This window comes from Diabrotica virgifera, chromosome 9 (assembly GCF_917563875.1).
Source record: "Diabrotica virgifera virgifera chromosome 9, PGI_DIABVI_V3a".
Lineage (NCBI taxonomy): Eukaryota > Metazoa > Arthropoda > Insecta > Coleoptera > Chrysomelidae > Diabrotica > Diabrotica virgifera.
The window spans coordinates 91,868,583-91,940,671 of record NC_065451.1 but is presented as its reverse complement, the minus strand read 5'-3'; the positions used below and the strand labels follow the sequence as shown (position 1 = coordinate 91,940,671).

Genomic DNA, 72,089 nt, shown 5'->3' with positions numbered 1-72,089 from the left:
TTTTCAGCAACCCAATAAAAGTTGACATTGACAGTTTTGGTGACAGTAATTAAATATTTGATAGTGATCATTGTTGATTAGAGTTCGAAAAACCGGCCCTAAATATATTTTTCATTTGTAGGAAATTTGTATAATTAGTGATTTGTATAACTAGTGATCCAACAAGAAGGCAAGAATATCAAATCCCATCATTAGCACTCAAAATAGGATATGCCACCAAAAAGTGTGCATCGATTAAAAGAGGACAATGCCTAAGACGAGCAGATCTTGTAAAAATAGGCAACTTCTTGCTTTCCTTCATTTATTGGACTTATAGTCACTTTACACGATGCAACTAATGGCGAAATTTATTGCACAAGTTCTTGCAGCAAGAACTTCTGCAATAAATTGCAACTGACTTTCTGTAATAAAGTGATTACACGATGAAAGTAATTGCATAAACTGACAAAAATCTTTGACAGTTAACAGAAGAAACTCAAAAGTCAAAACTTTTGTCTGTCAGTCTGTCACATGTCAATAGATTGTTTTTGTTTGTCGTTTCGTTTCCGTTTCTAGATTGTTCTAAGCAGCGGCAGCGTGCGTTATTTTTAATTAAATTTATTATCTCGTTTGTTTAATTTAAAATGAGCTGTAATAGTAATTATCAGTGGACGAAAAACATCGTAACAATTCTAATTACGCAGTTGGAAAAGCACAGCTGCCTCTATTCGGTAACATCAAGGGAGTACAAAAACAAATCTAAAAGAAAAAGTGCCATGTGGTCGATCCAAAACCATTTAAAAGAACAGGGTGTGAACATAACAGAAGAGGATTTAAAGAAAAAATTCACGCCTTAAAAACACAATACTTCGCCGAACTGCGCAAAATAAAGCGATTCAAGTCAAGTGGTGCAGATGCGGCCGAGGTATTTGCGGACGAGAGTGCCACTAATTTTTTCACAAGGTAATTTGAAATAGGCTTAATGGCTTAAAAATTTGTTATTGAAATAATATTGTTTTTAGGATAATGAAGAAGAAGAAGCAGAAAGCGTAGATGCTGCAGAAGGTCAAAGTCCAATATATGAGGGCACTCTAGAAGATTTTAATACACAGAATTATACACTCGCTGACACTCAAACAAGTAGCTTGCAGATCGAGTTAGGGTGTCAGGGTAGAAGCTCTAGGAGTGGGAGGGGTCAAAGTAAACGAAAACGACATGACGAAAATGATGACGACTTACAGCAACTCATAAAAAATGCGACACATACATTGACCACAACAGGGGACAGAATTGATGCGGAGGTTAACGGAAGCAATGACCCTATTGATAACTTCTGCAGATCAGTAACATTACATGTACAGATTATCCCAAACCCTTCTTTCATAGTTTGTCGAATTCACTTTAACGCATTAAATTCAAAATGACAGAAAAAACTTACATCCGTGTGTGTGTGTGTGAAAATATGGCTTGGATGCAGGTCCATTAGCCACAGCTTTTTGTTTTATTTTTACCCTAATCTATTAATTTTGTTATATTTCTACGTATTTCATTTAAATGACTATGTTTGTTTCCTTCAAGTAGTTTATGAATAATTTAATTATGTCCATTTCATGACAACTTACTAGATACTATAATTAACCTACAGAACGTATGTCTGTGATTATTATACATAGAACTTCGAAAATTATGTATTCGTTGAAGGGTATTTCCATATTAAAGCGACTTATACTTATGGATGTATAATTGGTTCACAATTACAATACTCTAAATAGATAACCAATCCATGATTATGGGATAATAACTCCAAACGGGTTTGGGATGAACTGTAGCTTTGTGTTTTCTAACAGTAATAATTTGTTGTGAGATGCTTGGAGATGAGCTCAAACTTATTAAAAACAGGAAAAGACTTCAGGCTACCAAAAAGAAAATTTTTAGCACAGTATATGATGCCCAAGCGGAGGAGTCAGAAGAAGAAGATTAAAATAAGTTTTCCCGGGGCAGACTCCCTTTATGAACCCTCCCCAGACCCCCTGAAACATTGCGTACCGGAACCTCTATTGTTACAAAAACAGCACTGGATATATATAAATATGCACAGATATCAAAGCGAGGACAGTACGTGCACTTAGTGAGGACCGGTAGAAGACGTAGACATAATCGTTTCAACTCTTCATAGTGACCTTGACAAGTAAATAGCAATTAAAAAATGACCAATATACACAAAAAAATTACGTATATGTGTTCCGTATTGTTTAAGTACACTGTTAAAGTGAGACTGTATATATTTTTTAGTTATGCGCACAAAGTGTGGACAACTTTACGTGCATATTTCCTTACAGCTCACCAAGTGAGGACCATACAGTGCTGTCGATAAATATGAGATTAGTGGTTTCTATCGCTTTTTCTGTATAACACAGTAAGAATTATTGTTTCGATGTTTCAGTCACTTGTAGTTATAAGAAGGATGTAGACGCTTTGTTATTGTTCATACTGTTTGTTAATTTTATAACATCTTAGTACCTAAGCATTAAATCACAGTCGACTTGTCGGAGACTAGCGTTAATAAAGCAATAGTTTTATATTTTTCAATAATTTATATTAAAGAAAGCAAGAATTTTGAAAATAGCGTTAGTTGAGAAAAATAATAATCAAAATGGAGGATACAGTGGCAGTTCAGTTATGTGAAATTTATATTAAACTTAACATATAAATATAAAAGCTCGACTTTTGGTCAAAGGCGGACATATTTTTACCGTACATACATCTGTCATTTGTCAACCCCCTCCCTTCAATTTCCCCACCCCTTATTTTTGAATGGGGAATACGGGTCGTGTGCTAGCTCATTTGAAATGTCGTGTGCTAGCTCTATCCAGTAATATTAACATTGACATAATTATTTATACAGAGTGTCCAAGAAAAATTATTTTGAATTAAATTAATTGACACAAAAAGAATTTATGTAATTGATTTAGCTCAAAATACATTCTACTGCTGACAGAAAACAGAAAAAATGTTTTTTTGATAAATAAACATTGTTTGTTCCTTAAATTCAATATTCAACCTACCAAGAGGCATATGGGTGGCAGCTTGACCATTGAAGCTAAGCGAAAAGCAATGTTTATTTATCAAAAAACATTTTTTTCTGTTTTGTAACAGCAGTAGAATCTATTTTGAATTAAATAAACTACATACATTCTTCTTTTTGTGTCAATTAATTTAATTATTTTTTTTGAACACGCTGTATAAATAATTATGTTAATTTTTATACTACTGAATAGAAAATTGAATAGCCTTTCAAATTAACTAGCACATGACCCCTATTCCCTATTTAAAAATAAGGGATGGGGGAGGTGAAAGGGAGGGGGTTGAATAATGACAGATGTATGTAACGTAAAAATGTGTCTCCCTTAGATCAAAAATATCGACCTGTTTTGTCATTTCCTTAAAATCTAATAAATACTGCCAAATATCGAGGTGGACTGTTTGCTTTGGCCCACTCTGTATTATGATAATACGGGTTCTTACTTGAACGACTATTTCTTATACTTAATGTATGTTCTAGTAATTCAATATTCTCAAAATTTTAGTATACTGTTGCCCCTGTGGGTTTTCATTTTGAAACGACAATTTTCCAACCTTAATTTTAGTATACAAGATGATTATAATTAATTGAATTAAACTTAATGTACCTTTTTTATTGACTTAATTTTACAGTTATTCCACTAGATGGCGAATACAGTGAAGATATGCATAGGTTTACAGTGAACAAGATTAAAAAATTATTTCAACATGTTATCTTCTATTTTATTCTAAAAGGGACCTAATTCAAGAGACTTTATTATTTTTTTATAAAGTCCTCAACTTCCCAAACCATTACTGGTTTATATCAAATATCTTGCTGTTGTTGGTACTTTATAATGCATATTTTTGTTTGAGGTTTTTTAATTACATTTATTGTTGAAACAGTTTTATTTAATTTCTCGAAAACTGGGGTCTGCTGACTGAGGCCCCTGAAAAAAAATGGAAAGTTTTGGAGAAAGCCTACAAAAAATACATAGACATGAGCAAACAGACAGGTAGAGGAAGGCAGGAATTCGAATATGCAGAAGTAATGGCAGATATAACAGGCCACAAAAAAATATTACCCCTGCATCATTACTGGGTGGCGAACTGGCACACGCTAGAGACCTATGTGATGAAACCAGTAGTTTAATTGAAGCTAGGTACACATAATATTAATTTTGTATACAGGGTGTCCCAGACTAATTTAGCCACGCTATATCTCTTAAACGAATAGAGATTTTCGAATGGGACAAAAAGTTATCTAATCTACTTGTAATACACTTTAATATGGCGTAGAAAAAAATCATCCTCTAAATATTCATCCCTTAGTTACAACCCCTAACTTTAATTTTTTTAATAGCACCCTGTATATTTTTTTATTGTTTTGGGTATGGTTTTCTATGGTCTATTCAACAGATTTATTAAAAATAAAATCGGTTCAACAAATTTATTTTTTATTTTTGTTAATTAAGTTTCCAAACTAATTTATCCAGGTTATATTTCTTAACAAAATAGAGACTTTTTAAAGGGGCAAAAACTGATCTATTCCATTTTAATATTAAACTATTTCCACTTTAATATGGCGAAGAAAAAATCATCCCCTAAATCTTCATCCCTTAGTTACAAACCCTAACTTAAATTTTTTTGGTAGCATCCTGTATATTTTTTTATAGTTTTGGTTGGGGTCTTCTATCGTCTATTCAACAGATCTTTTAGTAATAAAATCGGTTTGTAAGTAATCAAGAAAATATCAGTATATTTTTTATTTTTGTCAATAATTATGTGTCCAGGACTAATTTTTCCGGGATATATCTCTTAAACGAATAGAGATTTTCGAATGAAAATTGTTTTTGTTTTACTTTCATTCTTTTATTTTGTAATATTGACGATTTATCTAATTTCAGTGACAATAAAGCATAATATTTCTTTTCTATTCTATTTTTTAAGGCTTGATAAATCTTGATTAATTTAACAAAAATAAAAAATAAACTGATATTTTCTTGATACCTTACAAACCCATTTTATTTTAAACAATCTGTTGAATATACGACAGAAGACTATAGAAGAAGAATTCACAACTATAAAAAAATGTACGAGGTGCTATTAAAAAAATTAAAGTTTGTAACTAAGGGACGAATATTTAGGGAATGATTTTTTTTCTGCGCCATATTAAGGTGTATTACAAATAGAACAGATCAGTTTTTGCCTCATTCGAAAATCGCTATTCGTTTAAGAGATATAGCCTGGAAAAATTAATGTGGGACACATAATCGACAAAAATAAAAAATAAACTGATATTTTCTTGATTAATTACAAACCGATTTTATTTCTAAAAAATCTGTTGAATAGACGATAGAAGACCCCAACCAAAACTATAAAAAAATGTACAGGGTGCTATTAAAAAAAATAAGTTAGGGGTTGTAACTAAGTGATGAATATTTAGGGGATGATTTTTTCTTCGCCATATTAAAGTGGAATAGTTTAATATTAAAATGGAATAGATCAGTTTTTGTCCCTTTAAAAAATCTCTATTTTGTTAAGAAATATAGCCTGGATAAATTAGTCTGGGACACTTAACAAAAAAAAAAAAAAAAATTGATGTCATGATTATTCACGAACAGATTTTATTTTTAATAAATCTGTTGAATTTGACGATAAAAGACCACATCCAAAACTATAAAAAATATACAAGGTGCTATTAAAAAAATTAAAGTTAGGGGTTGTAACTAAGGGATGAATATTTAGGGGATGTTTTTTCTGCGTCATATTAAAGTGTATTACAAGTAGAATAGATCACTTTTTGTCCCATTCGAAATCTCTATTCGTTTAAGAGATATAGCGTGGCTAAATTAGTCTGGGACACCCTGTATAATGTGCACAACTTCTTAATTTTAAATTTCCAAGCAAGCAATTATTATTCATTGTAGTTGGCTCATACAGTTTTTTCTCAAGAAATGTATTGATCATAATGTATTTTACTATTTCCTTTTATTTTTATTTATAACAGGCTTTGGCATAAGATTGTAGTTCCTTCTTTACCATTTTAATAAATGACAGTCTTCCTCAGCTGATCTGCTGTTCACGTGGGTTCAAAATGGTCTGACTCAGCCATGTTGTCTTTATAATTTAATAAAAGAATTTAGATGTGATTCTATTCACTGTAAAGGGTTATTACCCTATATCTGTGGCTTTTGGCCAGTATTCATGTGTTTTGTTGTGTTGTTAAGCAATTGCTCTTCTATGAAGGTATTTTAAGAGGACGTAAGTTTTTCACTCATTTTTTATATGAAAAAATTTTTATCTTAATATGTCCTTTTAGGAAGCTCTGATGATGGCACGTTATGTGTTGAAAGTACTTAGCTGATATAAAATATATTTTTTACACACTATCAAAAGTTTTTTGAAAACATACACCTGTTTGCCGTTTTGACCTAAAGCAATTAGCCAGAGTTATTTTTTATTTATAAATCATAGGCCTGGATGCCACGTACCAAAAAAAGTTTATTAATAGCAAGCTAAAACTTTTTTAATAGCTTAATGGTGTCTAGTCGGTCAAACTTTGATGTACAGGAACACTGGAACAGAGGAAGTTTTAATTGTGGAACAGGTTACACGTTTCGAACGTCAGACTATGCAAACGTCCCAAGTATCTTGACGGACAGAACTTCCAATTGATTTCTTACCCTTTCATTAAACTCTCATGCAAAAGTCAGACTGCTATTTACCAACAAACAAATTCCTATCATTTGACATGTTCTACGTGTCCGACATACTAACCCGGGAGCACTCGCGCCGTTAGAAAAAATTGCTTTTCACTCGTAAGTGCCTGTGCCTCGACGAAGATCGTAGTAACGCGTGTAATTTTTTTTATTTTTTTAACTTTTTTTGATTTTTTTTTGTGGAATTTATGGCTGTGGTGAGAACCAATTAGCTTTAAAATTGTTAGAAGTGGATATTTTCAACATAACAAATAAATTATATTTAATAAAAATATTATAAAATCGAAATTTGTTTTAAACTCGTATATAAATTTGTATTGTGAGATTTTTTCTCTACGCGCGACTACTTACGTGACAGAAGTTAGCGCGACTGCTCCCTGGTTAAAATGCCCAACATATTTGTCGGACAATAATTTTTCATATATTATATAAAGTTTGCCGTTGAATAAACTTAAAAACAACCTGCTAGTTTTCAAAATCATAAACTTGAGAGGATGACATGTGCCACATGATGTCATGCTACTGTACAGCCCAACTCGTATACATATTAAGGGGTCATATACGTTTCTCGGCTTCAAAAAATCGATTTTTTATTTTAAAAGGTACATCCCTTAGAAACATTTTAAGACCAGAACGAGTTCGATATTCGAATTATTGACGAAGTTACAGCTGCTTTAAACGGCACTAGTCGGGTCGCTCCGCAGGTCAGAGTTCTAACCGGTTACTGGTAGAGTACAATAGGTGCATTCGCGGGTACGGTTGACAAATTGTCGCTGACAATTTCTAACCTCACTAAATATAAATAATACCGCTAACAGATAAATATACAAGGTATATATGCTTTTAATTAATATTAATACCTAATTATTAAATTATACTAGGTAAATATACCTTGTATATTTATCTATTTACGATATTATTTATATCATTTTAAAGTACGCATGCGTTTTGCTGCTAATTTTGGCACCCGCGAACGCACTTATTGTCAAAATAAAGGAAAGAGGAGAGGGACATTTATTGTATTATTCGTGGCAAGGGTTTACACTGTGTTATTGAGCTAATTCGAGATCCATAGCTAGCTGAGAGCTGTCGAATAGTACGTTTCAGTCCCCTGTTTATTGTATATATCGCGCGTTAAATAAGTGACATAAACATATAAAAATGACAGGACGAGTACATATCGACCGAAAAGGATCAAGAATTAATACAAGACGAGCTTCTCGAACCGTCAAAAAACAACCTCCGACAAAAACAGAAATGGAGTCTGAAGAAGTTATGACGAGTGCATATGCGAAAAAGTTAAAAAAGCGGCAAGATTCTGACGTGATAGTAGAGGCAACTTTCGGCTATCGAATTTTAAACTTTTCTGCAGTATTTACGGCTATTAGTGCGTGTGTAAAATGCAAAACGTGTGGAGGTAACATAAAATATGCAGAAGCTGACATCCGAGGCCTTGGATTTAAAATTGTAATACAATGTGATGAGTGTGACCCGCAGCGCATTTCTTCCTGTCCGCAAATTCAGAAAGCTTATGAAATAAATAGACGCTTCGTGTTCGTAATGAGAGTTTTAGGACTGGGACTATGTGCTATGCAAAATTTTGCGGACTCATGGACTTGCCAAAACCGATAGTGCAAACTACATATGACGTTAACGTACGAAACATTCACACTGCTGCAAAAGCTGTTTGTGATGTTTCATTAAGAAATGCTGAAATTGCGAAAAAAAAAACGACTCAAGATGCAGGTACGTTTGAAGATACAGATGGAATTACTGTTTCTGGAGATGGAACTTGGAAAAAGCGTGGATTTTCATCTCGTTTCGGCTGTAACGGTTTGACGTTACGAAATCAGTTTTGAACATTTTAATTATTTTTATAATTTATTTTCTGTTGATTTCTTTAAAATTCTCTAATTTTTTTTGTAAATAAATATTTACGTGACGTCACACTTCAGAGTATTTAACGTACTCTACGCCTCTGGTGGTGAATTTGATTCGTGTGCTGAGAATTTGACGTTTTGCTCTGTGAAGTGGCGAGACGCGAGACTTCACTTGGCCGGTGGCTGTGGAGTAGGTCAGTGTCATGAAATGGCGGATTGATTTCCAAATAATTTATGAAGACTTATTCAACGTCTCAAGTTTAATTGCAAAGTGAAAAGTTAATACCAATTGTTTTTGGAGTAAGGACTGAAGTACCATCAATGGAAGCTGAATAAAAAAATAATCCGCTAAATACATTTTTTTGCATAAAAAAGGTTAATGAACTTGGATCTTACATTATTTCTTTTCATTTAAAAGATTCTTTCCAGTTCAAGTTTCCAATAAATTTGTTAATTATTGAATTTAGTGTCTTAACCATTCCACCGTGTTCAATATTTGTTCAGATAAAGTTATAATAGTCTGAATTTTTGGTTGGTTTAAAGTCTGTCCACACCCAATATTTGATAAATTGTGAATAAAAAATTTAATGCTATGCTCATATCACACTGGCAATATAATTATCCTATAATATGTTGTTTTAAATATCATATTCTGTATTTAAATTCTACATCAAGGTCACACACAATACCTTTTCACATCTGATAAGCTGCCCTAATGATGTTTTTTTATTGCTGTTCATTCAAAAAAACCTCTTCCTCATTACTTCTTTTGTTTTTTTTTACTCACACATCTTCGATTGGAAGTTGAAACTAAGACTGGGAAATATTTTAGCCATTTGGAAGGAAGATAGAACCCTATTGTGAAGTATTAACCCTTTGACACCCATAGCCACCGTCAAGTCACTCTGGGAGTATGTCACATGGGAACGAGCTATGGAGCTTTCCAGCTCCTGATTCCCTTTACACCTGGACCTACAGGAGGTACAATTTTGCACCACCATGGCGCTCATTTTCTGGGACACAGCGGCGAACCTTTTGGGAGTAGGTCAAGAAGTGTGTCGGTTTGGGAACAGTTAGTTGGGACATTGAGTAACTATGGCGTGTCATATCACAGACATTTGGTTGATGTACTATGTTATTAATTATCTTTTTTTTCAGATTTATCTTACCTTTGTTTTTATATAACATATTTGTTTATTAATGTATTAGGTTCCCAAACTTATTTACGATCCTATGGTACGTTACATTGTGCACAAGGTAATCAGTCCCAGAAAACTAGCTTTTTATACTTTATTATTGGTTTGATATTTATTTTGTAATATTAATTGCTTGTTCCCAAATATTTCGTTGTTCATTCACGTTATTCCATTTGTTCGGTTAATCTAGGTCGTTGTTTAGATATTTGTCGTAACTTCAATTTATTTCACATTCATTGGTATATTTAACTTTGATTGATTCATTATTGTATTTTCTCTTAGTCAGGCTTATGCCTATTTATTTGTATTATTTTCATCTTTATCGGTTTCAATTTAGAGGTTCGTAGCAAGCGTATTATAATCATTTGGTAAAAATCGTATATGTATATGTAAGAGGTATTTAAGTTTTGTACATAGATATAACAGGACTGTTGTTATATTGTATATCATGTTTAATGATAACTTTTGTCATGTTAGAGTCACATTATATGCATTGTTTAACTCAGAGATTGTCAAAAGTCTAGTAGTTATCTTTAATAAATGTTTATTTATTTTACATATCATTTTTTCTTATTCCTTTATATTTACATTTACTTACTGATTTAATATATTTAATATTTGACAGCAGTGTAAGATACCTGGGAGAATGATCGAAGATCATTTTCTTGGCGCCCATGATTTGTTAGTTTATCTAATTTGTTCTTCTTTATCAATTACTCTTCTTTATTTAACTTCAGTACATTATTCTTATTTTAGTATTTACCTTTTCTAGTGATCATCATTATCTACTTTGAGCTACCGTCTTCGACAGGCATGCAAATGAGCCGTATCCATCCTTGAGTGTGAAGTTGTTCTCTTGCATCTCTTGCTAGCCAACTCTATTCAGTTTGCCTCTGTCTCTTCATACTTCTACTTCTATCCCTTTTAATTCCCCTTTCCTCAACTTCATCATCTTATCATTATCCCCCCCATACAAGTACTATTGCAAAGTAGTATTTTTTTTCTATCCTCAGTATTTCATTACTTCAGCTTTTTCTTACGGCCGGTTTCACAATCTGTGGTTAACCCTAGCGGTCTACTAAGATCTACCCATGGTCTAACTGACAGAGTGTGTTTCACAACCACAGATGAAGTTATGATTAGTTGACCGTAAGCTTTGTTTTATATTTCTTATGTTGGTAGGAAATTATGGAAAATGATCACCAGAAATTAAATTTTTATGGAAAATTATCAGCATATATTACAGTAAAACCTCCGTTAACCGAAATAATTGGGTGGAAGGCCGTTTCGGATAACAAGAATTTCGGTTAAAAATAACATTGTTTTTTGTATTCTTCTTGTATCAAATTACATAGTATTGGAGATATAGAGTTGTAAAACATCGTTTTCAAAGAAAAACACAAAAGAAAATAGAAGTTTTCTTTAAAAAAAACACTCTAAACATGTTTATTTTCCTTAATTTTATTGCAGTTTTTAAATTTACTTTTTATTGATGAAATTATTGAACAGTCATCCATTTCGGTTAACGGAGGTTTTACTGTATTTACATTGACCAGTTTTGACACTAGTTATTCAGTTATTTTTAAAATTTTGAAACTCCAATAGCTCCATTTTGTATTTTGTCATTTACCCTTACCATTCTGGATTGTGATTCTTTTACCTTTTTGTGTACATTAAATTATCATGCTGCTTTAGCTGTTCTGTGGGTTTCCCCTCTACCACGAGCTTGCATCTATTAGATGCAAGCATCCAATTAGATGCAAGGGTAATTTCTCGATTTCTATTATGATCATATGTAACTAATAGCTCATTAATGACGAGATTCTTTATCATTTTTTGTTTTTCCATAGTTTATCTTTAAACTTACACTGTGTTATTTGATATAGTTGTTATATCATATCTCTGGCTCCTCATTATTCGTCTGTTTTGAGAACGATCTCATTGGCATATCCGAGATGATGTAGTTTCTTTCCACTATTCCCTTGAGCCCCCTGTAATCGTTTAAATGCGTACTCTGTGATTGCTACGAATAGTTTTGGCAACAAAGTATCTCCGTGCCACAAGCCCCATCCAATTTTTATCTTTTCATGCAATGAAGATTTACAGTTTTTGCTGCAGTTTCGTATATATTTTGACTAATATTCACATTCCTGTGATCTATTCAGCATTTTTGATAATGCTCTTACGATAGCGACTTGTTCTTGTGCCAAATGATGCGACGAAGTCAACAAAAATAAGAACCAGGTCTCTATTACATTTGATAAACTTTTCGACTAGTGTTCTAAGGACTACAGATAAGCAGCACTTGCTTCGCCCATAGTTCGTACATTCCATCTAGAAATAAAATGATGATGTTCATTAATGCTTCAACGTATACAGTTTTTTATCACTAGTTTTTGTTTCGTTTAGATATGTCTCTAGAAGTACGAAACCCAGTGGGGTTCATCAAAAGCTGTGTGTGTAATCTTTATAAGCCATGTTTTAATCAAAGTAACACAGCAGGCTTGTTCTATTTCCGTTGAAATGGGCGAAGACTTCTTTAGACATTTTTATAACCACTTTTTTATTAGTATCTACAGAATAGTTTTACACTTTATGTAGACGTTATTTAGAACACTTCATTTAGGCACTCCATTGATGTTATTGTTTGTGCAATACGCATACTTTTAACACGTTTATAAGCAGTTATTCTTCTTCTTTCTCTTCTACATATTTTCTGATTTTTTTAGTATAACATGGCAGACGTACCACCAATGATATCCTTCACATCATTTTCACTGCGATTAGCAACATATGCAGCATGGCCGGCCGCGTTACCTATTCAACCAGTGCCGGATCTAGGAACCGCGAAACCCCGCGGCGCAGGGGGCCCCGGCTTGGTAGGGGCCCCTTCGGGGCCCCCTCCCCCATGATTTTTCTATGATTCTGAAAAATCGATTTTATTTCTCATGTATTGAATATTTTATACTAATAGTAGACTCCCGATAGTCCCGATTATCCACGAGCGGATTAACCACGTTGCGGATCAACCACGATCGTCAAAAATAAAAATTAAATCACATAAATACTGTAACACGTAATCAAACACGAACAAACGAGTAAACAACGAAGCGGCGATGTGCTTGTAGTGCGCAGACTGTAGCGGCGTTTTCAATACGTCGTAAGCTTGTGCTTGTCGCAGATGAGTGATGAGTCACGACCGGTCGACCTTGGACCATCCAGCGCTCTATTGTTTTGAGTTCAGTTCACTCACTGTCACTGTGTGGGTCAGTTGTGTTGTCTGTCAGTGCAGACATTTTGTTATTGTAGGCTGATCCAGGTCTTTTCTCACTTCTTGGCGTCATAATGAGTTGTAAACGTGATTACGAGAGTGGCGCTTCCAAGAGAAAAAGAAAGAAACAGAAAGAAGAGTAGTATAGCAGACGGGGTTCTAACTCACTTTGGTAACCTGTCCATCAGGGTCTCCGAAGCTGATGGACAGAAGAGCCTCCTTTGACCTTGGGGGTGTACAAGAATTACAAGAAGTGATCGTCAATGACCAGAGGGTTGTAAGAAGTGGTCGCTTATCTCTACATCTCTTCTTCTTTCCCGAAGAATTGTCACCTTGTCGCCTGTCTCACCTGTATTTTCTTTGTCTTAAATGTCATGAAGAAGTAAAAGAAGCGGTCGGCAATGACCAGAGGGCTGTGTATTTGACCACCTTGTATATCGAGTGCAAAACTCATCGCTTATCGCTTCATCTCCTCTTCTTTTAGTTAAATTTGTACAGGGTGATCGAAATTTGAGACTTTAAAATTGTTTTTGTAGGTGTTGGTGAGTAAAAAAAAGAACTTGTGTGACTTGCTTAGTCGTATCCAACCCAGCCTAGCCTAGCCTAGCCAGATAGAAATGTTTTAAATTTGGAACTTAAAGAAAAAGCAACGTACCAAATCTAAAAGTTTATTATACAAGATCGATCAATTTACATTTTGTTTTTGAGGAACTGAAAGAAAAAACAACGTACCAAATCTAAAAGTTTATTATACAAGATAGTTTAATTCATAATAGTGATACACAGCTATGTCGTTCCATAAGGTTGTTTTAATATCCATCCAATACGACCACGTCACCTGATCAATGTACCGGGCCCAAATTAAGTCGTCTCTGTGTAGTGGATGGTCATCTGGTATTTGGGCATTGTAATTTTTTCTATAATTAAAATCTTCATCGGACAAAATCTCTTCTTTAATTTTAAGTACACCCACACCAGAAGCTGGTAATGCTCGATGGATTAAGGGCTGAAATAATAAAAAAAATTAATCACTAATAAATGAATATTTCTTACTAGTGTACCTTTTTATGAATCAGGCATAGTTTCATAACAATACATATTAGTGTCCTTGTGAATTTCTAAGGATCTGTCACAAAAACAAAAAAATCTCTTACAATCAAAACATGGTATTGTTCCATATGTTTTTGTATCCCAGAAGATTGTAGGTAGGGTTTGAGGTATTATGGTTTTTTCAGTCTTAAATTTTAATTTTACAAATCGTTTTTGGTCTATGAAAACTGCCTCCCATTTATTTAATTGAGACTGAAATAAAAAGGAGCTTTATTTAAAAACATATTTTATTCAATGTATAAATACCGTACCAGCTGAGCTTCGTGTTGAGTGGCTGTAGATTAATTAAAAAACGATTTACAAAATTTTATAAAATAATAATAATAAATTATTTATCATTGAAACCCCATGGAAGAGTGTCAGGGGATAAATAATTTATTATTCTCTTATCATCGTATGGACTGAGTGCTACCTTTATTTGAGACATTGTATAAACATCATGCCTTTTCGAAATTATTGAATTTTGGTAAATTTCCACTATTACTTTATTAAATAAACTTGCATAATAATCATCATATGACAGTTCTTTTAATGCAGATTTTTTGATTCCTTTAGCCTTTTTTATTTCCGCTTGCTGATTTAAAATTTTCATAGTGTACATTTTCGAACGTAATCCTATGAAGTGTGTCATCAATTCCCCTTGGTTCTCATCTTTCATGAGACCTAATACTTTTTTATTCCGTAATGGAATACTATATACATTATCCTCTTTGTAGTCTGATGTGTCAAATTTGTCAATATCTTCTTTAATATGTTTATATAAATCATCAACAAAAAACTGATATATTAAACTATCTGTATCGGTATATAACAATTTTGCTTGATCTTTAAATTTTTTTATGACATAATTATAATGAAAGTCATATAAAATGGTTTTGGAAATATCCAAAATACACATCCCTATATATATATTGGTTTATTAAAATTGACTTTTTGTTTTGTCATTTCAATTATTACAGTCTGTTCATCGAAAATAGTACAACTATGAAAATTAGGTTGTGAGATATAGAAATTTGCTCCATATCTTCCATTATATTTGTTAACAATTTTTATTTCTCTATGTTTTCTTACATTTTCAATACTTTTTCCGTAAGGGGCATTGATAAAAAGTTTAAATAAGTTTTTTTCAAATTCATTTTTGCTTTTCTTTCGCAAGTCAATGTTTAGATCAATATATTTTTTTAACCAAGGGGATTGTTTAAATTTCAAACATCGATGAATTTTTATTATTTTCAAACCTAAGCTAACAATCTGTTTCAAATATATATAATGAATAACATATTTTTTTTATCGTACAATGTGGTTAATAATTTAGGAATTGTTGAATTAGAAGATGGTGGGATTATGTGTTCAGGACAAAGAGGCAAATCTTTATGTAAATTAAAAAGTTCTTTTGGATATTCGATGTCTATCTCAAGTATGTATCCATATTCTCCATCATTGGGACAATCTAATATGTTTTCCTTATAAATATCAGTCAAATTAATCCATTCAAAGCCTGCATATGGCAACGCGTAACTCATCGCTGTACCATAAAGATTATTAAAATCCCAATATATTAGATAAGAGACTTCTTTATCAGGATTGTATTTATCTTTCATATATTTATTATTAGCTTCTCCATATCTATTACTACATTGTGAAACTCCTCCTCGTTTTGCTTTTTCAAAAAACAAAACCATCTCACTCTCTCTTAATAATTCCAATTCGATATTGGTTACTTTTAACATAGCATCAAAGGCTAATCCTGGTAAAGTATAATAATGAAGACTATCTAATCCATAAGTTTTTAAACACATAGATCGAAAATTCTCAAAAATATCAGCCAAAAGTAGTACGTCTGTTTTTAAATACAATTCTGCATATTCCTGCAGGTTTTTTATCTGAAATCTAGTCCAAACGTTGCAGGCATGTTGATAGTCCTCTTTAGTAATTCCCTCGTTATTGACTTTACTATAAAAATCGTCAATAGATGGAAGACAAGTGACCTGTAACTTCTCCCAACTGTCTAAATACTCATAAGGGAAAATACCCTTTCTTTTAACCAAATTAAACTTCGAATCATCATTAAAATATCTGCGTGTAATATTTTTTTGGTTATCATCTAGATATGAGGAAAGTTGATCTAATGAACAAGACATAAATCTAAAGGAATCAATAAATCTAAAACTAATATTAGTGCCATGGATAAATTTGGTAAATGATATATACCTCTCTTTGTTTATCGGTAATAGTGATAGATGTCCTTTTATATCAGAGTTAAGACTTTTAATTAAAAAATGGGCGTCGTAGCCAGAGAGATTATGAAATGTGACAGGAATTGTGTACGAAGTCCTATAATTACTGGAATTAAAATCTTTCTGTTCTTTATCAGTTAATGTTATAACTTTTTGAAATTTTTGAAATAAATTTTCTCTATATATTTTCCAAGCAATCTCTTCCAGTTCTTTTACAAACCATGTTTGACAATCACGACCCGTATATATTTTGAAATAGGATAAAGAATCATCATAAGAACATTTAAAATAATAAGCTATACTGAAAGCTTCATGCTTTTCAGTGAAACAAGTTTTCAAATTAATATTATTATTACATTTGGTAAGAATACTTTCAAGATCTGCATATATAACGAACGGAACACGTTCTTTGTGATTAAAATTTTTAAATTTCATTATATAATTTTTTTCGGTAGGTAAAACCATTTTAACAGAATTTAGCTTAAAACAATCGTCTAAATGATTTTGTAAATATGTCTCACTACTAAAATGATCGCTCACAAAACCATTTTTTATTTCGAACGTTCCCAATGTTTTTACCACATAATCTTGAAAAATGTTTAATATAAGCAAAATGAAATACCCTCTGTTTTATGTCCTCCTCCTCATCATTATCATCACTTACACTATTCTCCATGGCATTTAATACAAGTAGATTTATACGAGGAGAAAAATTTGTCTGGCTAAATATCAAAGGTAGAATTTCGTTTCTTGTTCCTAATGTAAAGACATTTATAGCAAGTTTATTTAATTTTTCAAATTTTGGAATATCTTTAAGATCAATGGGAAAACTGATGTTATTAAAGTTTAATATTTTACTAAAGTGAGGATAGGATGATGTTCGATCAACATTTTTTGTGGCAGGATGTAAGGCAGCAACAACGGACCAAAGAAAACAATAAGGATCAGAATTCCTAACATTAATTACACTTCTAGTATTTTTTATAGACTTAGGTAGCTCAACGTATGTTGAAATACCACCAAGTAATGGATCATATTTGTTTATATTAACTTTTAAGTTTAAAATGTGAGATAGTGCCCATCCACTGTCTTTTTCTTGAAAATCTTCAAACTTTCTTAAAACTCGATCTATACAATTGATTTTATACCAATCCTTTATGTTTGTATTTTGATCAATTATTTCATTTTTCGTGGAAAAATGTTTAACAGACGTTTCCCCATCTTGAGGTTTGATGAAAAGTCCATAAAAAATTACATTAACTTTTAACATACATGAAACTAAATTTTTCTTAATTTGAACTGAAAAACTTTTAAAAGCCTTTTCCATAAATAGTTTGGGGTCTTTATATTTTAAATTTATAATAACGCCTGTCTTAACTCTGCTATTAAAACAAGATTCCAAATCCTGCCACAATAACCCTCTATTACTATTTTTTCTAACATGTAATCTGTTTTTAAAATTTTCTACATAGGTTTTAAGGATGGACATGTTCGCCTCTACACAATGAAAATTTCTAATACAGGTAGCCCTATTTTTTATACATTTTTTTAAAAGTAAAATTTGTTTTTTCAAATATTTTATATATTTTTGTAAATCAGTTTTAGTTTTAATTAATCTACTTACTGTTTCAATCTTCTTCACCATTTCAGTGGAAATTTCATCGATCACTTTAGCACTCATGTTGACCAAAACGTTATACAGACCAAACCGTTATACCAATAAAATCCTGTATTTATGCATTTCAGAAAAAAAAAATACAGTGACGCATTTCTACAACACGCTATTCAACGTGATTATATTATCGAAAACACATTGAAGGTTAACGCTGACGTTAATACATTTTTAAGTCAAATACGAAAATACATTATATGCAGATAAGCACATTTTATTCAAAATAAGCAAAGTTTGTAATAATAAACGTTTTAATGATAAACATGTTTTCTGCATTTCAATAAAGATCAAATAGGTCAATGATATCACTGACGTTAATTTATTTTTTTTATTCTTACTACTTAAACTCGTGTAATTTTAAATGAATCCATCAGTTAGTCAGTAAACGAATAACTAAACACTAGCAAAATGACCGGAGTACCTTGTCAATTAGTGATTATTTCCGAGGATCCAGATAACTTACCAATAAAGGACGCCTTTGTTATTGTAAAGCAGTTATTTATGTAAGTATTTTACTTATTTAATTTTTTATTTGTTCTACATGATTTTATTTCGTCTGACTGTTTAATTTTTTTTTATTATGAATATTTTATTGGAGCATTATAAGTTATTCCAGATCATTACATTTGTAAATGTTATGTTCTGATTTGATTTCTGATTTTCTTTGAAAGACTGTTGGTTGATTCTGTTTTTTTTTTTATTTCAGATATGGTGTAGAGGATGTATCACTTAAGGGAGATAAAATATTTGTCAAACTATCGTACTCACCTAATAATAAGACATTAAAAAAGAAGTTTGGATACCTTCCAATAAGGTATATGAGAATTAAAATAGACAACGAGGAGGAGTTCCATGTACTGGAAGATATCTGCAAAAGATACCGCTTCAACCTTCTGGACGATGAGGTGGAGGAATTTGAAAGGTACCAAGAAAAAAAACAGCTGGTGGGTATAAAGCGACCATTTCTTTCTCCTCCTCCTCCTCGTCCTCCTTCTCATTTTGGTCACTCTTCTCTTCTACCAATGACTTCATCTTCTACACCAACGAATTCAACTGCTCCACCAACGAATTGGGCAACAACATCAGCAGAATCACCAGCAAAAAAACAAAAACGAAAAATGACGAGGACGACGACATCACAAAACCCAGAGGAGGTACTAGATCTTGACGAACTTAATATAGATCATTTCCTGAGTCAGAAATAGAAAAATTGGGAAAAAGTATGTAGATTTATTAAATAAAATGCGTTTTTAATTATTATCTCTTTTATTTCTCATTTACACCTTTTACTTGATTAAAAAATAGTGATCAATCTTTTTGCGATATCGACCATCATTTATGTCGCTATCTTTGAAAATGGATAAGAATCCGTAATTTTCATTCCAACATATTGAACATATTTTTTTTAAATCTTCAAAAGTCATATCTGTTCCAACGTGATCGTTGTAAATGTGTTTTAGATTTAAATCGTCTTGTTTAAATACAATTAAAATATTTGCATTGTCTCTTATAAGATGCTTAGGTATTTTTGCATAACTCTGACTCAAATAAAATGGATCCACCTGAGAATGTCGAGATATGCTAAAATATTCCCGAATAACATCTTGGTTGTCACACGCAACATCATCAAAGATAAAAATGGAATTGGGCTTCGCTTCAGATGGGTGCATTATATCAGTACTTCCACTGTAAGTATAATATCCTATTCCTTTAATTGGTTCTAATAAAGTTTCTAAATATTTGTACTTTGGTTGCATTAATGATTTTGAGTAAATATACACATTTTCAAATTTTACTCCATTAGCATGTTCCAATAAACTTATCATCACATTGGTCTTACCACAATTTGAAGGACCAACTATAAGACATCTAATAGTTGAAGGAAACAAAACTCCATGCTTTTTAAATTTATTCTCAATTGGCTCCAATAAATTATTCTCCACATCAAGCGTAGTCTTTTGTTTTACAAGCTTCATGTCTGGTATCAATTTGAAAATAAATGTGTTGTGCATCTATTAATAAAAGACCATTTTTAATTTTTATTATTTATTATCAACATTTTCTACAATATTTATACCAATAATGAATATTAAATACATTGTTTAGAGCACATTGCAAATTTTCATTGGTATGTTGAAAACACGTATGAGCTTTAAAAATATGTTTCATAGTTTCATCTGAAAGTATATTAGGTTCATCTTCTACACAATCAATGCGGTTTTCCATGAATTGTTCCAAATATTTCTTTGTTTCATGATTTCTCACCAATATTGTTTCATCCAGTATGTTGTCGTGTAAAAATTTTGAGATGTCTTCATATTTTAGATGAGTATCACAATGCCACGATTGCCAACTTAAACCATGGTTTTGAACAAATTGTTGTTCGATACATTTCATATACGATTTATTTACCATAGCTTCTGTTACTGGTAACACAACCATTCTGTGTATCATCTTTTCTGTAGTAGGATCTAAAATAGCAATTTCCCTGCAAAGAAAGACATCTTCCGCAGGAAAAGAGAAACCTTGGATATCTACAATGAACATGTTTTCACTCTCGATATTCTTTAACAACCAACAAAATCTTGCAAGTGGAATGTCTTTTAAATATTTTTCTATCCCCACTTCTTATATTACATTACTTTTATTTATCCAAGAGTTGTGAGAATCGTCAAAACCTAGCCACTTGACAAAAACTTTGTTTCCTTTTTTCTTCAATATTTTTTCTACTAAATAACTATCTTTGTGTTTAACTTTCTGCAATTGCTCTTTATAAAATCCTCCTAGAATTTCTTCACCTCTATAATCTTTTAACAAGTATGTAATAGGGTTCCCAAGTTTTATTTTATAAACAATGAAAATTTCATTAGACCAATTTGGATTGTATTTCTTGTCAAAAACTCCTCGATATTTTGAAATGCGTACATGATCACCGATATGAAATTTTTGACTTTCCAAATCAACCATTTTAATGTGATTGTATACAGTATTCAACAATAATTTTTCATGTTTCTTTTTAACATCAACCGGTTTCATGCCTATTGTTGTGTGAACTTTGTTATTGTATTCATTAACAACTTGATGTAAATTATTAATCCATTTGTAGTTACCATTGAAACTAAACTGTTTCCAAATCTTTGATTTAATCGTGCGAATAACTCGCTCAGCAATCGCAGCCTTTTTCTCACTGTATACATTGTAATGATTAATGTTATATTTGTTCAACAATGTTTTCATATATGGATTAAAAAATTCCGTTCCCATATCTGTTTGAAGATTATTTGGTGTTTGTTCTTTAAACACATGCTCCATACATTTAGCTACTTCGACCCCTGATTTATTTTTCAGAGGTAAAGCCCATAAAAATTTTGAGAAACAATTTATTACAACCAAGATATATTTGAAACCTCTGTTTGTATTTGAATACTTTTGCATATCAATCAAGTCAGCTTGGAATAAATCATTAAGAGATTTTATAATAATTCTTCGTCTTTTAAAGTTAATTCTTGCAGGTTTGTGTAACTCATTAACAATATCTCTTTTAACAGACATGATATTTATTCTATAATGTTTGCCTCTTTTAGTTCTTCAATAATTGAATTTATTTCATTTGTATGTCCTGTATGCCCAGCTAACTGTGATGATAGTAATAACCTCAATCTAGCTACAAGTTCGTTTGGATCATCCCAGTGGACGTAATCTATTTTATTGTTGTTTACTTCCATAAGTAGTCCTTTACCTTCTGTTATTGGTGCAATTATTTTTTTATATTTTTTTAATTTACTACCATCTATCTGTTTACTTGATAAATAATGTCTTCTGTGAGCATTCGTAGCTACAACTATTTTTGCATAGTTATTTACATCTTGATCTGTAAAATTAGCTGGGTGTTTCTTAAACAAAAGCTCATATAATCCAGACGTACCTTTATATCTTTTGTTTTTTAAAAGAACATCAGCACCATCTATGTTGATTTCGGAATTCCCAATCAGCAGCTTTTCAGATGTTTCATCAAATCTAACTCCATATTTATGATCAAATTCTTTATTTAAAAAATCAGCCTGCATCTCTGTAATATATTTCCTAGGTAATGGATCATACTGATCCAAAAAAAGTGTACGTTCCTGGTTAGCTTCAAATCGAGTTTCAGAGTTTTTATCATTTTTAATCTGTTCTTTTATATCATCCACTTCAATGTTTTCTAATATAGAGTTTTTAATATCACTTGTTTCATAAATTTCATCATCATCCACTTCAATGTTGTCTCCTTCTGCTTCATCAATTTCATCATCCACTTCAATGTTGTCTTCTTTGATTTCATCATCCACTTCAATGTTGTCTTCTTTGATTTCATCATCCACTTCAATGTTGTCTTCTTTGATGTCATCATCATTTTTAATGTACCTTAAAGGTTCATATTTGGTTGTTTCATTTTCAGAACCTGAATTCTTATTCAACTTGGTCTCAATATTTTTTAAGTGTTTTGTAATTGGATTAAATAAATCTTCTTGGATTATTTGTCCTTGCTTTAGTTGTCTCAATTTACTTTGAATGTTTTTTCGTTTAGTTATAAGTTGTCTCTTTATATCCTTATTCATTGTAGGGCTCGCAACCTCTGAACAGCTTTGATCAGGTCTCGAACAGGTCTCGATCAGGTCTCGAACAGCTTTGATCAGGTCTCGATCAGGTCTCGAACAGCTTTGATCAGGTCTTGATCAGGTCTCGAACAGGTCTTGAACAGCTTTGATCAGGTCTTGAACAGGTTTGAACAGGTTTGAACAGGTTTCAAACTGGTCTAAATATATTTGTTCGATATCAGAACAGTTATGAAATTATTTATTGTGTACATGGTGTTAAATAAGTATTACACAAAAAAAAAGTAAATATTTTTATTGAGAAACAATTATTTATACAAATGAATACATTTTTAATGCCCTATAACGGATCCTTGAGATTCCATAAGAACGATGATGATGATTAGGAACGTAGGTAAAGTTTAGTTTATGTTGGGGTTTAACCGTTCCATTTTTATAAAGATATTCTATAGCATTTATATCATCGTTGCTCAGTTCTTGAGGACGGCGTTCTAGATATAATTTATTCATTATCGAATTGTAGTTTCGGTTATCGGTTAGCCCTAAATAGTGACCAATTTGGTGCGTTAAAACCAATTGCAAATTAAAACCTGGTGTCTCAAAGTCGTTTAGTTTTAAGTTCCATAAAACATTTTTTAATATATGTATTTCCCCACATGGAATTTGATTATTTAACGTAGGAACTATTGTATGGGCTATTTCATTTCTAACATTTTGAATGTCAAAAAATAACTTACATTCCTCGGCTGGTAAACATAAACCTGTTATTCTATGGGTATGCGTATCAAATAAAATTGATAGCTTTGGTGCCTCTTCTGCTGTACAATTAACTTGCTTAAACTTAATTCCACTTGCATTGCTCCATGTATTGATAGCTTTATGGACTACTCTAGTAATTGAAGAGTCTGCATTTAAAGTACACCATGTTATTCGTTGCCTATTAATAATAAATGGTTCTCTAAAAACGTTAAACGCAAAACACACATTTAACAATGTGACGAACCAAAATATTTTGTGTAGTAACATCTTTGATGGATTTTATTCATTTAACTGTTTATGAGATTGTTACCGGCTTTTATATCATAAAATTGTAGTGTCAGCAAAAAAACAATATTTTTTTTTTAAACTTTTTATTTAAAAAATTACATATTTATTTCACAATAGATAAAATACAGTTAAAACATTTGAACTACATTAGTTAGCGGATTATAATTAACAATACGGTCATGTATAATTATACAATAAGCTGTTGTATTAACTGGTATATTCTTATTAGTTTCAATTTCTATTCTCATATCAACACTTCCCGACTTAACTGATTCATTTTGTCTGCTGCAGTCAATAACAAATATGGGGGCAAAAGAACCAAATTGCTCCAAACTAAGACATGGATCTCCAACTTTATAATAGTACGACTGTTGAAATTGTGCATACATTTCATATGCAATGGCATACTGTTTCTTATCAAAGTTCAAGTTCAAATTGTCATACGGGTACATTTCAGAATTTAGAAATAGTTTTAAGTTTGTAATATTACAATGATCGAAATGGCTCGCATCTTCTTTTATGGCATTCTTTTTGGCAGTCTGTAAAGCAAACAAAACAAATCGTGGTCTCTCTAGTAGACTAGTAGTTTTTACGTTCCAGTTAAATTTCATTGTTTGTGGTAGTAGCGGAATTTCATGATATTCCCAACTTCTGTATGCAAGTTCTAAATTAGATCCATTTTCAATAAATTTGTATAAACGTAACTTTTCCGAATCTGACACTTGAATATGCGGCATTTTCCATATAAATTTAAATATTTCAATTTTTGGTTTTGCATTTTCCATTGTAGACGTCACTGCATTTAAATCTGTTGAACTTCTTATCAATACAAGTTCCTGGCGGATGTTAACCAGGATTCGAGTATAATCTTCTGGAAAACCAAGTAACAGTTTGAGTGGAATACACGCACTAAAATTTCCTTTTGCGTCAGTTGTTATTGATGATGGTTTTTCATAGTTCCAGCCTATACTTTTGTATCGGTTAGATTCACTTTGCGTAAACGAAACATAGTTTTTTATTGTCGTTGTTATACCTAAATTTCTCACTCTATCTATTACACAGCCTCCAATTTCATATCGTATCTCATCAAATAAATACATCAAACCATTATTAACAAAACGCAAAGTAGTGCTTTCTTTCCCATCATCCGTTAGACGCCCTTCAATATACAGATAACTCTCAGAAGGTAAGGTGTATATATCTTGAGTCTGAATAGGTATCCTTATTTCATCACAATGGTTAAAAGTTGCGTTGGCATAGGGTAAATGACTATGCATTTCTCGACTCACAACTGAGCTGTCAACCAATACATGACCTCCAATATTCAAAATGTTAAAACTCATATTCGCTCTTTTTACAAGTACACCTCAAGAAAATCCTAAGTATTCTAGTATTTATAAAAAATCTAATTCTGCACCAAGTATTTCTTATGCTTTTCTTTTTTCCTGACGTTGTTGTTGTTGTTTTTTATTCTAAATCCCAGTGAGGTTAAAAATACTTTGTTTTCAGTTGTCAACTGTTTGAGCGTCTGCTTATCACTAATATTATTGTCAAAACTTTTAGTATTATATACACTGTTCAAACCTGGATTAGAGTTGTAAATTACAACCATTATTATATTTTTTTTAAGTGTAGTCTTAACGTAATAACTTCTCGTGTGAAATTAACAAGATTACCATCCTGGTCAACTATTTTAATGAAAATTTCATCAATATATCTATTTGTGACAGGTAGATAAATTACTTTTTTTGGAATTTCAACAATTTTGTATCCCGGTAAGACATTTGGATAAAACATGTGAATGATATGACCTTGATTTTCATTGACGTATGAATTAGTGATTAGATTACATTCCACACAAATAGAATTAACCTTTGTGATATGCACAGGATTCTCGGCTACGTGAGTCTTTGAAGGTGAAAGCCGTTTTGATGTAAATCCCAATAAGGAGGCAATTGTATGTGGTTTTTCAAAATGAATTACTTTGTTGCTTTTTATTTCACATTTGAGTGTATTGTTATTAATTCTCATTTCCAGACTTGTAGGTTGTTCATTATGATGATGTTTTTTAGCCACACTTTTTACTACGTTTCCTTGCAGTGGTTTCTGTATTATATTTTTATCAATTTCTGTATCATCTTTACCTGGTGTTTGATCTAATTTTAATTCTAATTCAGTTATTTTTTCAGTTAAATATTTTGAAAGATCATCAACTTCATAAGCACCATTTGGAATCGTTATATCGTGACCATTTATATAAAACTTGTTGTTTGTTTGGTCTATATTTGGAATTGTATTGTATGTCATAAAATCAATTAAACCCAGTACATACTGTTCACTTTCGTTTAAAATAATTGGTGGATAAATTTTTGTTGATAACACCGATTCTCTTCCAGATAACACAAAAGTGAACGACATGTTCAAACGGAGATCATACAGTAAATAAAAATTATTCTTTTAAAACAGGTATTTATTTAAAAAATCTAAACACAATTGTCCACAATTTACAGTGTTATAAGATTGATAAATTTTATGATTATATACAATGTGACAATAGCCATTTGAATTAAAGTATGATATAGCTTCCATAGGCGGTCTCAAGTTTCCAAAACTATCAAAATACACAACTTTAGATTTGTTCTTCTTGTACGCTGTCCAATGAGTTCCAGGACCGTCTTTATTATCTAAATTAATAATTCCACTCTCATGTTGCCAAATTTTTTTCGGAAACGCGTTTCTCATAAATACACCTCTGAAATATGGAATTTTCATTAATTTTGCGTATTTTTGTAACTCTACATTTGTCAAAGCATGTTTTGGAATATTTATTTGATCCGCCTTCTTCATAAAAAAATACCCATTCCACTTTTATATGGTTTCAAGTATAAACCTTTTCCAATTGCTAATGCTTCCATTTTACGATTATGACGTTGTTTTTCAAGTAAATCTTCTTTAGCTGCTTTTGCATCGTTTATCGTCTTCACGATGGCGGAGGTGCCACCGGCAATAGTGCCCAAAGCGCTTAATCCTGCAAATATGGGTATTAAAGGTAATATACCTCCAGTTTTCGGAACCTGAATTACTCGACCACGTGGTTTTTTTATGTTCTTGTAAGATTTCACAATTCGCAATGCTTGTTGAATAGCTTCCCTTAACGTTCTTGGTTTGCTTTCCAATAGTTTCTTTCTAATGTCTCGAATTACTTTAACTAAACTGAAATACTTTTGTTTTGGAATTTTAGAACCTTTTTTCTTAGAGACCTTCCTTTTAGAGGTCTTTCTTGTCTTTTTCTTACTAGCATTCATGTTAACAGTTTCTAATGAACTAACCGTATTGTGCATTTGATCTGATTTTATATTCAAATTTCATGTTACTGTCCTACGTGTATATAATAAGCGTATTCAGCGACATTTTGTCAGTCAGTAATTAATATGTGTCTCGAGGTGTACACGCTTAACCCGGAAGATTTCTATTCAAGACTTTCAACTTTTAACAATTGGAAGGGGAAGAAATCAGAAGTAGAGTTAGCTGCTTGTGGATTTTACTTTCTTCAAGTAGAAGATATAGTTAAGTGTTTCAAATGTGGTGTAGAAATATACAAATGGGAATCAAATGACAATATAATCGGAGATCACAAAAAATTCAGTCCTGATTGTACTTTTGTAAAAAGAGTGTATCCTATTTTTCTTAAAATCAACAACAATAAAGACAATTTTGAGTGAGGCCTGTACCTGTAAAACATAAAATTATGCCTGTACCTGTGAAGTATAAATGTCCAAAGTGTGGAGGAGAGACTGATATACCTAATTTAAATTGTATAAATTGTGAGTACATAAAATATTTGAAATCTAAATCTGGTGCTAAGAATATACCAAGTAATATGTTTGGGGAAATGTGAGGTTATTTGTTTAAAGAATAGAAAAAATATATATATATATATATATATATATATATATATATATAAACACTTATCTTAGACTATTTATTTACTAATTTGTAAGTCGTTGATGAAGATGTTAAACGCTGCCATTAATAAACTACCTTTTGAGCTGCACATCCCTGGTGGATACAGGTTTTGTGGACCAGGAACCAAATTGCATAAACGATTAGCAAGAGGAGATAGGGGAATAAATGGGTTAGACGAAGCGTGTCGTGAACATGATATTGCATACTCTCAAGACAAAGAGTTATCAAAACGACATGAAGCTGATAAGATTCTAGCTGAAAAAGCTCTTGAACAGTTTCGATCAAAAAATACAGCATTTTCTGAAAAGTTGGCTGCACTTGGTGTAGCTGGTGCAATGAAAGCAAAAGTTAAATTAGGTATGGGTCTTAGTTCTGCTAATTATAAAGCTGTAACAAAAAGTTGTAATAAAGAATTGAACAAAGCTAAAAATATGTTAGAAAAACTAACTGAAAGTATAAACCACTGTACCTTATTACTACAGGGATTAACTATTTCAAAATCAAGAAAACGCACACAAAATGTCAAGCATAGAAATAAGCAGAAAATACAACAAAAGCTATTAAATCACAAAAGAGCAAAACAACAAATTTTAGATGATATGAATGTAGACATTTCAAATGAGTTCGCTAATGACTCTATAAACAGAGGAGACACAAGAGAAAAACGAAAAATAAATGATGAAAATATCGTTATTGATGCTAAAAAACAAAAAACTGATGTAAACGAAATATTGAACAATACCCCTAAACGAAAACGTGACGATAATGATACTACGTATAACCAACCAAATAAAAAAATAAAATACAATGTATAGTTTGATACCAACTCATTTATTAGTAGCATCATGTCTTTGAGTGAGTATAGACATAAAGTTGCACAGTTTCAAGAGAAAGTCATTGAGTTACAAAAAGATATTAAAGTATATCAGGATTTAAGAAAAATTATTAAACAATTAGAGAACCTACATATTAGTGATAGAACATATCCACTAGGACATATTCAACCATGGACGATAACAAAACCACCAGCGGAAACATAGTTCACCTTTTTGACCCGTAAAAATGCAGTTATCATTTATATTGACGTCAATCAGTAAAACAAGATGATTTTGAAAATTATAATTAGCTACATTTTGCAGAATAAAAATCTATTTACGTACGACTTAACCTTTTTGATATAAAAATGCAGTTACACTATATAAATTGAATCCGATGTGTGAATTGCATTATATCTACCACAACTGAACATAATGGGTCTTGAAAACGTTGTAGTACAGTTCCACCATCAGCAGCAGGTTACTGCCGCTGACCGATTAAACGAGGAGGAACGCAGCAGGTATGCAGGTGTCGTTCCTACAGTTCAACCACCACAGGGGCGTCGCCGGATAATAGAGTTGCACAACGACAGAGACTTTCCAATTGGGACAAGAGAGCGGCAGTTACCTTTTCCGTTGGTGGAGCTGCATAGGGTTAATTTTAGTTAAGTATATTGTATAGTTTGTATTGTTTCTAATTAATAAATATTTATAGTTATTTTTTGTTTTTCTTTTCTACCATTAACTTCCCTCAAACTTTTAGATTTGGTACGTTGCTTTTTCTTTAAGTTCCAAATTTAAAACATTTCTATCTGGCTAGGCTAGGCTAGGCTGGGTTGGATACGACTAAGCAAGTCACACAAGTTCTTTTTTTTACTCACCAACACCTACAAAAACAATTTTAAAGTCTCAAATTTCGATCACCCTGTACAAATTTAACTAAAAGAAGAGGAGATGAAGCGATAAGCGATGAGTTTTGCACTCGATATACAAGGTGGTCAAATACACAGCCCTCTGGTCATTGCCGACCGCTTCTTTTACTTCTTCATGACATTTAAGACAAAGAAAATACAGGTGAGACAGGTGACAAGGTGACAATTCTTCGGGAAAGAAGAAGAGATGTAGAGATAAGCGACCACTTCTTACAACCCTCTGGTCATTGACGATCACTTCTTGTAATTCTTGTACACCCCCAAGGTCAAAGGAGGCTCTTCTGTCCATCAGCTTCGGAGACCCTGATGGACAGGTTACCAAAGTGAGTTAGAACCCCGTCTGCTATACTACTAAGAAGAACAGTTAAAAAAACTAATAAAAGTGTTGAAAGTTACTTTCTGTCATCAAAAAAAGTCAATGAAAAGACGTTAGCAGGTAACTATAATCATTAATTTGTACATGAAGTTCTAAGTACTGTAGCGTGGCATACTTCTTTTGTATATATTTTTCATTATTATTTTATTTTATTCAAAATTTTGTGCTGATTTCAAAAACATATAATGTTTGGTAGATTTTCTTTCAAACATTTCTAGTAAAAATTTTACAAACAAAATTAGGCGGTAGGAAGATTTGTTTCAGTTTCGTTTTCATTTAGAGATTCACTTTCCCCTTCACCAGTGGCGGCTCCTCTTTGAGGCCGCATGGCCGCGCGCCCTCCCAGATATAATGTTGGTTAAAAAATTCTGATACAACCAATTTCAACATTTTCTATTCTAATTTTAATTTGTTGAAATTCACATAAAAACACTGTCTGATATTTTTCCGACGCTCAACCAGCTTGTCATAGCTTTATAGGACGTAGGCGATGGTTGAGACCACGTTGAGAGGGCACGCACGATATTTGGGCGCAAGAGAAGTGCGGCCACGTAACCATAGCAATCGAGGACGGTCGACCAACACTCCCACTCATCTTCAGACGTTGCGTGATGTTGCATTTTGGCCGCACTTCTTTAGCGGCCTGAGTGAGCAAGAAAGCACGCGGCAAGAAGCTTTGCGAGCAGTTATCTCTGACAACAATAAAGCGAAAGCAGTGGAAAAGTTTGCAGTAGTAGTGTTTAAAGTTTCACTTATTCTTATTACGTAAGTACACATATTTTTCATATTATAACACATGGGCTAATTAGAACGAATTTATTTTAGCATCATGAATACTGTTCATAATATATTAAATACGAACTTTTCCAATCTGCCACTTGAAGATAAGTTAAAAATTAAAGAATTGGGCAGGCCGTTGCCAAATTTGAAGTTAACGCAAATTAGTGAACGCAAAGCAGAAAACAGAAGTTTCACCCGCCATTTTTCAAGAGACATTTATACAAGAAATAATTGGATTTGTGGTTGTGACGTTTCGAATTTATTGTACTGTTTCCCGTGTTTATTACTTTACAATGCCGGATCAGGGATGGACCGAAATTGGGCAAGAACAGGGATAAAAGATCTTCACCACCTTCCTGCAAAAATAAAAAAACATGAATCGTCTCGTGGTCATATTAATTCATGCACAGGGTTCGCATTGCTTGGCAAAGTCAATATTTTAACACAATTGAGTTCTGCATACAGGGAGTCTTTAGTACTACACAATAATAAAGTCAGAAAAAACCGACACATTTTGAAAAGAATTATTAGCTGTGTAAAATTTTGCGGTTCTTTTGAACTAGCACTTAGAGGTCATGACGAAAGCGAGGGATCTGAAAATCGAGGAATATTTAGAGAGTTGATAGATTTTACTGCAGAGTTGGATGCTACACTTAAAGAACATTTACAGAAAGCAACTGTGTTTAAAGGAACCTCCAAGACCATACAAAATGATATTTTGGACCGTATGCTACTAGTTTGTCGGGAAGAAATTTCCCATCAAATTGAAAAGGCCGACTTTTTATCTATCCAATGCGATGAAACCACCGATGTCTCAAATAATTGTCAAATGGTATTGATATTACGGTATTTCTACGAAGATTCCATTTATGAAAATTTTTGGGGCTTTTTAAGGGTTATGGATAAAACAGCAGCTGGGTTAAAAACCTGCATTGAAAACGAAATAGATCCGTTAATTTTAAAAACTCCTCAAAAACTAATAGCGCAAACTTATGATAGTGCAAATGTTATGAGCGGTTCTGCCAGCGGTGTTCAAATCCAAATTAAACAGAAATATCCCAGTGCACATTTTATACATTGCTATGCCCATCAATTAAACCTAATTATGCAGAAAGCCGCATCGCAAAACCCTAAAGTGCGAGTGTTTTTTAATAATCTATCAGCTATCCCAGCGTTTTTTTCAAATTCTTCCCATCGATGCGATATTTTAGAAGAAATAGTAAATAAAAGATTACCGAGAGTGGCCGTCACTAGATGGAACTATAATATTCGTACGGTTAATTCTGTATATGAAAATCGTGAGAAACTTATAGAAGTTTTTGAAGAGGTCGAGGACAGATGTGAAAAGAGTGTTACTTCCAATGAGGCTTCTGGCTTGAGGCGAGCGTTAGAAGATCCAGAATTTATGTTTTGGTTAACGATTTTCCATAAAGTCTTGCCGCAAGTCGATATACTTTATAATCAACTCCAATCAAGAAATAAGGACAGTGTTGAATTGAAGAAGGACTTAGAAATTTTTGAGCAAAGTATTACCAACATTCGAAATGATACTGATGAAATTAAAGAAAGTGTTGAATCAAATTTTGAAAGTGCTAAAAGAAGAAGAACTGATGATAATATGCGAAGTGTTATTGCCAAGGAGGTGTGTGATGTAATAACAACACAAATGAAGGAAAGGTTCTCTTATCGGGGCCATTTGCAAGCGGCTGAACTATTCAACAAAGACATGTACTCAAAATATTCGAAAACTTTTCCAGTTAATATTCTAGATGCTGTAACTACTTGTTATCCCGTGTTATGCAAGACCAGATTAAAGACTGAATTAGAAGTAATATATTCGAGGCCAGACTTAAAAGAAATTGTTGGAGCTATGAACATTCTCACGTTTATGTTAGAGAATAATCTTGCCGAAACCTTTGCAGAAACAATAATGGTGTTAAAAATTATTGTGACAACTCCAATGACAACTGCAGAATCGGAACGTTGTTTTTCAACCCTTAAGCGCATAAAAACATTTTTGCGAAACACAATGCTTAATGATCGACTAAATGCCCTAGCTATGATGTCCATAAACTGAAATTTACTTCATGATGGGATCAATGATTTCGAGGAAAAAGTTATGGAAAAATTTATTGCTATGAAAGACCGTAGAGCCGATTTTAATTTTAAAAAGTAATTGTAATGTATTAATTATTATGAACGCAATGTCGTAGTGTATTTCTTGAATAGAACTATTAAACTATTATAAATCAAATTTGTTTGTATTTGAAAATTTAAATATGTAGTAGGTACCTAGTTCCTGTAAGTTGTACCTAACTATTTTATTTTGACCAGAGCCGAAAGTCGGTAAGGTTGGTTTTTCCCATAATTTGAGACATTTGCCGACCAGCCCATCGTAAAAATTATTGCCCCTATTTGAGTATTGCCCTTCATTGCGTTTACCTGCGTAACGCCAATTTAATGTTTTCTACGAACTTGAAACCGTTTGCCGCGTCAAAAGCTTTGCCGTCATATTTGCCCATCTGCGTATATAAACCTACAATAGTTCTCAGCAAACATTCTAGGGAAAAAATTGCAAAGACACCGTTCAAATAGTAAATGGAAATCCACTTTGCACCCGATAGAAAAATGAAAACCCGCTGCCCCTGATCAAATTCCTACTAAATCCCTGAGGGCAAATTTTTGTGTGCAATTGTTATTATCTGCGCCCTCCCTGCTCAAATTCCACGAGCCGCCACTGCCCTTTACACTCGCTAACGATCGTCTGCATATTGCACACACAGAAATAACATTTCCATTATAAACGTTATTTTCATTCTTAAGGAATATTCTGAACAAAATTTGTTTGATTTAGATGAAGCAGAAAGAGAAGACGAAGTACAACCCGAACCCAGCAGCAGTAAGTTGGATTGCCAAATTATAAATATTCAGGATGAGGATGAAGTTATGTTGGAACTGGAAACTGGTAATATTGAAGATAAAAGTAAAGAAGACAGAAAAATAGGTCCCAGTGCTGGTAAGTCAACTTACACAGTTCTTGATATTGAGAGGGATCATGACGCTGAGGTTATAGCTTCATTGTTAGGCAAAGAAAATCCCACAGACAAAGGTCATTTTGAGAAAATCAATTTATCGACCACACTAAAAACATTTATAGTAAAAACAGGAAGTTGTCAGCCAAAAGGGCTATTTCCAAAAGATAGCAAAAACAGGTCTTTCTCTTCATTTTACTATAATACAGATCCAAAAGCAGGTCAACTTAATTCTGTCAAATGGCTGAACTACTCAACACTTCAAGACTGTGCGTATTGTTTGCCGTGTTGGTTATTTTCAGACTTGGGCGAGACTAACCACGGATGGGTTACTGGTTTGAAAGATTGGCAAGGCTTATCAAAAAAAATCAAAACTCACAGTACTTCAGAAAATCACATTCACGCTTGTAAAGCTTTCCATCGATGGAAATGTAGCAAACAAATAAATAAGTTGGTAGATTCAGAACAACAATCTCAAGATCTGTTTTGGGCACAGGTCTTAGAAAAACTTTTTGATATTAGCCTTACGTTGGCTAAAAATTCACTAGCTTTTAGAGATTCTCAAGAGCATAACGGTAACTATGAGGGAAACTTTTTATCTTTAGTACAACTGTCGGCCAAGTATGACACTGTTATGGCACAGGTTGTAAGCATGCCGAAGGGTCACACTAGATACTTAAGTCATGACATACAAAATCAAATCATTAACTGTATGTCTTCAAAATTGAAAGGAAAGCTCCTTGAAAACATCAACAAAGCAAGGTTTTTTTCACTTATTGTTGATACAACACAAGATCTTGGCAAGAAAGACCAGTTGAGCTTTGTGATTCGTTATACGAATTTCTTTGAAGAGTTGAGGCAAGACGAAGATGGTAATTTTGAAGAATATAAGAAATTAAGTATTGAGGAATCATTTCTTGGTTTCTTCCATGTAAAAGACGCAACTGCACTTGGACTTTCCACCCAAGTTGTTGACTGTTTACAAAACCTGGGCTTGGATATACACAAGTGCAGAGGACAAGGCTACGATGGTGCGTCGGTTATGAAAGGACCATACACAGGTGTGCAGAAAAGACTTCAAGAAATTGAAAAACTTGCTGTTTATGTACACTGCAATGCGCACAATTTAAATCTTGCCATCAATGATGCTGTTAAGGAAGTGAGAGCAGTGGACAGTTATTTCACAACTCTGCAATCTCTTTATGTTTTCTTCGGCCTCGGCATTAAGAGGTGGGACATTTTGTCGTCATTAACGGGTGAATCTGAAGTGACATTGAAGAAGTTGAATCCAACTAGGTGGGCATCAAGACATGATTCGATTTTAGCAGTTAAGGTAAGGTATTTGGACATTATGAAAGCTCTTACGAAGATTATACTTGAGAGTAACAAGCAAGAAGAAGTTTCTGAAGCTAAAGCACTTGCAAAATCCCTTGATAACTTTCAGTTTGTAATGCTGACAGTAGTGTTGTCCAAGATTTTTACACAGCTAAACATCACGTCTAAGTTTCTTCAAGGCAAGGAAACAGACTTAGAAAAAGCTGCCAGAGTACTTGAAAGAAGTCAAACTGAGCTCAAGAAAATGAGGGAAGATTACGAGGCCTACAAAGATGAAGCCACACTTATAGCACGTAAATGGAACGTACAACCAATGTTTTCTCAAAGCAGGCAGCGCAAAGGAAAACGACACTTTGATGAACTAGCAGATTTCAGGTTTTCAAGTGGTGAAGAGGCCTTCAGAGTGCAAGTGTTTTACGCTGTTTTGGACATAGTCAATCGTCAAATTGAGGACCGCTTTTCTTCTGTTCGAGATGTTGTCCAGCTGTTTTCTGTTTTATTTCCAACAGTTCTGGTCAAGCTAACTGAAAAAGAAATCTTTGAAAAAGCTGGAGAATTGCAAAGAGTGTACGAAAAAGACATAGGGCCATCGCTACCTCTTGAACTTATATCCCTTCAAAGTGGATTTAAATGTGAGCTATCAAAACTGAAAACGGTTTATGACTTAGCTTCACTTTTAATGATTGAGTTTGACACATTAGCTACAAGTTTTCCAGAAGTACAGACTGCTCTAATGTTATTTTTGACTTTGCCGGTAACAGTGGCATCTGCAGAAAGGTCGTTCTCAGTGCTAAAAAGAATTAAATGTTATCTCCGAACATCAATGGGACAAGACAGACTTAGCGATCTTGGAATGTTGGCGATAAACCAAAGAGAAGCCTCACAACTAGACAAGCGTACGTTAGTGCAATGCTTTGCAGAAATGAAATTTAGAAGGAAAGTTTTTGCAGTGTAGTATTTTTAATTTTATCATAACCAATTATTCTAGATATTGGCTTATTTAACTTAAAATAATTTCCAAACATACTACTAAATCAAGCAGTTTCATGTATCATCAAAATTTAAATTTGTGCAGTATATCAAAAAGTGTATTTGAAATTTTTAAAGAAATTTATAATTTTCAACAACAATTTTCGCAAACTTATTTTAAAAGAGGTGTATTTTCATTAAGAATTATTTAATATGTTGCCTCGTTTAACTTAAAAATGTTGCAAACAAACTAACATGTAAGAAAATTGTATTATTGTATTACACCAATTCTGTGTAAAATAAACATTCATATGTGAATATTAAATTATTCGTTTTATTTACCTTTTCAATTAAGGTTGTTTCAATATTGTGCAACCATACTATGTATTATTTATTTAACTGGACTTATATTTCATTTACTTCTGCATTTGTTTTGAAAAAGTGTTACCTTCTTACCATACATCTGGGATCATTACATCCATTACATCTTCTTACCATTACCTTCTGTGCTGGTTATACATCTTTGGGAGGCTTTACTCACAAGGTCAAATGAGAGGAGACCGAGATCAGAGATTTAGACTTAATTTATTTTCAGACTTAAATCTAACAATCAGACCAGTCACGAGAAAATTTAGAATATAGTAACATAAAAAAAAACTAAAACTATTGATCCCTTTACAGTTATTTTATCATCCATAATCCCGTCGGGCCGAGGGTCCGGGGGTGGGCAGTGAAGTTATATGGTTCACGGTTCACACGCCCCCCTCTCCTTCATACCAGGGACCCCTGTGGTAAGTCAGTATAGGGGGCCCTAAAGGACTTCTTGCAGGGGACCCCAGAATATGTAGATCCGGCCCTGTATTCAACCCCTGGAATTTTGCCTAGCGGGATTCCGTTACACAGGGAATAGTGACGTGGTCTTGTGTTGTTTTTGCAACACACGGTTGCATAATTGGCAAAGTAGCAGCAAACCAATGGAAGCCCATAAGCCAACTTGTATGTATGTAAAAGCATTTAAACAATTTTACCATTTAAGTACTTACGAGGGTCGTCTCCAAACATTTAAGGACTGGGGAGGTTCAGAAGCAGACACATAATATGCTAGAGCTGGTTTCTATTTTACAGGAGAGACGTTACGGTATGTGACGAAACAACACATATTTTGACCCAAAGTGCGGTTACAAACGCTTGCATTACGGCCTGGTCCGGTCGTTTCTAAGAGATTGGTAGAGGAGAAAAAAGCTACCGAAAACGGCTATTTCTATTCGGGTGTGTATCAAAAGGTGATACATACAGGCATATGTGTAATGCTAGATTTGGATTTGCCCCCCTGTAACGGTCCACCCGTTATAATATAATTTTATCTCTTTAATTATTTTTTATAATTATTTTCTCTTGACCTCCCAATTAATTTCTGTAACTTTCTCGTAAAGGACCACTTATGTGACGTCACACGTCGACGTCTGCGGAACAATTGTAGAATCGTTCCGTGACATTTAATTCATGTTCTGTGGTCGTTTGAGATGCTCCTCTTGGAAGGTGAGGGAGAAGTTCCGTGGCACGTGGCACTTGTGGTTGGAGATTCAACGAGCATGGATGGGTGGCGTGTGCAAATAGTAGGTCAAATTTAGAGGTTAGACCTCCAATATGTGAATTTTGGAGTTTGGATCACCAAAAACTTATTTGTGGAAGGAATAAGTAATTAATCCAATGGGATTTCTGCACAACATCATCGTATCACACGCCACCCATGTGAGAACTTAAAACACCTCGAAACACCGTGAGGCCAATCTCCAACCATAAGTCGCCAGGGAGTATGTCTAATTGGGAGCAAGCTATGGGAGCGTTCCAGCTCAATTTTCGTCTTGGCACCTGGGCCTACAGGAGTCATGGGGTCGCACCATCCTGGTGCATCATTTTCTAGGATGCAACCGCAACCTCGTTTGGGAACATTTAGTGAGGTGTTTTAGTAACTATTGGTTTTTTTATATTTCAGACTATCTGTTAAATACACTATGTTTTTTTTCCAGATTTAGGTTACCTCTGGTTTTTTTTTGACATATTTGTATATTAGATTATTTGGTTCCCAAACTTTGTATCTACGGTAACTTCTTGTGCACAGGAATAAGCCTAGAGAAAATTAGGTTTTTAATACTTTATTATTGCTTTGATATTGGTTTATGTAATTCGGGTAAATTTATTTTTTAATATTACTAGCTTGTTTCCCAAATATTTTACTGTTATTCGCTTTATTCCGTTTGTTCGGTTAATTTAGGTCATCGTCGGTATTTATCTCAACTTCATTTCTACTTTATTCATTTGTATATTTAACTTTATTTATTCATTATTGTATTTTCCCTTAGTGAGGCTTGGGCCTATTTATTTGTAGTATTTTCATCTTTGTCAGTTTCCTTTAGTTGTACGTAGCGGGCGTACTATAACCATTTGGTAGAAGACTTATGTAATTTTGTACCCTATATGTTAGTGAGAGGTACTTATACCTGTAATTTTGTAACAGATAACATTATTGTTGTTATCTTAGATATAACTTTTGTATAACTTATGTCATTTTAGAGTCACATGATATGCACTTTATGTAACTCAGAGATTGTCAAAGATCTAGCAGTTATTTTTAATAAATATTTATTTATTTTGTATATCAATTATTTTATTACTCCTTTATGTTCATTATTACAGGTTTGATATATTTGATATTTGACAGCAGTATAAGATACTTGGGAAAATGATCGAAGATCATTTTCATGGCGCCCATGATTTGTTAGATTTATTTATCTTGTTCGTCTTTAGCAATTATCCATCTTCATTCAGTTTCAGTACATTATTCTTATTTTATTATTTCATCTTTTAGTCATCATTACTATCTATATAGAGCTACTGTTCTTCGACAGGCATGCAAACGAGCCGTATCCATCCTTGAGTGTCAAGTGGTTTTCTTGCATCTCTTGCTAGCCAACTCTATTCAGTGTGCCTCTGTCTCTTCCCACTTCTACTTCTATCCCTTCTAATCCCCCTTTCTTCAGTACTACTGCACTTTAGTAGTATTTTTTATTTTTTTTCCTACTACGGCTTCACCGCTGAAGCCCCTTCATTTTCATTTTACTACTTTCAACTACCTAGTAGAAAGTAGTTCTTCATTTCTATTTTCAATATAGACACAACTACGACTGCAAAGTAGTACTTTTATTTTTATTTTTTCCTTACTTCTGTTGGAGTACCTATACCTTTCTTTTTACTTTCACTCCAACAGAAGTTTTCTCGGTTTTTGTTACACTGGCGCCCAACGTGGGGCCAACCGTTTTTGGTTCTAAGACAGTAGTTCTTTTAGTTCAATTTTCTTTTATTGGAATTTTCTGTTTTATTAACTTTTTGATATCTTTGTATACATGTTACTTCTGAGTTATTTTTGGTCTTTAAAACTTTACGAATACTAAACAGGTAGACTTATGCTGCTTTTGGTTTTGATTAGTTTATTTCGATACCTCATTTTTAGTTTTAGTGGTACAGCTCATATGTTAGTTTGGATTTTGTATTTTTATTGGAAACTTATTTATGTATTTAGATTGAGTATACATAACTGACATTATGTTCTATTAGTTAAATTTTTATTCCTTCTACCAATGGTAGTGCGTTTGCGCGTACAATTATTAATCGTTGAATATATGCATATATTTTTTTTTCTAGTGTGGTTATATTTTATACCTAACTAGAAGTTATTTTCAGTATTTAGGTATTTTATTTACTTTATTGATTTGATTATTTATATATTTTGCTGGCATTTTGATTTGTTGGTGTGTCGCTAATATTTTCTCCATATGTATCTTTGTCTTACAAACTTTAGATTATATTTTATATTTGTTATTTTTGATATTTGGGTTGTTTGGTAAGACAGGCACACACCACAAAGCAATATCAGTCCAGACATTAGTTTCTATACATGATACGTTGAATTTGCATGGTTCGGATGATTACAGATGGTCATCCAAATTATTTTTCTTTAATTGGTAGTGTTAAACATAACAATTATAATTATTGTATAGTAAAGTAGTTCCATTATCCACCTCAGTTTCTAGGTTTATTATTGTTGATAATAATATTATATCAATGTGGGTACCATAATATAATGCTCATAGAAATCAGATACTTTAGGTTGAGATTTAAACATAAATCTTTTATTAGTTAGAAACATTGGTACTTTTTCTATTAAGTTTAGAACAATCCTCAGAAGAAGATTAACTTAACGGTGTCGTTCAAGCTAATCTCTTCTTCTGTTTGTCTTTAGCTTAGCTCAATCGTTAGTATGGTTAGAAATTTTAGTCTGATTTTTTTTACCATCTGATAATGCAGGTACCTACATACATTGCTTGATTTCATCGTTGGCTTTGTTGTTGATGACTTTATTTATGAATTTATTACTTATTGGTTTAAGTATTATGTAGTACTTTATGTATGAGTTTATTTTTTTTGGTATTAGGTACGGTGCATTTTAATTATTAGTATGAGTCAATATTATTAATTGCTGATCCTGTTAGTAGGATTATGCAACTAATAAGAACTTCACTTGTATTTTTATTTAGTTTTTGCACACCTAACCCTTAAGTTAGAAGGGTTGTTGATTATTATATATTTATATATTTGGATAGGTGAACTCATACAACTACTCTTGGTTAATATGTATATTATGATGGAACTATGTTACACTACCATATCTCAGGTTATATCATTTTGAATATTTGATTACTTACTAATTTTTTTATTATTTTTAAATCTTGTTATTGAATTTGCCATATTGGAAAGATGTTGTGGTTTAATTTGTTATTAGGTTACTCTATTGACATTTGTCTCCAATATCTTAAATACTTTATAATAATTCAGACCCTTATTTCCTATACAGTATGATTCTGGAATTAGTTTGGAATTTTGATGTAAGTATGTATGAATTCTTGAGTCTTTCATATTTCTTCTTAGAAACTACTTAGTCTGTTGATGCTCAAAGTTGGTGAATACGTGGGTTCGAAGTTCAGCAAGGCGCCATTGCTATCCGATTTCGCAATCTATGTCTTTCATTGCAGAGTAGACAGATGTTTATCTATCATAATATTTCTGGTCAGGAAATGTCTGCAGCAGGTCCTAACCATTCTAGTGTTAGTCCAATTATTCCAGTTACATTTTACCATTTGATAGGGAAGTGTTTAGTTTATATTATGTCTCGTACTTCATAGTATGTCTGTTTGTTGACTATCCCTATACATAGTAGATCCCTTAATTTAGTATTTGAGGTGTTTAGACAAATGAGTTGTTAATTTGAGTATATTCCCGCTTCTTTCCTTATTCATTAGTTTTGTTATTCAGATTCTAGAATATTTCCTGAATAATTCCACGTATGTGAGAGCGCATGAATCTGCAGTTTTATTTAAAACTTGTTGCTCGTTCTCGTCAATTTTTTTTCTTATCACTTATCCTATTTTTTTTCCTATCACCTATCACATATTTTTTTTCCTATCACTTATCATAGTGTCATAGAACTTATGAGTTCATCATTTATTATTTTTCTTTCTGACTTATTCTTACGTTATTAGTACTTTATCTGAGTCTGGTTATTCTCATACATCTGTTGTAGCAACATGCTATAGTTCGCAAATACCAGCACGAATTAAGTTTATGTAGTTTCTATAATATTTTAGTCAATACACTTTAGGTATTTATCTTACTTTTGATTTAGTTAGGTTACATCTCTGTTACTTAGTCTGTTAGCAATATTTATTCTGACTTATTTTGATTACTTAGTTTGGATAGGTTCATATTACCAGATGAGGGTGTATGTAGACCTAATTTATTTATTTTGTTCAGTATTAGTTACCATTGGATCCAATAATTTAGTTTATTTAGTATTAGTGAGAATTGGTCCATAAATTTGCCTGATCGTTCTTCTTTGGATATACTCCTATATAAATCTGGTGTCCATTGATAGTCCGATTCTGGATAAGTGTCCGATTCTTCATTTATTTTGTGTATTTGGTTGGATAGGTTCGTATCACCGGATGTGGGTGTACGTAGACCTGATCTGTTTATGTGGTTTAGTATTGGTGTGAATTGGTCCATAAATTTGCCTGGTCGTTCTACTTTGGATATGCCTTTTATGAATCTGGTGTCCACTGATAGTCCGACTTTGGATTAAGTGTCCGATTCCACATTTATTTTGGTTATTGAGTTTTGGATTCCTTTGGTATGTTTATTATTGGTATTATTTGACATTAGTGAGAATTGTTCCATAAATCTTCCTGATTGTTCTTCTCTGGATATACTATTATGAATCTGGTGTCCATTGTTAGTTCAGTTTTGGATAAAGTGTTCAATTCTTTACCTATTTTAGTTACTGATTTTTTTTTATTCACTTTGGTACATTTACTTTTGATATGATTCGAATTGGCTCACACCTTTTCCTGGTTGTTCCGTCCTTGGATATACCCTTTATAAATCTGATGTCCATGGATAGTTCAATTTTGGTTTTAGTGCCCAATTCGACACTCAGTTATTATTATGAACTTAAGTACAATATTTAGTTTTGTTTTGACTTTTGAGCAATATATGTTAATATTTGGTAGCAGAGAGTAACATAGTAACATTTTAGTATGAGTTTGAGTCATGTATTGATCTATTTTTCCTTGACCATTAGTTTATGCTTAGTGGTAATCTTGCGAATCAACGTGGATTGTTAGACTAGTGTAAATTTTATTTGTTATATTTTGAGGTTTAAAAAAAAATTTCTTTGATAAATTTTTTTTCCCGAGTAGAAGGGGATTGTAACGGTCCACCCGTTATAATATAATTTTAGCTCTTTAATTATTTTTTATAATTATTTTCTCTTGACCTCCCAATTAATTTCTGTAACTTTCTCGTAAAGGACCACTTATGTGACGTCACACGTCGACGTCTGCGGAACAATTGTAGAATCGTTCCGTGACATTTAATTCATGTTCTGTGGTCGTTTGAGATGCTCCTCTTGGAAGGTGAGGGAGAAGTTCCGTGGCACGTGGCACTTGTGGTTGGAGATTCAACGAGCATGGATGGGTGGCGTGTGCAAATAGTAGGTCAAATTTAGAGGTTAGACCTCCAATATGTGAATTTTGGAGTTTGGATCACCAAAAACTTATTTGTGGAAGGAATAAGTAATTAATCCAATGGGATTTCTGCACAACATCATCGTATCACACGCCACCCATGTGAGAACTTAAAACACCTAGAAACACCGTGAGACCAATCTCCAACCATAAGTCGCCAGGGAGTATGTCTAATTGGGAGCAAGCTATGGGAGCGTTCCAGCTCAATTTTCGTCTTGGCACCTGGGCCTACAGGAGTCATGGGGTCGCACCATCCTGGTGCATCATTTTCTAGGATGCAACCGCAACCTCGTTTGGGAACATTTAGTGAGGTGTTTTAGTAACTATTGGTTTTTTTATATTTCAGACTATCTGTTAAATACACTATGTTTTTTTTCCAGATTTAGGTTACCTCTGGTTTTTTTTTTGACATATTTGTATATTAGATTATTTGGTTCCCAAACTTTGTATCTACGGTAACTTCTTGTGCACAGGAATAAGCCTAGAGAAAATTAGGTTTTTAATACTTTATTATTGCTTTGATATTGGTTTATGTAATTCGGGTAAATTTATTTTTTAATATTACTAGCTTGTTTCCCAAATATTTTACTGTTATTCGCTTTATTCCGTTTGTTCGGTTAATTTAGGTCATCGTCGGTATTTATCTCAACTTCATTTCTACTTTATTCATTTGTATATTTAACTTTATTTATTCATTATTGTATTTTCCCTTAGTGAGGCTTGGGCCTATTTATTTGTAGTATTTTCATCTTTGTCAGTTTCCTTTAGTTATACGTAGCGGGCGTACTATAACCATTTGGTAGAAGACTTATGTAATTTTGTACCCTATATGTTAGTGAGAGGTACTTATACCTGTAATTTTGTAACAGATAACATTATTGTTGTTATCTTAGATATAACTTTTGTATAACTTATGTCATTTTAGAGTCACATGATATGCACTTTATGTAACTCAGAGATTGTCAAAGATCTAGCAGTTATTTTTAATAAATATTTATTTATTTTGTATATCAATTATTTTATTACTCCTTTATGTTCATTATTACAGGTTTGATATATTTGATATTTGACAGCAGTATAAGATACTTGGGAAAATGATGGAAGATCATTTTCATGGCGCCCATGATTTGTTAGATTTATTTATCTTGTTCGTCTTTAGCAATTATCCATCTTCATTCAGTTTCAGTACATTATTCTTATTTTATTATTTCATCTTTTAGTCATCATTACTATCTATATAGAGCTACTGTTCTTCGACAGGCATGCAAACGAGCCGTATCCATCCTTGAGTGTCAAGTGGTTTTCTTGCATCTCTTGCTAGCCAACTCTATTCAGTTTGCCTCTGTCTCTTCCCACTTCTACTTCTATCCCTTCTAATCCCCCTTTCTTCAGTACTACTGCACTTTAGTAGTATTTTTTATTTTTTTTCCTACTACGGCTTCACCGCTGAAGCCCCTTCATTTTCATTTTACTAGTTTCAACTACCTAGTAGAAAGTAGTTCTTCATTTCTATTTTCAATATAGACACAACTACGACTGCAAAGTAGTATTTTTCTTTTTATTTTTTCCTTACTTCTGTTGGAGTACCTATATCTTTCTTTTTACTTTCACTCCAACAGAAGTTTTCTCGGTTTTTGTTACACCCCAAAAAAATTGATGGTAGAATTGTGTGCAAGGTATGTCTGTTTACGTATCTATGTACTTTTTGTTCACATAAACATGAAAGAGTTGCTTGTTTTTACGTAAGTAAAATTTTTTAAATACATAATAAAATATTGTCACATTAATAAGTGTTTTATTATTAGTAGTACTATTTGCCTCCTTCTAATATCTTCATTCCTGATGTGATAATTTTTTGAAGTTATACTTCTTTACCGGCGATATGAGGGTGAATTTTTATATGTTAAAACCTATGATCCCGGCGCATGCGCATTATAACTTTGTTCTGATTGGATGTTCAAATGACATGTCAAAAATTATTCAATATGGCGGCTGTGGCACAGCTGTAGTTAGATTATTTATGGTTGTTGCGTTTTAAAATTTGTGTGAAAAGAAACAACAAACAAAAGTTAGTTAATAGTTATACTGCCTTTTTAAATAGTTTTCATATACCTATATTTTTGGACTTTTGGACTATTTTGGACAAGGAAAACTCATTCTAATTTGGCAAGTAGTTTTTATTATAATCATATTGTAATTATACATTTGGATTAGGTTGAAATACAGTAGAGCGTCGATTATCCGAACTAATTGGGGGACATAGGTGTTCGGATAATCGAACTACAATATATTGATACATATTTATAGTCATACATATTTATCCACAAGTGAATAAAAGCCATATTTATATACCTACATATTTATTTATATCTTGATAATGACAACTAGCAACTAAACAAAAAAATGGTCTTTGTAACAACATAATTATTTTTGGATACAATATTGAAGAAAATTGAAGATATTTTAAGCGTCAATTACTAACGCTTGCTCGGTATTCGAGTGCGGGACGCGGGAGTCGATAGTTCGAATAAGCGGTCGTTCGGTTGATCGACGTTCGGATAATCGACGCTCTACTGTACATTTATTTTCTCAAGAATGGGGATTTTAGAGAGAAATCCCAAATTAGGTCCGATTTTTATTTTTAAATTATGATTTTTTGGCGTAGATTTATTTATCTAGTAGGTATGTAATGCTTTGATTTACATACTTAATTTGATTACCAACAAAAGTTCTACCGATCTTCATCTAATATATTGTTTTCTTACTGTTTTGTTATATTTTAATATTTTCTTCCACAAAATTTAAACTACATAATTTAATTATATTCAAAACAACTGTCAAACAGTAAAACGTTCAGTTACCCTATTTTTCCACACGACAAATAATGTGGAATTGGACGAGTGAGTCTAGGCATTGATTACGAATCAAAGCGCCGCGAAATTCACGGGTTCGATTCCCGATGCAAGTTTTTATTTTTTATGATTGTAAGTATATTTGTTATATAATTTTTTTCCAGAAAATGAGTATTTAAAATTTTTGCCAACAATTATTATCGTTCAGAAATCATTTTTTCTTTGTGGCATTTTTCAATGTGTTTGTGTGCGTTTTATTCTTTTATTTTTGGTATTGTCTTAAAAATCACATAATATGTAGTAGAAGTATAACTTCTTACGTGCGTATAAAGTACACACACATTCTTTTTTTATATATCGATACATTTTTGGCAAAGTAACGTAAGTGACATTTTTGGCGAAAATCATGTTTTTCCATTAAACTAACACAATTATTGTTTAGAAGGTACTGCCAAAGTGTAGTAAGCCTAGAATTACTTTAAACATAATATTTGTATAGGCTTACTACATTTTGGCAGTGCCTCCTGAACAATAATAGCGTTAGTTTAATGGAAAAACATGATTTTCAAAAATGTCACTTACGTTACTTTGCCAAAAGTGTATCGATATACCACACGCTCTCCTTAGATAATCCATTTCTACTACTTCCTTTTTCTATCTTTTCTCGTGATCTGCCACACTTCTGCCCCATAAATCATAATAGGCTCTACCAAGGTACGCTAGATTGTCAATTTCATCTTCTTATATCTTTAGACCATACAGGAGAGCTTAGAATATTTACCGCTTTTTTTTGACCTGCTGCGTTCTGTTTTCGATGTCTCTTTTGATAGTGCCTTCTTTAGATATTAGAGATCCGAGATATTTATATTCTTTACATGTTTTTGTGGTTCTAATTTCTACATCTGGATCTTCTTAATTATCCCCTATCATAAGGATACTCTGTCTTTGACATATTCATATTGAGGTCTCATTTTTCATATTCTTTATGTATTTTTCTAAACATGTAGTCTGTCTTCTTCATCATTCGCTACGACTACCTGATCATCTGCGAAAAACAAGGTTGCTAGATATTTACCACCGCCTCTGTCTATTCCCATTCCGGATAATTGTTTCCTCCCCTGCTCTAGCTATGATTGAATATATTATATTTTGAAAGACGAAGCAAGTTTTCAATCCTAATAGTAAATTAATAATATTGAAAAATATTAAAAATCACTAAAAGATTTTTAAATTGAAAACTTATTGGTACATTTTCATGGTAACACTTCCAAGACTTCTATAATTTGCAAGTCATATGGATGCTGCAGTGAAGACGAGAGGGAAGGAATTCTACACTTTGCAATTCACATCCCCCGTCTGCAGCCGGCAAAATTCCAACTGAAAGATGCACCTGGTTACTCTACGGAGTAATACGAAAATAAAATAAAAATGTGTACCATTTTTATTCGGTTGCGATGCGAAGGCAAACCAATCTTACTTTTTAATTAGAATACGGAGTGCAGTCCAGTTCCTTTAACCGCGATTTTCTGCTCTTATTGGAGCTTCATTAGAAGAAACGTAGGCACTGTTCTCCATAATCCAACTAAATTGCATCGAGAGGTTTTCCCACACATCGCAACCAAATGGATGATAATAGGTGGCTACCGCCATCTGGCAATTGAAAGACGAAGCAAGTTTTCAATCCTAATAGTAAATTAATAATATTGAAAAATATTAAAAATCACTAAAAGATTTTTTTAAATTGAAAACTTATTGGTACATTTTCATGGTAACACCTCCAAGACTTCTATAATTTGCAAGTCATATGGATGCTGCAGTGAAGACGAGAGGGAAGAGGCATCGAGAGGGAAAACCTCTCGATGCAATTTAGTTGGATTATGGAGAACAGTGCCTACGTTTCTTCTGATGAAGCTCCAATAAGAGCAGAAAATCGCGGTTAAAGGAACTGGACTGCACTCCGTATTCTAATTAAAAAGTAAGATTGGTTTGCCTTCGCATCGCAACCGAATAAAAATGGTACACATTTTTATTTTATTTTCGTATTACTCCGTAGAGTAACCAGGTGCATCTTTCAGTTGGAATTTTGCCGGCTGCAGACGGGGGATGTGAATTGCAAAGTGTATAATTCCTTCCCTCTCGTCTTCACTGCAGCATCCATATGACTTGCAAATTATAGAAGTCTTGGAGGTGTTACCATGAAAATGTACCAATAAGTTTTCAATTTAAAAATATTTTAGTGATTTTTAATATTTTTCAATATTATTAATTTACTATTAGGATTGAAAACTTGCTTCGTCTTTCAATTGCCAGATGGCGCTAGCCACCTATTATCATCCATTTGGTTGCGATGTGTGGGAAAACCTCTCGATGCAATTTAGTTGGATTATGGAGAACAGTGCCTACGTTTCTTCTGATGAAGCTCCAATAAGAGCAGAAAATCGCGGTTAAAGGAACTGGACTGCACTCCGTATTCTAATTAAAAAGTAAGATTGGTTTGCCTTCGCATCGCAACCGAATAAAAATGGTACACATTTTTATTTTATTTTCGTATTACTCCGTAGAGTAACCAGGTGCATCTTTCAGTTGGAATTTTGCCGGCTGCAGACGGGGGATGTGAATTGCAAAGTGTAGAATTCCTTCCCTCTCGTCTTCACTGCAGCATCCATATGACTTGCAAATTATAGAAGTCTTGGAGGTGTTACCATGAAAATGTACCAATAAGTTTTCAATTTAAAAATATTTTAGGGATTTTTAATATTTTTCAATATTATTAATTTACTATTAGGATTGAAAACTTGCTTCGTCTTTCAATTGCCAGATGGCGCTAGCCACCTATTATCATCCATTTGGTTGCGATGTGTGGGAAAACCTCTCGATGCAATTTAGTTGGATTATGGAGAACAGTGCCTACCTTTCTTCTGATGAAGCTCCAATAAGAGCAGAAAATCGCGGTTAAAGGGACTGGACTGCACTCCGTATTCTAATTAAAAAGTAAGATTGGTTTGCCTTCGCATCGCAACCGAATAAAAATGGTACACATTTTTATTATATTATATTTTGAATAAAGTCGGAGGCAGACAACATCCTTGTTTAAACTACTTTGTTATTGGAAATGATTCACATATACAGTTTCCCTCTTTAACGACACTTAACCGATTATTATTCGAAGTGTGAATAAAAACTCCGACATCCGATTAATATACGAATCTGAACACAAGTGTGAACGGGCTGTAACAGTTACTTGTTTCTTGTTACTTGTTTACTTTTTATAGAGCATCTGACCTCAGTACTTCGTTTGCTAAAAAATCAGGTTGCAAATTCCCTGATACTACCAGATAATAGATAATGCTTTCGCTCAATTGTTAGGTTACGATATTCGTCTACTCACAAAATATTATCGACTAGAAGATGAAACCATGCAGTTGGCTAAAATTTGTAAAATCTTGGTCAATTTTAACAAAGGAAATTTAAATGTAATGAAGGAAAATATTTAGATAAAATATTTAGATGTATTAGATATTGAGATAAAAAACATGGCAATTAAAATCCAAGTTCCGCTAAATGAAAACACAGATATAGTAGATATAAAACGCGTTGGTATCCAAAGAGATCCTCTACGACATTTGCCGAGACCTATACTACTAGAACTTAAAAGCGGTACCAAAAGAACAAAAATAATGAACCAACGAAAAGACTACAAGGAACTGACACTTACCCAAGTGAAGATTATTCCAAAGAAATGCAAGATCAAAGAAACATACTGAAGCAACACTTAAAGGATCCGATCGTTCTAGGCAGTGGTCAAGTAAGGTTCTTATCAGTGCGAGAATGGTAATAAGTGATTCGGATGGAAAATGTGAGCCTCCTTATAGGGGGCAATCTGTTGTCATAGATGAAGTGGATATGGAATATAGTGGAAATAGAAAAAGCGACGAAACAGGTGGTATTGAAAAAAATAATAAAACAAAAAAAATAAATATAGTTCAACGGATCAAGGTCTATATTATGTGTTTGTGAAAAGGCGTGAACTGAACATCGGTAAGTATCACAAAATATCCACCGATAGGTTTATATTACAAGCAGAACCGGATATTAAGGACAACATTCTAAGTATTTCTGTAACTGGTAAAAATAAGGTTAAAGTCGAATTAAATTCATATTGTAGTGCCAACAAATTACTCGAATCTAAAGTATTTGAGGAAAAAAATTACGAGGCTTATATTATATACCCACTTTCTTTACATACAAAAAAAGTGTAATAAAAAGTATTGACAAAGATATCAAAGACGATGATTTATTAAATATAATTAAACCTAAATATAAAGAAGTTTTCGATAGGTTTGAAGTTAAGGTGGACTTTGACTGGTCCGATGTCCGACTGTAGGATGGTACGATATAAATCTCAGCGAATTTCATTGGTTGAAAAGTAACAGTTGGGGTTTTCGTACGAAATTAAAAAGTCATCGGAAGAAGTTAATAGAAGAAAATATTTTAACTTTTGCACGAAAATCGGATGCATTTTGACACTGTTGATTTCGATCTTGAACGTCTTGAACTTTAAACTTACTTTTGTGAAGTGTTTATGTTTTTGAAATATGTTTAAAATGAAACAACAAAATCGTACTTATATGGATGTGATGAACACAGTGTTGATTTAGAGCACTCTACACTATGTGAGGCAACAACGATGAGAACGTAGCCGGCGTCGCCCAAAAAGATTTTGGGTTAGACCAATTTTTTAAAACAGAAAAAATCAAGGGGCTTACCACAATCTTCTTTAAGAAATGCGCCTTAATAATCCTGAAAAATATTTTAACTATCTAAGAATGTCAAGCGAAACGTTTCAAGAACTGCTAAGAATTGTAGGTCCTTAACAAATATATAGCATACTCGTGAGTCAATAATAGCAAGTGAGAGACATACATTGACATTAAGGTAAATTTTATTCTTATATTCTCCATACGAGTATATGTACTTCACAAATATTTTAGATTTTTAGCCAGTAAAGAGTATTCGACCCAAGCAACGAAGACTATTGTAACTCAATTTTGGTTAAACTGAGATAATCGCGTTTGAAAATTTTTCGCAAAGAGTTGGCTGTAAGAAATGACGATATCTTTGGAACAAATACTCCTTACACACTGAAATTTGTGATATATTATATTTAAAGGGTTTTAAGGGATTTCACAAATCAAACAACAAAAAACTCATTTTTTTTGCTAAATATTGTTGACTTACTATAATTTTCGTCGAAGCAATTAAGGAAAAAATAATACTTACTCTAGACTTAGTAACATTAAATGACGTTATCTTTGGAAGAAATACTTCTTACAAATTTAAATTTCTGTTATATTATGTATAAAAGGTTTTAAGGGATTTCACATATCAAACATAACAAAAAACAGATTTTTTGCTAAATTTTGTAGACTTTATAGACTTTTGTATAGTTTTCGTCGAAACAGTTACCGAAAAAATACTTATTCTAGACTAGACTTACTAGTAACATATTTATTGAAGCAAAACAGTACTATTTAAAAAATTGTAATAAAAAACATTTCTATAGTTAATCGGAATAACTAAAATTAGAGTCTAACTAGAGAAAACTATAGTAAGTCAAACAGTTTAACTCAAACTTGGAATACCTTCTGCTGTTTCTTGCAACGAAGACTAAAGTAACTCAAGCTACTATAGTTTTCGATTGCAGGAGTGTGGGTCAGTAAACTTACTGCTTTACTGGTTGCCTTAAAATTCATACCTGATTTACCATACTTTTCCACGAAATAAAGCTTAAAAAGAATAATAATACCATAATAGTAAGTCAAATGTAACGTTTTTTGAGTTACGATAGTCTTCGTTGCATGGGTCTATTTCCTATTCATTCCGTATTGTAAATCCAACAGTGGCTCATATTATTAGAGAAACTTGTAAAGTTATTTGGGATTGTTAAAATGAAGAAGTGTTACTTAAATCGACTCTAGAAGTTTGGCTACAAATTGAAAATGGTTTTTTAGATACAGTAGACTACCTCTTAACCAGTCCAGCATTAACCGGCCACTCCCTCTTCCTATTGTTTTGCGTACCTTGGCGCTTGATGATCATCTCTCGCATCCGGTTGTCAGTTCTGTTTTTGCTTTCGAGAAGGATTGTTACAGTTGTCTTGTGCGAAAATGAGTGAGAAGCGTAAACGTGTGGTTGTGACGATGGAAAAACGTCTAAGTATGCTTAAACGGATCGACAAAGGTGAATCGGTAAAGAAAATGTGTTCAGAGTTGAATGTGGGGAAAAGTACAGTGAATGACTAGCGAAGGGATCGGCGTTCAATCGAGGATTTCTGCGCACAAATGGAATCAGATAAAAATCTAAAAATTAGATGCACTAAAAAAACGAAATTCGAGATAGTAGATGAAGCTCTTTGGTTGTGGTTCCTTCAAGAACAGCGAAAGGGCACACCTATTAGCGGCCCGATTCTAAGGGAAAAGGCTTTATGTAGACACAGCAAAATTATAGACTGAGGCGAATTTATTGCAAGTGAAGGTTCGTTGACTCGCTGGAAGGTACGTCACGGAGTTCATTTTGCACACGTAAGTGGAGAAAAATGTCAGCGGACCCTTCAGGTGCAACTGATTTTACCTCGAAGTTTGTAGAAATTATAAAAATGGAAAAATTAAAACCCGAACAAGTATATAACATGGATGAGACGGGTCTCAATTTTAAAATGCTCCAGAAAAAACATTTTTGGGAAGTCATGAAAAATCGGCTTCTAGATTTAAAAAGAATAAAGAGCGCATTACAGTTGCTGTTTGTTCAAATGCAGCAGGAACACACAAAATTCCTCTTTTCGTTGTTGGTAAGTCCGCTAAATTGCGTGCATTTAAAAATTTACATCTATTACCTCCCTCCCCGTATTCTACAGATCACAAAAATCAGCATGGATGAGCGCTGATTTATTCAAAGAATGGTCTGAGCGTGAATTTGTTCCGAGAGTAACGCGCCATCTTAAGAGCGTAAATCTTCGCACTAAAGCTTCTAGATAATACTCCAACTCATCCTGGAAACCTAACATGTGAGACAGGCGTGACTGAAAGCGTGAAAAGACGATACAGACGTAAATTACTGTCCGAAATTTTTCAATGAGCAGAAAGTAAAGATCTCAATCTTGTTGATATCATCAAAAAATTAACTTAAAGGACGTAGTTTACATGTTAGCTTCCGCCTTTCAAGAAATTCCTGCTTCTACTTTCGTTAAGTGTTCATATGTCCATGTTGTTTCAGCACGATGGTTGTCCCGCGCATTTTTCCAGAGTAGTAATAGATTTTTTAGATGAGTCATTCGCTGATAGGTGGACAGGACGGGTAAGCCTATTTTTTGGCTAGCCAGATCACCAGATTTAACTGTTTTAGACTTTAATTTATGGGGGCGGATTAAAGACCTTGTTTTTGCCGCTAGGCCCACTACTCGAGAAAACATGATCCAGAGAGTGGGAAACGCCATGCAAAGCATTGCGAGAGCAAAAATTGAGACTGCTGTTCAATATACTCTTAAAGAGTAAATACTTGCATCAAAAATGATGGCCCATAATATTTCAACATTTAAGTCGTCACTTATTAGTTGTTTTTATTTCTTTGTTATATTTTATAGCGTTGTTTATCCTATTGTTGTTGTAATTAATAGACGTTGACCTAAAAAATGTTTCTTTGTTTTTTCCACAGCACACTACCTTTCCTTAACTTCGTTTACTGGTAACAGTAACAGTAATGTTTAAAATATACACGTTTTTTAAGATATCTCGAGATAGAAAAAAGGTATCGACATGCGGTTTTCGCTATTCTGTTGCTAATTTGATCTAATTTTGTAATACAGGATGAAAAATGCATACTTGTATTTAATATTTTCCAAAGGAAACTAGATTTCTGAATATCATTAAATAACGCCGTCTAGCTGGCATATTACTTAATAAGCTATTTCGAAATTATAACTCTTACATTGACGAAAAAGAGCTGTTTTCAACAAGACCAAGTTTGCAAAATTCGCTTTAGAAGAACCGGACTTACAGCCATTTTTTCATAACAAGGTTCCCACTCACCCCCACCTCTTATTTGCAAAGGTAGACTTAAACTTGTGAACTCAAATATGCGCAGAATTATATAGTCCAGTGCCCTTTCGTTAGGCAAATTTTGTAAAATTTTGATTTTTTAATTTTTGATATTCAATTACGCCCTCTAGCGGTGCACCTACAATTATGAAAATAATTTCCAGGCTTTTCCCGAGGCAACTTTTCTTATAAATATTTTTTTCTTAATTCTTTTTTTCTTATGAAACTATTGTCGAGTAATCCTCCCGGCTTTTCCTAAGAGGGGATATACGTTCGTCAGGGTAACGCATAAGTTTTTAATCATAGACTAATCTAAATGTTATGTGAATGTCTTAATTGTTGTGATTGTCGGCGCTTCACGCCATTTTTTTTTGATTATTTTTATTATTAATTTCATATAGATTATTACTACCTCGTAATTTTTCAGAGTAGTTCTCTTGGGGATGGCGTTCGCTATGCGGTAGGTGCATACGCTCATTTTAGCACGCCGATTAATCTGCTGAAAGACCACAGCAAAAAGAGCCAAACGTCACTGGTTGGTCGGATTCACGTGTCGGAGCGCGGGTGCGACCAACCAGTGAGAGTGCGCTAGATCGATGACGAGGGAGGCTCATGATGAATTTGCCCCTCGACCGGCATGCCTAGGCACGCCAACTGAGGTTTTGGCTCCACTCTTAATACTATAAACGGTTCCTGCGATATGGCCGAGAGCCATTCTTATTGGGACACCCGGTACAGTTAAAGGAGATTTTGAAAATAACATTTACTTCACTGTAACAAATTTTAAAAAAGAACTGACTAATCAGTCATATTCAGAGCTCAGCCAGAATATCACATCGGAACAAGTTTAATGGAAAATATACCTAACGTTAATTTAATAGATAATGTGCCAATCGACTATATGCATTGTTTATTATTAGGTGTAATGAAAAGAATGCTGTGTCATAAAAAAGATGGTTGGATTTTTGGAAAACCACCATTTAAATTACAAGCTGCCAAAGTTCATAAAATCAACTTAAAATTGGCTGAATTTAAAAGTTTTATTCCTTATGAATTTTCACGAAAAACCAAGTCTGTAGTTGACTGTAAGAGATACAAAGCTACAGAATTCAGTCTTCTATTACTTTATACTGGAATTATTGCTTTTAAAGAATTTTTACCAAAAAAATTTTAACAATTTTTTGTCTTAGTTTGGGAACAATAATATTATGCAGTGCAGAATTTTCAAAAGATGAATCTTTTTTTGACTATGCTAAGATTTATTTAAACATTTTATTACAAACAGTACAAAATAGTACCATCCTGATTTTGTGTCCTTTAATGTTCACAATATGTTACACATTGCAGATTGTGTAAGATTATATATAATGCTTGATAATTTTAGTGGTTTCCCCTTTAAAAATTATATGCCACAATTAACAAAAAAGTTAGGAAAGCAGCGTTTCCTTTAGAACAAGTTGTGAAAAGGATATTTGAACAAAGGGAAAATCCTTTTGTGAAGAGCATACCACCAAATCGACAAAATTTGCTCTGGTCTACTGCCTTTACAGTGTAGATCACCCCAGTATAAAGTTTTAAAACATTATTAATTGTATTTAAATACTTCTAAAATTAGTGATAGATTTGTAGAATTGGATAATAATCTCAGAATGGAAGTTATAAATTAATATGGCCACTTATGAAAATACAATTGTTTTATAAGCTTTTATTGTAAAAAATTGCGCCATTCTTTCAAGTACCAATAGACTTATTACATTTTGGAATTTCCTATATTGAAAAAGTTAATGCAAAAAATATTTATTTAATGTCTGGTATTAAAAAAATAATGGTATTAACATTTAAACATAGATTTGTGTTTTCCAATACTGCATTATCAATTTTAGTCAAATTTTGATTGTGACCATGTAGTGGCTCGTGGTTAAGTTCACAAAAGAAGATGCAGTTGGGGCCATACCAGAGTCATGGTACATCAACGAATTACAGGAGTGTTTTTGGCCTCTAAGAACATGTAAACTTGAAAAAATAATAAAACAAATAGAGCATGGCGACAGACTGGGAAGTCGATCCAGTAACAATTGTGGGTCGTTTTGGTAAGGTATTTTAAATTATTTTTGGATAAATTTTGATTCTCTTGAATTTTTTGTAGATAATTTAACTGTAGCTCACAGAAAAGCTAAGATTGCTTTGCTATAAAGACTACAAGGATGAGTCAACCTCATGATATTGTGGTACGGGCAATTAAGGAAGTTAAACAAGAGAAAAGAAGTATTATAGCAACTGCTGTGAAATATGATATAAGTAATAAAACCGTTTCCTAAAGCCAGCATGAGAAAAACTGAAACGAGAGGAAGAAACCAAAAAGGAAAAAGTAGTATGTTATTTGGACGTCAGAAAAAGAACTTTAGGAAAGATTTTCAAAACGAAAAAATCAAAAAACAGTGTAAAAGGTTACTGGGAAGATTCTTCAAGACAGCTCAGATAGTTCAGAAGACGATGTAGATACTAACATGGAAGTTCAAGACAGCAGTAGCGAGGGAGACTTTATTTCAAAACAAAGTGAAAATGAAGATACGAGTATTTCAATTGGAAACTTCTTACCCATTAAACTTGCAGGCAAAAAGGTTGTACGGCATTATATTGCAGAGGTTTTAAAGTGTTATTCTAAAACATATTTTTTCAGTTGTTTATTACAAAAAATTAGTAGGAACAAATAAGTTTTTAAAATCAGAAAATGAAGTATTTGACATATCCGTAGAAGATATTATAAGAAACTACCCATGCCAAAGTTTAAAGGAGGCAGTGAGAGATGAATGAAACTTTTGGTATAAGCTTTACATCTTACAATTTAGGATAAATTGAACTGATGATGAATATACGAATTAGTTACAAATATGATTTTGTGTTACAAATTGTCATGAATAATTTTTTTTCAGTAAAAACGCGCTTTTCATTTTACGTCAACGTCAAATGAAGTTTCCCAAGGTACAAACTATACTGTCCCAAGGTACATCCCTAGTATGTACCTTGTGACAGATTGCAAGAGATTACATTATGGCTATATGTATTAAAAAAAAACAATTGCAACAGACTAATATAATAAATTGAGAATGTAAACAAAACATCCTTTAATGTATAGTAAATACTGGTAAGAATGTATATAAACCCATTTTTGTTTAAAAAAATAAATTTTATATTTTGTTAAAAGATATGACACCTTTCCCTATTATTTGGATCCAAAGGGTGTAACATAAAGGTAGGTCATAAATTAAATCACATGCTTGGGACCAAAAATAAATCGATTGAACCTAACTTACATTAGTACAAGCGTGCAGATAAAAAAAGTTACAGCACTTTGAAGGTACAAAATGAAAATCGATTTTTTTTCAATATAACGAAAACTGTATTGAAGATTGAGATTTTGTATTGAAAGTGGACGTGTGGAGCATCACAAACTAAAACGCAAAAAACCGAAGACCGGTTTTTGGAATAACCTCGGCTGCACATGGATTCGCTCCGGGGTTCAGGTAATAAGTATTCGACCGATAAAAGGGTTTGCGTTAATTCGCTCCCGATGAAATTTTCAGAAATTTAGGTAAGTTGGCGATGGACCTTATGAGTGCTCATTTTACGGCGTTATCTAACTTCCCCACGAACTACCTGGGCCCATTAATCCCAAGTACCTGCTGCCCCATCGCCGAGAAAGTTGGGGATTAAGTCTTAATGACCGGAAATTCCAAATTTGATTATAGTTGAAAGTAAGAATATAAATATTTTCAGTTATTCACTTCAGTTGCAAGTATTACGGTATAGTTTTGTCCGTATAGTGTGCAGAACACACTTATGCACAGTTACCAAATGAAGATATTGTAATTGTACAAACCGACAAGATCACGGATTTAAAAGGTAATTATTGTAGTCAAGAGTTTATATTTTGTACTATCATCAGCAGATTTGTAAAGTTTCTCTAGTATGATTAATTATAACATTAACAGGTTTCTTAACCTTTGGATAGTGATGTTAGAGTTTTTTTATATAAGTTAGGTAATTTCATCAGTGTTATGAGTTGGGTCTAAAAACTAAAAATAGGTGCTTGCCTGTGTTCATGATCTCCTATTGCTGAAACAGCGACAGTTTTTAACAGTTAAAAACTGTATAGTTACTATACGTATTCGTAACGTTAAAATTGATTTTATTCTGTTGATTTTTTTAACGTGGAAACTAATCATATTATGTTTATCAATTTAACAAACAAGCATCAGGCAAGCAATACTGACATAAAAAACACTCTAATCAGTCTCTTACACACCAGTGGCACTACTTGAAGGCACATTAATATTATAATGAATAGATTTTGCCTTGTAAGGATTGAATACAGAAATTAACATCACGTTTACTTTTAGGTGTATCACACCATTAAAAATACTAAAACAGTGTGATGATATAACGAAAAGTACAATCACCCCTAAAAAGAAAAAATTATACGGAGCATTGAAACATCTGCACCATAAATATTCCATAGAAAAAAACACCAAAAAATTGTTTAAAAGAGACTGTTTAAAGCGGAGAAGTATTATAAAACAAATAAATTCGGTGATCTCGAAAACGTTAATAGAATGGCATCTATGCTTATACAGATGCAGTTCAGAGAGGGCTGTAAATCAAAAAAGCTGAGAAGATTTACGCTTGAAGAGAAATTTTTGGCTTTGTCATTGTACAAACAAAGTACTCGCTCATACAGTGCATTGTCAAATCTGTTTATATTACCAAGTAAATCAACACTAAACAGACTTCTGGCTCAAACTATTGGTGGGCCAGGAATTAATAAAATAATCTTCGAGTCACTACAATCAACTACGTCAAAGATGGAGGAAATGGACAAACATAAGCTGTATTATTTGACGAAATAGCAATTATGCCTAGTTTTCAGTGTAATGAACACAATAGGTGTATAGACGGCTTTGAAGACATGGGCGATGACCGAGATGTATACATAGCGGATCATGTTCTAGTTTTTATAAGAGGTCTAAGAAAGCCATAGAAATCACCAATTTATTACCATTTTTGCAGCAGAGGTGGTGCAAAAACCCCTCAAATCAAAAAAAATTAATAGAAGTAGTTTCTAATTTAATTAACATTGGTCTTAAACCTGTTACTGTGATATGTGAGCAGAAGAATTCGGCAGTAATCAATACACTGTTAAAAGACACGGAAGCTGAATACCTTAGACAAGGAAATGGGAATCAGTATAGAAGGAACTCCTTTGAGATAGAAGGATGTACTATATATCCTTTATACGATCCTCCTCATCTTTTGAAAGGAGTGAGGAATAATTTAATGAAAAAAGATTTATTATATGTTAGCAATAACATCAAAAAAATGGCTAAGTGGAGCCATATTGAAAAACTATATGAATATGACAATGAAGCTTCTGATGGACTAAGAGTCCTTCTCCACATATCAGAGGACCATATTTATGAAAACAAGATGAAAAAGATGAAGGTCAAAATGGCAGCCCAAATACTTAGCCAAAGAGTAGCAGCGGCACTTCAATTAATTCATCGCATTGGTAAATTATTATTATTACTTTTTTGTGTTTTTTTTTACTAATAATTCTTACTATTTTTAGAAACTGAAAGGAGAATTGGAGTGAATGTCAATGAAACTGTCAGCATAATGCACTTTTTTGATCGTCTCTTTGACTCATTGAATGGCTCTAATAAACTTCCTAATAAAGGAAAGGAATTAAGATTTGGCCTTTCCGATAAATCTGCCCATTTAAATTTCTGGAATCAGGAAGCACCTCCTCTTCTTGAGACAATGGAGTTCATAAAAAAATCAAAGCATGATCAAGGAAGACCACCAAGTTTAAAGAACTGGAGCTTGGCCATTCAAAACACAAAAGCAATTTGGAGTAAGCAATTTGGAGTTGTGTCAAGGTTAAAGGATTCCAATATTTACTGACAAGAAGGCTAAATCAGGATCCTTTAGGGAATACATTTGGTCAATTAAGAAGTTTTGGGGCACTTAACACCAATCCCTCAGCGTCCCAATTTACAGGGGTTTTTAAAACGTTCATCATCATTCTCTTTGCCTTATCCCTATGCGGGGTCGGCTTCCCTAATTGCATTTCTCCATACAATTCTATCTTGGGTCATATCAATATTAATCCCCTTTACCAACATGTCCTGCCTAATCGTCTCCTCCCACGTCTTCTTTGGTCTTCCTCTCCTACTCCTTCCAGGAATCTGCACTTCAGCAATTCTTCGTATTTTGTGATTAGCGTCTCGACGTTGAACATGACCAAACCATCTTAACCTATGCTCTGTCATTTTAGCTTCAATTGGTGCCACAACTAGACTTCCCCTAATATACTGATTTTTAATTTTATCCTTTTTTGTCACTCCATTCATCCATCTAAGCATTATCATTTCCGCCACATGCATTCGTTGTTCCTCTTTCTTTTTCACTGCCCAACATTCAGTTCCGTACATCATAGCCAGTCTTATGGCTGTTTTATAGGATTTCCCTTCAACTTCATTGGAATTTTCCTGCCACACAGCACACCACTCGCTTCCTTCCACTTCATCAATCCAGCCCTAATTCTACTGTATGCATCTCCATCTATTTCTCCATTACTCTGTAATACCGATCCCAGGTACTTAAAACTATTGCTTTTTACAATCAGTTCACCATCCAAAGATACCATTTTATTTACATACATCCAAAGATACATTGTGTATGTGGCTACGTTTGTGTAGAAAACAAGCGTTATGGTACTGGTACTAAATACTGATGCAACTTGGAAAATATAGAGGATTAAATTCAAAACACATTCGTAAGTGAAACATCAGATTATTATCACAAAAATCCTATAAAAGAAGCCAAATAAATATTGTCCTTTTAAATATTATAAACTTTTCATAACCTTAAAAATAACATTCGAAGCAGTTACTTATAATCAAAAAACAAAGGCAAATTACTTTCTTATCTAAATCCTAATTAAACAATTTAAGTGGCCATACACTAATTAAAATATATACGGAACAATATGGAGAAATAAGTCATAATTTACATAACAGTCATCTGACTAATAATGACATATGTGGCAGAAACACTGCCTGATGCAGAGAGGTTAAGAAGAATGCTACAAATAGCCGAAATGAAAACCCATCGAAAAATCTATGGTAAGACACTATGAGACAAATATAACTGTCTAAAAAATAGATGAGTAGAACAGAACAAGCACATAAGCCGTATGACAACAAATAGAGTAGTAAGGATGGCGAGAGACGGTTCCCCATAGGAAGACGATCAGTGAGAAGACCACGAAAACAAATGACAACTTACTGGAGTAACATTGAAAAAACACACAGTCATATCTACACAAAAATAAGAAGAATTATCAAATCTCATACATAATTAGAAATTAAAAAAATACCTCTATAATAAACAAAAAAGAAATAATCTTACTATTAAATTTTTTCATCTATCTATACACAGTTTGGGAAAGATGGAGTTGTTTCAAAAAAAGTTGCATTTTTACAATAAATTTGTACAAAGTTACCTATCGCAATCCACTTTTAATAACATTACTTTTTTTGTTCTTTCAAAATCAGGACCTTCAACACACAATAGGGCCGTTGATTTAACAGAAAAATACATATTGTAACAAAATAATTAATGACCGACCCTCGTATAACAGATCCCATCTCCACATACACATTCCACGTGGATCTTTCTAGATAAGACGCGATGTAGCGGGACGGAAGACGAGAAATTCTCCGAACGTCTGGACAATAACTAGAGATGAGCGTAGATGGTTTCAGAATAACGGCTGGGCTATAAATTGGGTCGGATTTTGTAAATAGAGTTAGTTGATAATATAAATTCGATCTGTAACTTGTATAAATAAATTCGTACAAACGAACCGAGAGTATTATTTTAAACCATAATCATGCTACAGTTTGGTGTCGGTGTGGAGTGTAAATAAATTTAAAAAGACTTTTTGAACATTATTCGTCGGGAATAATCGGAGTGCGTTAATTGTTCGGTATTCGGAAAGACTTTTAAAAGACTTTTGAACTTTATTCGTCGGGAAGAATTAAAGTGCGTTAATTGTTCGGTATTCGGAAAGACTTTTAAAAGACATTTTGGAAAGTACGTGTGTGCCGATCAAGGATGTTGCTACAAGAACTTTCCGTAAAACAGATCCGTGAACAGCTAGAGGAACGGAATGAAGACAGCAGTGGGTCCAAGTAAGTCTTGCAAGCACGACTCGAGGAAGTACTCACGAAGAACGGAGATGATCCAGAGACGTTCCACTTCCAGTCAGCAGAACAAGCAATCTTATCGAAATTAAAAACTGTTTCACAAACGATTGATGAGTCTTCTCAAAAGATCAATGAAACCTCTAGAAAAAGTGATGAGAAATTCGAAAACGTTGCTAAAAAATTCGACGAGACTTTGTAGCATCCTGATCATAACAAGACCAGGGCATTAAGCAACACCACACTGCTGGGAGAAACGATGGGAGGAATTCCTCAAACATCCCTTAGGATATTCAAAAGAAAAACGTCCACCGTTCCATCCATCAGAATGGTGCTCTGCCCGACTGCTCAGCCCTGGGTTCGTTCCCTGTTCATTCTTCCTTCACACCCATCCCAGAAAAGGTACAGGAAATAAAAAGTCTACCTAATCATTTTTAAATACGCTATTTATTGAAATATAAAAAAAAAACTTAACAAAAATCATTTTTATTGTATACTGATTACTGATAACCAAGTTAATTTTCTAAGCCCGTGACCGAGACCCCGCTGGTAATCGGTACAAAAGTTATAAAGGTAAAATTTACTCAGCTTTAAGTCCTTCCGTTACAGTTCCTAAAGGAGGTCCCCAATCCCTGTAGAATTTGTCGTCGCCGGTAGTTAAGGGAAGTCTAGGGCTACGTTGTTGGGCTGTCTTGTCTCTATAGGGCTGTCTTGTTTAATTTATTCTACTGCATCAGGATGCGGTTGTAAGCTAATTCGCTCTCCAAGGTAGCGGTAGAAGGTTTTCTTTTCCAGGTGCTTGATTAAAATCTTCTTCCCGAGGTAGGGACTAGAAAAATTCAAACAAGGATCAGTTTTCTCCCAAAAGAAAAGCCCGATCAGAAATAAAGCGGAGTATTGTGAGAAACACGATCTCAGCAAAATCTCTGACCACGGCGTGGTATTATTAAAAATAAAAAGAAACGGAAAGAATTCTATCAATAAAATATTATAACTATGTACAGGAAATAAAGTAATATACCATAATATACCAGAGAAAAATAAATAAAATTATACAAGTTTTTAAGCTTTATTTCAAGGAGAAATAGGTATCTGCTGTGCAAAAGAAATCAGTGAAAAACTTATAGTCGGAGAGATAGAAGCGGATTTTGTGCGTGATAAGTAATATGGAAAAACTATACGGGGATATGTTGAATTAGTTGTGTACATGACTTTCACCAACGGCCGGAAACCAGAGTTGGGGCCGAGGGTAGTTATAAGGGGTCAAAGTCGCGGTTTTTATTATTTTTTTTTGTGACGCTCATGATCGAGATAGTGCACCAAAATTTGTGAATAAGTAGGTCATGACGTAACTAAGTAAAATCTCTAGGAACGGAACGCTGCGTGGCCGACAAAGGGGTGGGGGTAGGGGTGAATATAAAAAATATAAAGGGTTTTTTGCGACGTTCGTGATTGAGATAGTGGACCAAAATTTAGGAATAAGTAGACCATGACATTACTAAGTAAAATCCCCAGAGCCGGAAACCAGAGTGGGGGACGAGGGTAGTTATAAGGGGTCAAAGTCGCCGTTTTTATTATTTTTTTTTTGACGCTCATGATCGAGATAGTTCACCAAAATTTGGGAATAAGTAGGTCATGACGCAACTAAGTAAAATCTCCAGGGGTGGCACGCTGCGTGGCCGACAAAGGTGTGAGGCATGGGTGAATACAAAAAATATAAGGGGTTATTTGCGACGTTTGTGATTGAGAGAGTGCACCAAAATTTGGGAATAAGTAGACCATGACATAACTAAGTAAAATCCTCAGAGCCGGAAACCCGAGGTGGGGGACGAGGGTAGTTATAAGGGGTCAAAATCGCCGTTTTTTATTATTTGTTTTGTGACGCTCATGATCGAGATAGTGCACCAAAATTTGGGAATAAGTAGGTCATGAGGTAACTAAGTATAATCTCCAGGGGAACAACGCTGCGTGGCCGATAAAGGGGTGGTGGTAGGTGTGAATATCAAAAATATAAGGGGTTTTTGCGACGTTCTAGATTGAGATAGTGCACCAAAATTTGGGAATAAGTAGACCATGACGTAGCTAAATAACATCCCCAGAGCCGGAAACCAGAGTTGGGGATGAGGGTAGTTTTAAGGGGTCAAAGTCGCAGAGTGTATTATTTTTTTTGTGACCTGGCACAACATTTGTCCCCCACGCAGCGTTCCGCCCCTGGAGATTTTACTTAGCAAGGTCATGATCTATTTATTCCCAAATTTTGGTGCACTATCTCGATCACGAACGGCAAAAAACCCCCATATATTTTTATACTCACCCCTGCCTACCACCCCTTTGTACCCCAAGCAGCGATCGGCCACTGGAGATTTTACTTAGTTACGTCATGGCCTACTTACTCCCAAATTTTGGTGCACTATCTCCGTCATGAGCGCCACAAAAAAAAAATAATAAAAACCGCGAATTTTACCCCTTATTACTACCCTCATCCGCCACTCTGGATTCCGCCTCTGGGGATCTTACTTAGTTATGTCATGGTCTAATTATTCCCAAATTTTGGTGCACTATCTCGATCATGAGCGTCACAAAAAAAATAATAAAACACGGGAATTTGACCCCTTATAACTACCTTCCTCCCCAACTCTGGTTTCCGGCTCTGGGATTTTACTTACTTATGTCATGGTCTACTTATACCCAAATTTTGGTGCACTATCTCAATCACGAACGTCGCAAAAAGTCCCTTATATTTTTTATATTCACCCCTACCCCCACCCTTTTGTCGGCTATGCAGCGTTGCGCCCCTAGAGATTTTACTTAGGTACGTTATTACTTACTTATTCCCAAATTTTGGTGCACTATCTCGATCATGAGCGTCATAAAAAAAATAATAAAAACCGCGACTTTGACCCCTTATAACTACCCTCAGCCCCAACTCTGGTTTTCGGCCGTTGGTGAAAGTCATGTACACAACTAACTTAACTTATCCACGTATAGTTTTTCCATATTACTTATCACGCACAAAATCCGCTCCCAGCTCTTAGACTATTAGGCTAAAACTAGATAATCAAACTTACCCATTGTTTAACGGCCTACACACAAACACGATAATGTATGCCAATATTGTGCCTGATTTACGTGGCAATGGCAAAAGGGAGCTAGTACAAATTTTTATCGCATTAAATAGCTTCGAAGAGATGTACTAATTGACTTGACGGTAGTAGGGTCGCTTCTAGAAATATATAGTCCGAGGGACAAATACCAAGCGGAGCTTGTTGTAGCGTTCAATTGGCTGATTGAAACGTTACACACCCCCCAAGGTACCGGAAAATTTTTTCACAGGGAATTGAAAAAATTTTTTTCATAAAAGAAGAAGAATAGTTGTACAAAAAAATGTGAATAAGAAGACGGATGACAAGTAAGAATGGCAGAAAAGAAAAAAAATGTTGATAAAAACTCGAGACATGAAAAGAAGAAGAAGCAGAAGAAGAATGAATAAGTAGGGTAATTATATTTAAGATAATATTAAAAAGAAAACAAGAAGAAATAGTTTATTTGAAAGAGAGAAAGAGAGAGAGTCAATATTTAGCACAAATCAAGTTATTAAAGTTAAATATAAATATTTGGACCAGCAATAAAAAATTGTTGCTAATAGCTGTACTATAAAATTCAACTGTAAAAAGAAATGACGCTAACCAGCTAGTTAAGCCTTGTTCTCTGAACTTTTGCTGCAGATACCTTCATTCGAAAAAAAAAAGAATAAAGCATTGTATTAATAACTAAAAATAAGCTGAATTAATATTTAACAAATTCTGTAGGTATACCTAATTAATACTAAAAGCTAAAATTTAAACTTACAATTATAAATAAAATAAATAATAAGGGATGCGCCTTTGGAGTAAAGTAAAGCACCCCTAGGTCAAAGCAAAAGTTAGGCAGTAAGCACAACATATTATTCAGCCTATCAATAAAAATGGAGGTACGGTAATATGAGATAAACAAAATTTTATTGATAGTAAAATAAAGATGTACTAGATAAACTGCCAGAAAAGTTTAGACAAGTCAAGGTTATAATCATAAATAAAAAAATGAAACAATGAACTTAGAAAAGATAAAGAAGAATGGTAACGAATGAACATCATTAAAATTGTGATATTAAGAGCCAATAACAAAAAATGTCAATAAAACGAAAGAAGACTCTTGAAATATTTAAAGTATTCACAGTATATAAAAAAATAAATCTCAGATGTTTTGGTGGGTGTTGAGATGAAAGTAGTTGAAGCTCAAATTGTAATGAGATATTTCAAGAGTGCCAGGGCGCCATGCAAGCAAAAAAATCGAAGGTTCATGAAAAAGAAAATGTAAAATGTGTCATAAAATTTTCCTATTGAAGCAGAAGACATGATTACGCAGAAGTTGAAAAAAAACTATATATTATGCATAATGCACGCTTAACTTTACTTAAAGTATTTACGACCTGAGGGTAATAGTTTTCTAAAAACTATTAAAATTATTTCAAAACGCCATGGAATTACACAAAAGGTGTCACCTGGGACGGCTGCATAATAACATTTGTGTTTCGAAAAGAGAGTAGTAATAATTAATATACGCCAAGATAGTTCCAAACACGGAAAGGATAGAATCTGGTGGTGGCCCAAACTCAAGATAACGCGTAATCAGGAATCACAATCGTGAAAAATGCACGATAAAAAGATACAAATTATGAACCTCGAAAAATTGATTACAAAAAAAAATTGACAGAAATGTTGTTAAAATAAAGATGTGGAAAACGTCTCTTAAATATAAGAAAAGACAAAATCAATTATTATCGATGTCTGTATCGTTATCAACGTCATCATCATCAATGTCGTCACAATCTGTTTCATCAGGTTTTAAATCTCTGACGTGGAAATTCCCTAAGTCAACACCATTAAGATCCTTGACAGCATAAACAGTGGAAGAAATAACTTTGTCAATAATGCAAGGAACAAATTTCGGAGCAAGTTTTGAGGTAAAATTATCAACAGCTTTAGACAAGACAAAATTTCTTTTCCAGACTTTCATTCCAGGAGAATAAGTCGGAGAGGGCCTTCTACGTAAGTTATAACGATCCCTGTTGGTAGTGTAGGAATGACGAATTCGTTTTTGGACTTCATCGAAGATAGGGGTCAAGTTTTCGGGCGGCAAGGGAGAGAAAAGACTGTTGTTAATATTTACCGAATTATTTGCCCTATCCTCAATGCTTCCGTAAAAGGAACCGTCAGTTGGAATATTCCTGGCAAAAGTTAGGAAAGAGGGAGAAAATTTGGTAACATCATGTTTTGCGAGCCTGATTGCCTGGGCTATCTTAAATATGTCTTTATCCCAGTCTTTATGGTTGTCTTGAATAAAAGAACGAATAGCTGTTACGATAGTTTTGTTTACCCTCTCAGTTGGATTAATCTGGGGAAAATATCTGGCATTGTACCAGATTTTCTGTACATTGTATCGTTTCATAAGGTCCTTAAATTCCTTAGAAATGAACTGAGGGCCATTGTCAGCAGCAAAAATCTGCGGGACACCGAAGATTAGGAAGACCTGATTTTCAATAAATTTCACGATGCCAGCAGACGTCGCTGAGGACATGGGGTGTACTAAGATAAACTTGGTGAACCAATCTACAACGACCAAAAGATATCGATTACCCTTCTTAGATCGAGTATAAGGACCTAGAAGGTCAGCTGAGAGGAACTGAAAGGGGTAGTTGATGTCCCTGTATTTACCCATTCGGCCTGCTGGGGGTAAATTCGATGATTTACACGAAGCGCAAACTTTGCATTTAGAGACATATTTTGAAACATATTGCCTCATTTTAGGCCAATAGTACAATTCGGAAATTCTGCCAAGGGTTTTGGATACACCTAAATGACCTGCTGTAGGTTCGTTGTGGTACATATGGAGGATAGATTTTCTGTGTGGGGAGGGAACAAATATTTTCCAATCCGGAGAGGAATCGCAGAATTTGGAACGAGAGAAGACATGCTTGTATAAGATATTATTTTCAACTTTAAGAGAAGGATACTTATGTGGGTCATTGGTAACCTTCTTTATTAAGGTGTTATACCAATTGTCTCTAGTGAGATTAGACAGATTGAGAACTGAAGCTTCTGTGGCATTCTCTGGAATTCTGGAAAGGGAATCAGCAACGACATTAAGAGAACCGCTACGATGCACTATGTCAAACTTATAAGAAGATAACTTCATTATCCATCTAGCTAGACGAGGAGAAGGGTTTTTCATAGTGAAAAGCCACTGAAGTGAAGCGTGGTCAGAAATTACGCAAAAAACTGTGCCTTCGATATAACCTCTAAATTTTTCGACTGACAGGAGGATGGCCAAAAGTTCTTTCTCGGTCGTGCTGTACTTGCGTTGGCATTTATTAAGAGTTTTGCTAAAATAAGCGATGGGGTGCTCAAAACCATCCTCTTTTTGAAACAGAACTGACCCAATTCCAGAGTCACATGCATCGCAGGCAATATAAAATTTCTTTGAGAAATCAGGACTAGCAAGAACAGGAGCACGAGTGAGAAGGTTTCTTATATCATGAAAAGCTGAATCAGCTTCTTTAGTCCATGATATGGGCTGTCCTTTCTTTTTTCCTTTTAACAAATCCGAAATTGGAGAACAAACAGAGCTAAAGTTAGGGAGAAATCTACGGTAATACCCGATCAAACCGATAAGGCGTCTGATCTGTGTGGTATTCTGAGGTACAGGGTATTCTAAAATAGAATCGATTTTCTCAGGATCTGTTCTAAGACCTTTTTCATCGACAATGAATCCTAGGAACTTAAGAGATGGTCTACAAAATTGACATTTATCAAAATTGATGGTCAAATTGGCAAGTTTCAGTTGTCTAAACAGCGAGGAGAGTACTTTAAGGTGAGTCTCAAAATCTGGAGTCACCACAATAATGTCATCAACGTAGTAAAAGACATAGGGGTCAAGTTTGGGACCGATTGCCATGTCGATTAATCTGCACATTGCTTGTGCGGAATTATTTAGACCAAAGGGAAGAACATTAAAGCAAAATACTCCACGATTTGGAATAGAAAAAGCGGTTTTGATCTTAGACTCCTCGTCGAGAGGAATTTGATAGAAAGCATGTCGTAAATCAATGGATGTTATATACCTAGCATCACGAACTTTAGAGATAATAGAGTCGATAAGGGGCATTGGGTAACTGTCCGGAAGAGTTATAGAATTCAGCTTCCTACCATCAAAACAGACGCGATGTGTGCCGTTCTTCTTTTTAACGAGCCATAGAGGACTCATCCAAGGAGTTGGAGTGTGTAAGGGTTGAATAACCTTTAGTTTCAGCATTTCGTCAACACCTTCATTGAGTATTTTCTGCATTGCAGGCGATAGAGGGTATTGCCTTTGTTTTACTGGCTTTGCATTTCCGGTGACGATGTGGTGAGTATAAAGGGTTGTTCGACCAATAGAGTCCTCTGGAGCTATTTCTTTGAATAGAGAAATGATCGAATCTAATTGAGCGAGTTGAGAAGGAGATAATGTGCATCTATCAGAAATCGTATTAATAACGCAAGTTGAAAAATTATTGGAGCTATACGAAAAATCAGAAAAATTAAAAGATAAACCAAAAAGACGGACAAAATCCATACCTAAGATGATTTTATGTGATATGGAGGGAACAACTAAAAATTTTAAGGAATGTGTGGTGTTCTGTAAAGTAACGGGAACGTGAACAAAGCCAATGGCATCTTGTAGGCTACCGTCAGCTGTCGTTAAGTGTATTGCAACGTCATAACTAATCTGCAATTTAAATTTTTTTAATAGATAAAGGGCTTTAGAACCAAAAATTGACACGTTAGAACCAGAGTCAATAAGAGCAGAAATAGAGTCGTCTAAAATGCTGACTGAAAGATAAGGACGGCTGTCATGTTCACTAACATTTAAAAGAGGATTTGTAGACAAAGTTCGACTGATTTGAGACGTATGTGCCAAAGATACTGGAGTAACGGTAGAGACAGGTGGATTGACCATGAGGGAAGAGGGAACAAGAGATGGTGAAGATATGTTTGAATTTAAGTTATTTGGGTAAAAAGTTAGGTCGTCAGAGATAACAGGTGAAGAGAGAGTTGTAAGTGAAGGTAGGGATTCATCGGTTAATGACGGGGTGCGCTGGGTTGGTCCGCGGGTCTTCCTTGTTGTGGGGTGGAAGATAGTGCTGGCGGGTTGATGGTGATGCCAGTATGGTCGTTTTTTTGAACGTTAGAACATTTCGGACACCTCGCCTTTGTAACACGCTGCCTTCCAAAGCCGTAACAGAAAATAGTAGCTTCGGATTGGCAATCCTGATAGACGTGTCCTTTAGTTCGGCAATTCCAGCAAATTACGTTCAAAGAACATGTTTCTCTGAATCTTTGAGGTAAGGAAGTGGACTGCTTAGAACGGGAAGAACAAATTGCACGAGAAGTTTCTATGCACTTACACGCATTAATGAGATCAGCAACAGTGGGGGTTTTGACCATAGCAAGACCCATAACAAAATCAGGAAGAAGGCCTAACCTAATTTCTTCCACTCGCTCCGCTTCTGAAACATTTTTTTCAAGACGATTGAAAAGTGCCTCACAATCGGCTATAAAAGAGAAAAAAGGCTCATCAGGACCTTGCTGTTTAGTACGAATTTGTTCCCATAAGGCTCTATCGTAGTTGTCAGGTAGATAGGTTTGTTTCAAAGCTGAAACTAACTCATCCCAAGAAGCAAATGACTTTTTTAAATAGTGGTTATGCCACCAAGTGAAGGCAGAGCCTTCGAAAAGATCTCCGGCAGAGAGAAAAAGATCAGAATCCTTGCATCCTCTAGAGTGTTTTAAGACATTAAGTTGTTCAAGAAAAGGGATGAGGTTTGTACCCCCAGAAAATTTTCTTATTCCCCATTTGTGCACGGGAATAGGTTTTGACGCAGTAAGAAAGGAAGGAGAGGCAATAGGTGTAGAAGAGAAGTGTTGATGCTCCTCTTCATCTTGAGGATTTCCCAGTTTTTCCTCCAACTCGCCAAAAAGGATGGATACGTCCATTTTAAATTTTTGCTTGGTCTCCTCTTCCTTTTCATCTGAAGCGGCCATGCGACGTGCTCTTCCGGATAGATGGTGAAAACGATCGGAAATAGTCCGATAGCTAGGAGTTGCACTAGTACCAGTAAAACCCTCGACCAAAGTTTTTAACTCCTGGTACGTTTTCTTAGCGTCTTTGACATCCTGCGTAAAAGCCGGAGTCAACTTATATTCTGGGGCTGTCTTCTTTTCTTCAGTAAGCAACCCTCTCAGTGATTTCCTACGCTCCGCAACATTTTCGGGCACTGTAGAACCTCTAATGGTGAGTTCGTAGGCCAATTCCTCCGTTTTTAGGTGGTTGGGATTGAAAGGGAGAGGCATGATTAACAACGAGAAGATAGTTGAAAAATCTGAGAGGATAGTTGTAAAAGAAAAAAGACAGAAATTCACAGCGGGCGAAGAATAAAGAATGCAACGATAGTAACTACAATTCAAAATTAATTAAAGAGAGTAAAATTTAAAAATAGTAAAGATAGTTTTAAAGATAGTTAAATAAAATTAATTCAGCATAAGAAAATGTAAGTCCTGAAAATTTAGTATTTTTGGGACAAACGGTATATATTATAATACATTACCACATTAAAAATGTATCGCAATAATAAATATTAGCGACAAAATATTTTATAGATATCATTAAATATAGATTGCTAATACCGG

General features: G+C 33.7%; 3 protein-coding genes across 3 annotated transcripts; 2 read left to right on the top strand and 1 right to left on the bottom strand.

The window, feature by feature from the left end:
• Positions 1-18,389: 18,389 nt before the first annotated feature.
• On the top strand, positions 18,390-19,384 carry LOC126891772 (uncharacterized). The gene is made up of 2 exons (XM_050661047.1): positions 18,390-18,630; positions 18,834-19,384. The coding sequence occupies exons 1-2, from the start codon at positions 18,536-18,538 to the stop codon at positions 19,330-19,332; spliced, it is 594 nt and encodes a 197-aa protein (XP_050517004.1). The 5' UTR covers positions 18,390-18,535; the 3' UTR covers positions 19,333-19,384.
• Positions 19,385-23,897: 4,513 nt separating this feature from the next.
• Positions 23,898-24,506, bottom strand: LOC126891114 (uncharacterized). The gene has a single exon (XM_050660293.1). It carries the CDS (start codon positions 24,504-24,506, stop codon positions 23,898-23,900), a length of 609 nt encoding a protein of 202 aa, XP_050516250.1.
• Positions 24,507-28,985: 4,479 nt separating this feature from the next.
• On the top strand, positions 28,986-35,960 carry LOC126891113 (zinc finger MYM-type protein 1-like). Its single transcript, XM_050660292.1, has 4 exons — positions 28,986-29,204; positions 33,462-33,794; positions 34,167-34,662; positions 34,732-35,960. The coding sequence occupies exons 1-4, from the start codon at positions 28,986-28,988 to the stop codon at positions 35,958-35,960; spliced, it is 2,277 nt and encodes a 758-aa protein (XP_050516249.1).
• The last annotated feature ends 36,129 nt before the right edge of the window (positions 35,961-72,089 follow it).

Bases quoted from the DNA above. Each gene is read 5' to 3' on its own strand.
- LOC126891113 (XM_050660292.1), top strand. From the start codon at position 28,986: ATGGGTCTTGAAAACGTTGTAGTACAGTTCCACCATCAGCAGCAGGTT. The intron at 29,205-33,461 runs GTTAATTTTAGT...TTCATTCTTAAG, and splicing joins CGTTGGTGGAGCTGCATAGG to GAATATTCTGAACAAAATTT. The intron at 33,795-34,166 runs GTAAAAACAGGA...TTTTGGGCACAG, and splicing joins CCACACTAAAAACATTTATA to GTCTTAGAAAAACTTTTTGA.
- LOC126891114 (XM_050660293.1), bottom strand. From the start codon at position 24,506: ATGCCGCATATTCAAGTGTCAGATTCGGAAAAGTTACGTTTATACAAA.
- LOC126891772 (XM_050661047.1), top strand. From the start codon at position 18,536: ATGACCGGAGTACCTTGTCAATTAGTGATTATTTCCGAGGATCCAGAT. The intron at 18,631-18,833 runs GTAAGTATTTTA...TTTTTATTTCAG, and splicing joins ATTGTAAAGCAGTTATTTAT to ATATGGTGTAGAGGATGTAT.